At 48.7% G+C, this 71,295-nt stretch overlaps 4 protein-coding genes and 1 pseudogene across 4 annotated transcripts; all 5 read left to right on the top strand.

Annotated features, from left to right (window-relative positions):
• Positions 1-3,170: 3,170 nt before the first annotated feature.
• Positions 3,171-4,139, top strand: LOC144173376 (gamma-interferon-inducible lysosomal thiol reductase-like). Its single transcript, XM_077701834.1, has one exon. It carries the CDS (start codon positions 3,322-3,324, stop codon positions 3,991-3,993), a length of 672 nt encoding a protein of 223 aa, XP_077557960.1. The 5' UTR covers positions 3,171-3,321; the 3' UTR covers positions 3,994-4,139.
• Positions 4,140-8,622: 4,483 nt separating this feature from the next.
• Positions 8,623-9,538, top strand: LOC144174989 (gamma-interferon-inducible lysosomal thiol reductase-like). The gene has a single exon (XM_077703996.1). The coding sequence runs from the start codon at positions 8,945-8,947 to the stop codon at positions 9,479-9,481; it is 537 nt and encodes a 178-aa protein (XP_077560122.1). The 5' UTR covers positions 8,623-8,944; the 3' UTR covers positions 9,482-9,538.
• A 13,856-nt stretch (positions 9,539-23,394) lies between these two features.
• On the top strand, positions 23,395-24,312 carry LOC144173375 (gamma-interferon-inducible lysosomal thiol reductase-like). The gene has a single exon (XM_077701833.1). The coding sequence runs from the start codon at positions 23,543-23,545 to the stop codon at positions 24,221-24,223; it is 681 nt and encodes a 226-aa protein (XP_077557959.1). The 5' UTR covers positions 23,395-23,542; the 3' UTR covers positions 24,224-24,312.
• A 22,754-nt stretch (positions 24,313-47,066) lies between these two features.
• Positions 47,067-47,759, top strand: LOC144175366 (gamma-interferon-inducible lysosomal thiol reductase-like). Its single transcript, XM_077704449.1, has one exon. The coding sequence runs from the start codon at positions 47,067-47,069 to the stop codon at positions 47,757-47,759; it is 693 nt and encodes a 230-aa protein (XP_077560575.1).
• Positions 47,760-59,777: 12,018 nt separating this feature from the next.
• On the top strand, positions 59,778-60,951 carry LOC144174988 (gamma-interferon-inducible lysosomal thiol reductase pseudogene; annotated as a pseudogene).
• Positions 60,952-71,295: the final 10,344 nt, after the last annotated feature.

The following is a 71,295-nucleotide window of genomic DNA, read 5'->3' as shown; positions in this document are numbered from 1 at the left end:
AGCGGGCTGCGGCACGGCCGGGCTAGAGCGGAGGCGCGCTGTGTTGATACTGCGGAGCCTTGTTTATCGTCAGTCCTCCTAGATGGCGCCACCATACTGCTCCGCACCGCCATTTGCCTTTGCTTTGTTTTTTCCGTATTTGCACCTGGCCTGTTTTATTACGGTAGGTAGCAGTCGTTTCCTGGAACATGGTGTATGTTCGGCAAATACGGTCACGTTAGGCAATGTCGCTTACGCCAATCCGCCAGTGTCGTCTGAGACGACGCCAAAACGCCGCATTGCTGTGCAGCTGTAACAAGCATAGGGCGCGCAGTAACAACAGCAGTACGCACTGGTACTTCTATGTTTACACGTTCGTTGGTAACTTTAATTACTCACCCCATAATTCTTACTGCTTAAAAAGAATGTGCCCTAAATTTAAGAGCAAATCGCTCTTTGGGCAGGCTTATAAGCCCTGCCTAATTTGAATTTGATTTTGGCGTCCTCAGCCAATCGCACAGCTGGGCATATGAAATCAAAGGTTCTGTTGAGGAAAATAAGCTGGTGGGTCGCATGGCCATTTCTTTTTTTCTAATTATATAGCTTATTAGAAGGAAGTTTACGTTAAACGCGGTGTCAGTATGATTCTAACGAGGCAATCTTTCGAATGAACCAAACGTGTGTTTTGTTTGCATGGGCCCTTCAATTTTCGAACTTGGGTTAGATTTTGAGTTATGCAGATGTCAAGTCTCAATGCCGTTTATTTCAGAAGCAAGTAACAATCAAGCCGCTGGCTGCGGCTAAAATATGGCGTCGGAACAAGCAGCCTGCTCTCGTGCCAGGTACGTGAGCGAGTGAAATTAGGGCTACGTGAGCGCATGAACGCCGATCCCGGCCCATAGTGGTATGTAGCACTCCTCCCCCCTGCTAGTTCGGGTCTCTATACCTTGCAGAACGACGTCTATTCCTCGGTGGATTTGTGCGCCGTTGCAATGTTGAGTGAGGACATGCTGCTGCGCTTTCTTCCGCGTCGAAAACCGCAGTGGGCGCTAGCTTTTCTCCGGAACAAGTTATCTCCGTACCCAATGTGTCCAGGGCTAACGGCATCGGTAAAGACAACGGCTGATCTGGGTACTCGGTCCGCCTTACGCGTAGATGGTTCAGATGCCTGCGAACCTGCCCCACAGATGACTGGACTAACCATGAGCGGAGGCCTTTCCTCTCGAGTAGCACGCCAGGAATCCATCGAAGCTCCTTGCTGAAGTTTCTTATAAAAATTTGCTCTTGAGGCTGCCATTTCTTTTTTATAGCGTCGGATTGTTCTAAATAACGTTTGGGCTTAGTCGGCACTAGCCACTGTAGGTTTTCCGGAATTCCCGACTAAACATTAGTTGTTCTGGGCTTTTCCCTGTTGGGGAGTTGACAGTGAAGTGTTGTTTAAAAAGAATCTGGCCAAGCGCAGGTAAATATTCGTGCCTTTCTCTGTCGTCAGAGCCAGTTTAACGTCGTACACCGTGCGTTCCGCTTGGCCGTTAGTTGCCGGATGATATGGAGCACTTGTTATTTTCTGAATTCCGTTCCTCTGACAAAAGGTGATCACTTCGGCTGCAACGAATGCAGTACCGTTGTCGGTGACGAGCTTCTCTGGAAATACAAAAGTAGTAAACAGTCGACGAAGCTCCAGGATGACCATTGCCGAAGTAGCGTTTGGGTCACAGCGCACTTCCAACCATTTGGTGGATGCGTCGACGGTAACCAAGAACATCCGCAGTTCGATCGGTACAGCGAGGACCAAATGTAGCGGGTGTTCCCAAGTAGGCAAGAGAACTCTAGCTTCTTCTCTCCGGGACTGTTGGCCATGGATGCTGATGCCTAGTGGCTCGAACCAGTAGCGGCCTAAGAAGTTGCATTCAGGTGCCTTCATTATAGTCACCGAGGGCAAGCACTGGGTACTGCACCTTCTACTGCACCTCGACGGTGACACTTTCCAGTGCTTGGAGGCCTTTCCCCGACCACGTGCGCAGAGCCACAGGCGTGTCCAGAAGAGAGAGTGGCTTCTTCGTCCAAGGACGGCAGAATGTGTCTTCACTGATGATGGAAACCGATGCTCCCAAATCCACTTGGAAAACCAGGTTCACTCCATGAACGTGAAGTACAACCAGATGCTTTGGTGTCAAAGACACAGCCAAGACACGTTTGAGGTTGTAGCGTTAGTCTTGGTGACATGGCTGTACATTGCTCGGAGCGGGTGGAAGGACGACGTGTAGCTTACACCTGTGAGGTCTGTCCCTGTGGTCTCTTGCCTTTTTCTTTATGCACGCCTTCTCATTATGACCAACCTTCCTGCAAAAACGGCAACGTGATGATTGGGGTGCGCAGGAATCTGGGCTGTGCTGCTAATCGCAGCGGTAGCGGGGCTTGTCCGATTTCAGGTGCACTGACGTCTTGTCAGGCACCTCCGCACCGGCGTTGTTCATCTCCGCGACGCTGCCTTTGATGCTCTGCTGTTGCAACTTGGCACTTTCGGAGCGTCCAACGCCTTTTAGAACGACAAATAGCGTGTTTACGCCGAGCCAGGCAGGTATGTAGCACCAGAATTAAGTGATTTTTAGTTCGTTGATAAGTATATTCTCGCCTCGAAAGAAAAAAAAAACACACTCACAACTTCTTTATGCATAAGTCCATGGCGCAATGTCTGCCATTCCGCTTCGAAAGTAACTTGGGGGAACACAAGTTCTTATCGTGCTCCAAAAGAGCCAGGCTTCAAAACAGTTGACAGAACACAATAGGAAACAAGGAGATGTTAGTTACCGCAGTCGACTTTCTTGATCAATGAAACCCAAGGACCCTCTCTGGATGGTTTCCAGTACGTCCCTGGACGCAGTCTGGTATTCACACCCCCACTAACCACTTCCCTCATTTAAGGGATATAATTATTCTCGTCTAATGTATCTCATATTTATTCTGGAAAAATAACGTCGAACCCAAAAACTAGCTCACCTTAAAAAGTAAAACAAAGCCCCAATATCAGCGCTGTGTTCCCCAAAATTTCAGCAACTAGACAACAGCCCGCGAAGATAAAGTCGGTGCGCAGAAAAACAGCTGAGTATACAAGTGCGATATCCGGAAACATATGTCAACAAGCAAAATCTCCAGATAGAGAGTACGCCTCCCCTCGTGACTGCATCGGATACTTCTGCAAACAATGCAACGATAACCAAGGTGGTGGCAGGATGCAAAGCTGACCAGCGGCCGCGCTTGACTATTAGTGAGCCTCCCAAGGAAGTCAGTAGACGTCGAAGCGTTCCGCAGAAGTTTCCACGAGCCCAGACCGAAGCAGTCATGAAAACTTCGAAAGTTATATCTCGCCATCGATTCATCCTCGGTGCTGTTCTAGTCGCGGCTTTTCTGTGGACCCCAGGTGTGGAAGGGACAGTCAACCTGACTCTATACTACGAAGGCCTTTGTCACGGATGCCATCACTTCATCCTTGAACAACTCTGGCCCACGTACGCCAAGTTGGAAGAGTACCTAAACCTGGACCTTCTGCCATTCGGTTTCGCCCGCATGAAGGTATCCAACGGCACGGTCACATTCCACTGCCAGCACGGGCCAGACGAGTGCTACGTGAACGAGGTGCAGACGTGCGCAGTCAAGTACGTGCATCCGACCAAGAAGCTCCTGGACTTCGTCGCCTGCATGCTTCGCCAAAAGGACCCCGCCAAGGCTGGGCAACCGTGCGCGCAGAAAGTGAGCACCGACTGGGGAGTGCTGGACCGGTGTAGCCGGGGACCCGAAGGCACGCAGCTGCTGTACGAGATGGGAAAGAGAACGCAGGGCCACAAGGCCCCCATCCTGTATGTGCCGTACGTTGAGATCAACGGTTACCACAACGAAACCGTGCAAGTCTTTGTAAACCACGACCTTTTCCACTACGTGTGCAAGCTGCTGGAACAGGAATCCCCTAAGGTGTGCACCAAAATGGAGACTGATGATCGTTGTTTTACTTGGTAGTATGTTGTCTGGGGAGGAGACAAGTGCCTTTAGATTTCTTTCCGACCTGTCTGCCGCGTTAGGCGTGCGTGTTAGAAATGTACTACAAACTAACCACTTGAGCTACTGTAATTTAAGAGTACAATAAAGATCAGCAAAAATGTGATATATATGTTCTCTGATAAATACGGCGATTGAATGTGAAAGACTCTAAAGTAGAAACAGACAACTTGTAAGCAAGACAACCACATGCCGCGCTTATTTGGTACTCCAGTAATTCATGAAATTAGCCGGCCGGAAAAGGGAAGCCGCAGAAATATGAAAATGGTTTAAGTATTCCATATATACTTCTTAAGATTATAGAAAGAGTGGTGTTTTTAAGGAAGTAATTATATTAATGGCATATTGACAGGATCCTCAGCTTAACGCAGTTGCGGTAATGAATTGCTGCGGGTGAGGGCAAGCGAAAGTAGTAAAACTTTTATTCTAGAATAAAACACTGACAACAGCCAAAAAGTTGCACCAAAGCAACGCCAACTAGCGTCAGGGTCAGAATAAGATCGATGGATTTAAGTAGGCGCACTTGTACACTTTACGAGGTATACAAGAAACAAACCGAAGACACATTGCCCACGGCGCGCTTCTGGGAATGTTCGCACAGGAGAGTTAAAGAACTATGTGGAAACACTTGTTTTTAGGGCCAAGGGGGAGCTATGGTGAATCTAAACGGGACGTCGCCTGCGTACGTGCGAAGGCGGCAAACTTTGCAGCAGGGATATGCGAAGAACGATATCACCTCTTTATGCACGAAGCACACTTGAAATTTAATATATCGCGTGTGCTTTCACTTGCACTTCATTCACACCTCTTCAGTACGGAAAAGAAACTGATTACTGCTTTCAGTGACGCTGGCATCCGGACGCCCTTGTTTGCCGTAGGCAACCGACTTAAAGCTCCAAGTGGAACACTGTTCCTCCTTAACACATGCAGTGCGGGACGGGCTTTTTGCTTCTACCTTTTGTTTATACGTAGCTCAATATGAATTATCTTATCACCTGCTGTTACCAGAAAAACAAACAAGTAACTCCCCATGGTGCTTGACCGACTCGACCCTCTACCTAATGTTACATGGGTGAAGGCGTCCCCGTTCCGAGCTCTGTCGCCTCCGTCATGTAGTGGTAGCATGCTGGACTAGTGGCTAGCAGACGCGCTGCCTCGGTGTTCGAGTCACGTTACTCCGTTACTCCACTCGAGTCATGTAAGCCTGCACCCGTGCGGGCTTACATGACTCGAGCGGAGTAACGCCAGCATACAATAACGCCGGCGAACTGAAGGGGACTCGAGATGAATGCGTAATTGTTTCCCAAGGCGCCAATGGTCTCCCAGGCTTTCAGTGCGTTGAGCACGCTACTAAAAAAGTACAAAAGCAAAACACAAGTCCAGTGATGCGCTACGAAGGGCCGGTGCATGCTATTGCTGGAGAGAGACAGGGAAAGGAGGAGTCTCTTGCAGCGCAAGTGGTGATGAGTCAGCCACTGCTGCCGGCGACGTCGCATTTCCGGTTACCCGTAATCGACGTAGGTGTCCCTCTCCCCCCAGCATCCATGCTATGTGAGAAAGCATGCCGGATGCCTGTCGTGCTGTGCGCTTTATCACGGCAGCCTGAACCAAATTTTTTTAAACCTCCTTGGCCTGGACGCGCTCGCGAGCTCAGCGCTCTATCGCGAGTGCAGAGGTCGCGAGCACGTCCTGACCGGCCGTGGCTGTAGAAGCTTCAGCACCACGCCCACACACGCACACACAGTCGATTCGTAACACCAACAAGTGTGTCCTGTTATTTTAGATGTGAAGCAGCTTATCGTCGAGCCTGTTCCATCCGGCGTTGTGTAGGCGCCGTTGTGCGGTGTCCACACCCCCAGTGCGCATGCCTGGCCAGGCACCGCTGATGATGATTGTGGCAGGATGCCCCTAGGGATTGGCCAACCAAAGAATCCATCACGAGATAGCTTCGCGTTCAACCACCGTCGTCATCTTCCCATAGGGGAACCCTGAGTAGTATGCGAGGCATTCCTCCTCTCTTCTCCGATGCTCCTCGCCTCTCCGGCATTCCTCATCTCCTCTCCGAAGCTCCTGTCCTCTCTGGGATTTCCCATCGAATGGCAACACCTGCGGCTCCACGCGCGATAATGCGAAGCAGCTTAGGGTTAGAGACGCGAGGGTAGCCGCTGCATACTCCGCTGGGGGCGCCACTGTAGCTCCGTGGTATAAATCACGGACGCGCGCGCTCCGCTCCCCTCATTCTCCTACCGCAACGCCGCGATCAAACTGAAAACTAATGGGAACTTGAGTCGACCTCATGGCTGCTTCACATACTACTCAGAGTTCCCCTACGGGAAGATGGTGAATTTTTTAACCTTGCGAAAAATTCACGTGTGACTCAGCTGTTCAACCAAACTTAATGTCGAGAGTTGCAGTTGCTAATATTCTCAATTAAAAAAGATTTAGGGTTACGCAGAACAGACGAAATTTGTTCCTTGCACTCACTTTATTTTAAATTTTATGGAGCCTTGTAAGCAGCCACTTATATCGCGGAGGAAAGTCACCAACCAGACTGACACATCGGCATAAGCATTCTGCAGTTACAAGGGATGACATCGACTCAAGCCTTGGACGCCGCGGTGTAGTTAAGGACGAATCATCATCACCATCCGCCTGTTTATGTCACCCTGTTTATCACAGTACCAACTAACGACTTGTGTGATCTCAATACACCTGCTAGCGCTTGTTATGTTTGTGTCATCTTATAACTTCTGCGACGCGCGCCAGTTTAGCTGCTTCGTCGCCCCCATGTTTCCCGAAGGGAGTCCAAGGACGCGGGTTCGATTCCCGGCCGCGGCGGCCGCTTTTCTGAAGGTAAATAGCAAAAACGCCCGTGTGTTCGAGATTTCGGCATTAAAAATCCCCAGGTGGTCAAGGTGGTCAAAATTAATCTGGAGCCACCCACTGCACGCGCGCCTCATGGCTTGTGAAGCGTCGCCGCGTTAGAGCTCACAATCAATCAATCAATCAATCAATCAATCAATCAATCAATCAATCAATCAATCAATCAATCAATCAATCAATCAATCAATCAATCAATCAATCAATCAATCAATCAATCAATCAATCAAATAAATCAATGTGGCCGAAGGTCGGTGGTTGAGCCTAGATGTATAAGTTTTCATAAAATTTTGAGGGGTGTGAAAAAAAGATTTTTTTGTTTTTCTTCAGAAAATATGAAACAAATTGAAAAAAGTGGATTGCGCACAGATCTATAAAAATTTGACAGACTTCTTTAGGCGAAATCCTTCGATGTCTGATTAAACGCGAAAAGTGGCTGTATACATATACAGTTGATGATTTTTTTTTTTGGTTGTGGGGTTTAACGCGCCGACGCAACGAAGGCGATGAGGCGCGCCGTAGTGGAGGGCTCCGGATTAATTTTGACCACCTGGGGATCTTTAACGTGCGCCGAAATCTCGTACACACGGGCGTTTCTGCTTTTCGCCTCCATCAGAAAAGCGGCCGCCGCGGCCGGGAATCGAACCCGCGACCTCGTGCTCAGCAGCGCAACGCCTTAGCCACTGAGCCACCGCGGCACATATATAGTTGCTGGAGAGTACTCGAATGAAACCAACTCACGGCCGCTCTAAAAAATACAAGTAAAAAATATATACCTAGAAGCTTATTTGGGTTCGAGTGGGATATGAGCTTGGGTCGTCAAGAGCCAAAGCTCAGTGGTAACGGCAGCCGTAACCCTGTGCCGCGCCAGGATGGAGCAAGAATTATCCAGATGTGTGCCGCATGACACGTGAACTTGAAGGAACCGCGAACACGATGCAGCAGTGAAGGAGTCTTCAATAATCGCAGGCTTTCGCCTTCAATTCACTTAAGTGACTTAAGTGCAGCATAGAGTTTTCCATTAACACTGAAAACAATATAATTGCTACATGCTACATCACAAATCTCCCCCCGGAGCTCCGCTCTCGAAATGTATGCGCAATTTCACGTCAAGGCATTGATTTCAGAAAGCGTCTCCCTAACTGCAGATTGGTCGCATCACAACAAATTTCCTCGGAGAAGCGTGTTTTCCCCCAATATTATCGTGTTTCGAAAAAAAATAAGCGAAAAGAACCTGTTTTTTCTCTGGTGGTTTCTTTGTTTCTTTTGCAACCGCTCACATCTCTAGGTAGGCCAAGCTCAATTGGGAGCCAAAGAGCAAGATCTCCAATCTACCAGCCCGTTTATGCGAAAATTTGGACCTAGACCAAATTTGACCTTTGATCCGTCTAACGGGGGAGCGAGAGAAATGAGAGGGGGAGAGATAGAATCGTGTTTTGGGAAAGAGGAAGTCCCTTCCGTTTGGACCAACACCACCTAGGTGGTGTTGTTTGGACCCGCCATGCCGGAAGGGCGGGACGGAACGAGCCACAATGATAAGAAAACAGGCTTGAGTCTTTTCAGGTTTAATGTCAAGCAGAAATATGGGAACTCTTATGAACATAGGCAACGGCTCGCACTCTCAGGTCTTGTCAGACCCGTCCAAGATAAAGAACGAGCACGTTATAGATTGGCGAAACCCTCTCGCGACCGTATCGGTCTGACCGCCAACCATCTCGTGTCAGCGATTATCGCGAGGCAAACACTTCACTTCTAGCTAGAGAGTGCAAACGGACGCCAATAAAATCCTTTGGCGACATTGAAGAGCGGCGAAGATTTCGAACCGTACAACACCCGAAACTTCCATGATGGATGCTACAGGGTTCCGGCATGGATGTCTGCTTTTTGGTGCGTGCTTAATTGTCCTTCAACTGTGTAGCCCGGCTTTGGGAATGATCATCAATTTGACTTTATACTACGAAGGTCTCTGCCCTGATTCCCGCGACTTCATTCTGGACCAGCTGTTTCCACGTACACTAAATTGGAACGGGACATGGACCTGGACTTGGTACCGTTCGGCAACGCCGACATGAAAGTCAGCAACGGCACGGTAACGTTTCGCTGCCAGCATGGACCGGATGAGTGCTACGTCAACAAGGTGCAAACCTGCGGCGTCAAGTATGTGCATCCTACAAGAAAGCTCCTCGCCTTGATAGCGTGCATGTTCAGCCAGGACGAGCCAGCCAAAGCAGGCCAGTTGTGTGCGCAGAAGGTGGGCACCGACTGGGGAGTTCTGGATCGATGCAGTACTGGACCAGAAGGTACGCAACTCCTCTACGAGATGGGCAAGAGGACGCGCGGACACAAGCCGGACATCGAGTACGTGCCATATGTCGAGATCAACGGCTTCCACAATGAAACTCTCGAACATCTGGTCGAGCACGACCTCTTTCGCTTCACCTGTGACCTTCTAGGGCCGCAAGCGCCGAAGGTATGCAAAAAAAAGGCCCCTGGTGGTCACTGTTTTAGGAACAGCCCGTCTTACTTGAGTGGCGATGGTATCCCCGATCGCGTCCCTACGCCAATCTGAAATTATGTAATGCTGTATTTACCCAGGAGGACCAGAATAAAAAAAATTACAAAGCAACTTTTTCGTTGCGGGTTTTACTGCCATTTTGTGTGCTAGAGCTTTCTTGAGAATTTGTGAAACGGTGTGGAGTTAAAAGGCATTTCTATCAGTGGGAACACCAACCTCCGAGATGAAAAGTAACAGCAGTGTAAGAGAAAGCGGTAAATCTGGATGCGTTACAGCGGAAGCAACAAGGACGTTTTTTAAGTCCGATTTATAGAGTTCGTGCCATCGTAGTTTGGCGTAAAAAGTTATGAACGACCGCGGAGCTCTTTTATGTGAACACATTTCCCAAAAGCGGTGGTGAGAACTGGGTATACATTGTGAAGTTGTTACCATTCGTCGGTATGAAAGCCAATTTCTGCACCACATAATTTCTGTTAGTGCCGGATGCTCTACGGTATTACCTAAACAAAGTTTTGGGTACAATGAGACCGTGGCGGCTAAGTTCAGTGTGTAATTCAACACAAGTGACGCCTGTAATGCACGTGGGGGTAATCTATAGGCCGGTTTGTGTGTTGACGCGGGACCTCGTGGAAGCATTTCCCATCAAAACAGCAGTGAATAGCAACAGCAGGTCCTTCTCACTATCATAGCCCGCGCATGAAACGAGGTTTCTTATTCAAATTTATTCTGATCCGGTTAATCTGTCTCGCGTTTCTTGTTTGTGATGTGTCAGTGAATCGCAATGAGCATGCGCACTGAATATGTTTTTGCTTCAGTGATTAGATGTTTCACTTCTTTTAAGTGAGTGCTTGTTAGGAGTAGCGTCGCCTCCCGTGCTTCTTTTCATCTTGTGCCGTTCTTTTTTATGCCCACTGAAGAAATGCCGAATCGCCATCACCTTGCCAAACTTTAAGTTCTAGCTCAGTCCAAGTTGAATTTAGTGCGCATGTAATTACGCTTTCGCGGTTACACGGTCTCGTTGCAGGCAAAAGGAATCTTTCCCGAATTGTGCAGCTTAACGGCAATGGCTGTAATCGTGTTGGTCAAGTTTGTGCATGCAAAACCTAGTGTCTGGAGTAACACACATTTCAGTGTTAAGCATTTACTTATAATTTGCTTGTTAGACAACACAGATAGGAACTAGAATGCTATTCACTAGGACTAGAACGTAGTTAAATCCATGGCTGCCTTGCGTAAGCTTTGTTCTGGTTTTAACAGCTTGTAGTTCCACCATGGAGCATTACCAGAAAACTACCGTCATCTGCGAAGCGGATGGGGTGAAAATGCTAGGCCAAGAAGTGTGAGGGAAGGTGGCGAGGAGGCAAGGAGCTCACGAGCAGGCGTTGGGATGCGCGCCTCAAGAAAAAAAAAAAACATGTGGTTAGGGAGGTCCCGGGAATCGAAGCCGGGGTCTCTAGGCCGTGAAACCGGCAATCTCACTACTGGGCCAAACCATAGGCCTGAGAGGTACCTGGCTAACAGCGGCGGGGAACAATAACACGTGCCGCCAACTGGAAAGGCAGAAAAGTTGCGTTAACGCGACTTTTCCAACAAGGACAAAGAGATCGGATAAGTGTTACGGCCAAAGGAATTATTTTGAAGCCCGAATAGATAAATAAACCTAACAATAAATTTAGGCGGTCAAAGTGCGCAAAAGCAAATCCATCTCGCCTTCCCAGGCCGCCTCATTACGAGACGGGAAGGCAATTGCACACATGGGTTTGGGAGGTTGGGAAGAAATAATGGAAAACCGAAAAAAAGAGCCATAACGTAACCCCTCAAATTAAGCACAGCAGAAGACAATTAAAATACCGCCACCGCATAAAATAAAATAGCAAGAATTGTGGCACCTCTGCTCTAGTGGCGCCAAGACCGGGAAAAAAGCGAAGCTGGCGGCCCCACCCAGCTTGTTCTTGGTTCGGCAAAGTTTATGCGTGGTTACGCTTGGAGACACGGTGAAGTTTTACGCGTGGTTATGCTTCGAGACTCGGTCAAGCTTTCTGCGAAGTGTCGTCGTCAGCCCCTAAAGAGAAATGAACACTGGGTGACTAAGGTATGTACAATGTACGCGTGCCCACTGGCTCTACGGTGAAGAACAGCGGAGGGCCCAGCGGAATTTTTCGAACTCGTTTGCTGGCCACCGTTCAGCTTCTCTTCCCTGGCGCGTGGGATGCTAATTAAGAAGTTGATTGACGACATCGCTTCTCGGTCTTTTGGCGTCTTTCATTTTGACATTAATTCTTCTCTTTGCGCCGTCGAACCTGCACCACTCGTCTCAACAAGCGATAGAGCGAGCCAGGCCGCGAGCCATTTCCAAAGCCGTGCTTGTACCAGTTGTATCGCGCCTTGATAGGGGGCGACACCAGTCCCGCCCCAGCTTAGCGAGGCAAAGCTAAGTGTTACTTAATTAACGATCAATTAACGGTTAATTACTTAACGATTAAGTAATTAAGATAAATTAAATTAAAATAAATTAAGATAAAAAATGAACGAATAATTACTTAACGGTTAATTAAGCGGTGCGGGGCGCGCGATGAAGTGATCGTTCGGCGAGGTTTTCCTGCGCACTTTCGCCGGCCCAATCACCAGTTTAAACAGCACCGCTGTTAAATCTATGGGAACTAAAACGCTTCCCATAATCAGAATCAAACCTGGGTCCTTCGCGTTATGAAACCGCTGTCTATCCGATTGCGCTATCATCGCATTCGGGGGCGCACAGCATTTCCTTTGGGTTCGTTTCCCGGCCGTTGGCTTTGGGCTTTGGCTGCGTTGACTTTGGCTTTGGACTTCGTCAGTTTGGGTTTTGGACTTTAGGAGGATGGATTGTGGACCTTATTTAACTCAGTTTGCATGCAGCGAGCTTCGCTTTTTTAGCCATCTTTCTCTTGAGGAAGGGGCCGACCTAACAAAAGCCAAGGTAAAGCGAGTGAAGACCACCAGTTCCGCTGTTTCCTCAGTGTTTTGTCTAGCCTGCGCTGCTGTGATTAGGTTGCAGCAGATCAGCTCGCGCAGCCTGTTTGCGTGTGGACACGTCGACAAGCGGCTTGGTAGAACGGGTGCGCAAGGCGCACTTTTGTGTTGTAGGTGCGCATTGAAATGTTGCAAATCATGTTCTGTAAGCAAGGGGCTTCAATAAAGGCCGGCCTGAATGCTTTTGATGACGTTTGGTTACAATGCTTTGATGCAATCAGCGTGATTAATGCTACCCATATTGTGCTTGCAAGCCGTGACTTCAACCATTAATGCGGGCACCTGCGTCACCAGAGGGACACACCGGCTCAAAGTGGCTATACCATAGGATTTTAGTTAGTGGGAAAGAGAAAGCAGATCTCCTCCCAAATCTCGCCGTTTACTATTGATTGAGGACTTCACCCTGTAACAACAAATAATTATGCCCAGTAGCCTAGGTGTACACTCGTGGGTATTTTTGGCAACAAATAGCACTGCGTATGCCACCAAGCTTCGCAATAAACAATTCTTCGCGAGGAAGGTGCCAATTCTGCAATTGGAAGACATCAGATTACTCTTTCAATAGCAAAATATTCCGCACTGACGCTCTAGAAGGCCTTTAGTTGCGGCAAAAATACGGAATTAACTAACTAAAATAGTCACATTTTAGCCCAGCAGTGATTTAGCCAAGCGTACTAATCTGAAACGGTGACATTTCGCGTCGACGGAAATATCCCAATCGTAAAGGGCGATACCTGCTTCAGGAAAAAACAAAGCAATTGAGAAAGCCAGGGGTATACAGACCACTTCTCATGCTGAGAGCTGCGGCTCGAGCTCTCGGCATGGCCCTGTGCTTTCCCCGATTGAATCGCACCTTAGGTGCGCCCGTTCTCTGGAGGCTGCTGCGATCGGCTGAGAAGAAATCAGCCGCTTTCTGAGACACATCTTCAGCGCGCGGAGAAAAGTGCCCTAATTTCCACCACTCGAGCAAGGTGTGCGCTTTCGTGCTCCTCGGGGGCCCCAAGTTCCGCGAAGGCACGGCGCAATGCGAACATACACAGCTACCACTCGGCGTGCTCAAACAAGAACACGTGGCGCCAGAAAGCCCGGAAGCATTTCATCTCCTCTATGACACCGCCTTTTTCGCTGCACGCTCGGTAAAAGAATACAGTCGAGTGTATCCGTTCTCTTTACCGGCTGTCCGGGCCACACTATATCCAAGCTGCCCGGTCAGAAGACGGCTCAGCCCCAAGCGACACTGAAATCGCTACGAGCTCCGCTGACCGTTGCTCGACACTGAGTACTTGATCTGGAGGTAGGACGCAATGGATGCGCTCAGTCGCGGCATCATCATCACTCTTAGCTGAATCGTGAAAACAGTTCGGTGTCTGGACTGCCGGCTCTGCCAGGACGTCCATCGAGTCTGAACCCACGTCTGGAGAAGCACCTTTCGTAGCTAAGTGCTCGTGCTGCCTCCTGTCGTGAGCCTTTGGTAATGGGCTATCTCCGCTATCTCTCTCAGTCATCCCATTCCTCTCGCGGTTGGCGTAACTATCGTTACTTGGGCCTTTCGCAGCGAGCTCAGCTAATTGCTTCCTCGGCAGAATATAAAAAATATAACCGTTCTCGCGCAACAGCGGACCTCTTCGAGAATGGGTGTCTGCATTCAGGAAGAAGTTGTGGGGATACCGCCGCCTGGGTGGCCAGCTCACCAACCGGGCCTCGATGCTGACTTTAGCAATTGGCCGGCGCACGTTCCTCGCTGGTACGGCTTGCCTCACCCAAACACTCTGTACCGTCGGCTGATCCCGCGTGGATTATGTCTACCACCGCCGCGGAGTCGCGAAAAACTCGGCACGGTTTACCGTTCACCACGAGCTCACGTACGTGGGCGTCGTAGGGCTCCGGAAACTGCTTGCTACCCTCACCCTGGTCTAGCACGTGAAATACATGCTTGCCCTTTTTGCAACTTGGAGCGAAATGACCTGTCTTGGCGCAGTTGTAACACGCAGCCTGCTTGCGCACTTCAAAAGCTTTCTTTCGGCGCTGCTCCTCAGCGTCCGCGCTCTTTTCGTTTTTTCGGTACGTTTCATTCCCAGAGAATACGGTCTTGTTAGCTCCATCGTCTTCCTGAGAAGTTCTGCCTTTCGGCCCTGACTTGTCAGGCCTCTGCCTGAAGTCACTTTAGCCGTTTTTGGGCTCCTGCACACCTCGACGTGCGAAGAACTCGTCTGCGAGCGGAGCTGCACGATCCACAGTATTAACCCCTGACCGGTCTTGCACCCAGAGCCTCTCGTTTTCCGGTAGTTGGTGGTAAAACTGTTCGAGACGGAAGCATTCAACTACCTTGTTGTTCTCTCCTAAAGCCTTTGACTCCTTGAGCCACTTTTCCACGATAGCCCTCAGCTCATAGGGGAACTACGAGTAGAACTCACCCTTAGCTCTCTCGGCTTCACGGGACTTCAGGCTAAACACCTCCGCAGACAGCCTGCATTTACGTAGGATGCTCGACTTCACTATCTCGTAGTCCTCCGCCTCCTTTTTTGGCAAGCGGGACATCCCGTCGGATGACTCACCTGGATGTTTTGGTTGAACCGGGCCTTCTCGCACGTACGGTCGAAATTGACAAAAAAAGACAGTTGTCTGCTCATACCTTGTAGGGTCGCATTAGTTCACTTATACGCAATGTAGGTCACTCAGTCGCCGCAGACTGCACGCTGCTGTCACCCTGGCGACTAGTTCGAGACGCCTCGGCTTCTGGGCGCTTTATCACCAGCTCATGCTGTTGCTTTTCTCGATCGAGTTGGAGTTCAGGTTCTCGCTCCTGCTGACGTTCCTGTTTATGCCTCTCGAGCTCCTGTTCTCGCTTTCTTTCCTCGTGGTGAAGTTCCTGCCTCCTCTCCTCGCGTTCTGCCTCGGCAGCCTTACATGTGGCGGTCTCCTGTCCATTGATCAGCTCAGTGCATTCCGACACCTCGTAATCGTCAGTCCCAACAGCGAGTATAACCGGTATCAGCTTTGGCATTCTCAGCGCGTCCGAAACAACCCCTTGCAAGTCTTTTGCAAACTCCAACAACAGCGGTTTTAAAGCAAGGCTCCCTACTTCTACCAGCCAACGATTCTTTGGTGGCGTGCGGGACAAGAAGCTCCTAACGCGGATGAGGAAGGAGAGGGCAGTTTTCACTACCGGAGCACAGTGTAGATGGCACGGCGATAGCGCGCTATTACTCAGCCTTCCCTGCGTGCAGCTGCCTGCTCGCACCGGCGGGCGCGTTGGAGTCACGGCGGTTGTTTTTGTCCTGTTCTGGCCTGCTTCACGTCCACTGCGCGCTTCCTTCGCACGGCTTGATTAACTTGTTCGACAGCACCTCCTGTGCAACCCGGACCCGACAGGATTAAGTGGTCGTACGGCATAGATAAGTTAACGGTCCGTTTGCATGGCGGGAAAACAAAACGTAGAGACCCCATAGATACATCTGGCCGCTAGAGAAACGCTACCTTTTGCGAACTGCTTGCCACGAATGGGACTCCGTTTTCTAAATTGGTGAATACCAATTCGGTTGTGTTTTGACAAGTATTACAAAAGGCAAAAACAGCAACTGGTTCTGATCAATAGTGATTATAAAATTTCTCTCAGCCTTCTCGTAATTCTCAACTTACTAAACTGACTAGTTGAAATCGGTATAAGTGGGAATCACTAAGTTCACATGCGTAAAATTGTTTCGGTGTCTGCGCTTGTATAGCGAGGTTCTGTAGCCCCAAGCTAGTACATCAGGCTGGCTATGCTCCGCTGTCTCACCCTTCAAAAGATGCTCCCCTCCGTTTTCTCTCACTGCCGACTCACGGCCGGGCTACAGCGGCGGCGTCGTCCGCCACTCTAGCCCTGCCGTGGCCGACGCTCCTGCGTTCGGGACGCCGCCACCGCGAATTGCAGGTAATGGCTGGCAGAATCTTTCGTTTCGCTCTTTGTGGAGCCACGTGCGTGAATTCAAGTGACGTCGCATGGGCTATTTATTTATTTATTTGTAATACCTCAAGGGCCCCAGTCAAGGGGTGTTACATAAGGGGGTAGACAGTTCACAAACAGATGATTTGTTCGATGGCTTCTTTGAAATGGGCGATGCTGGAGTGGTGCACGATGTCAGCAGGAAGATCGTTCCATTCTATTGATGTTTGCACAAAAAATGAAGAGTGATGGGCAGTGGTATGAGCACGGGGTGGATAAACCGCTTTCGAATGGCTAATACGGCATGAAGGACGATGAGCTGGAATGATAACATGGTTTAGGTGCAATGCATGATAAAATTTATGAAACAAACACAGTCTTGAAATTTTAAGTTAACCATGTTAGCTTGAGATTTTAGTTCGGTGACGCTACTGTGATAGGAGCAGTCTGAATAAATGAACCTGGCTGTGCGATTTTGGATGGATTCAAGAGTTTGAATAAGAGAGATATGATGGGGATCCCAGATGGCACATGCGTATTCTAGCTTCGGGCGAACTAGTGGTAGATAGGTTAAAAGTTTAACAGAAGGTGGGGCTAGACGTAAGTTTCTACGGAGATAGCCAAGAACATGGTCAGCGTCATTAGTGATGTTCATTATGTGGGATGACCAGGTCAGATCTGAAGTTAGAGTGATACCGAGGTATTTACATGAATTAGCTGCTGTAATTTCAGAATCAAACAGGAAGTATTTATTGGAGGAATAAGATTGTCGGTGATGGAAAGAAATGACACGTTTTCTTTATGTTAAGGGACATCAGCCATTTTTCCACCATGATTGAATCAAAGAAATATCAGACTGTAGGATGACAGTGTCGCTTGCATTGTGAACAGGACGATAAATGACACAGTCGTCTGCGAATAGACGAATGTTAGAAGCTAAGTGTTGTGGGTGTCGTTTAAAGCTGTAGACAGGGCTGGCCGTCACGTATCGAGGCGGGCCGCCCGCACCCACAAATGTTGCACGGCACCTGTGGCCGACGGGCAGGGCCGCGGAGAAAGGAAGCCTAGACGCAGTACTAGAGTTCGAGCCCGAAAATCCACTTCGTTCTCTTCTTCCTCAGCCCACACAACAGCCTACTGATGACGATGGTGCTGTTGCGGATGCTGCTACAGATGGCCTCCCCCCTAGCGAACAGGTTGAAGTGACATGAGCTAAGACATAACTGTCTAAATACGTTAACTACGGGCAAGAGATGACAGAAGAAAGCGGTATAAATCTGCACAGATATGTACAAACGAAGACCTTGTCAATCAAGGTCTGTAGGTTCAGTGTTCATGCCCAGTCGGGGTCCCAGCAGCACCAGTACCCAATTTCAATTCCAATTCCATGTTCACGCCCTTCCCTGTCTGAAGAAAAAAGAAAAGAAAATGTAGGGAACGAGACCTGCTCCAGCCGGGTTATCGCAGGTTTAAAGCCAATATAAAATAAACAAATAGGGCGAAAAGCCATCCAAATATTTTTCAGAAAATGCCAATTTGATGATGTAAAAAAAAAGATTCCCCGACGTACGTAACAGCAGGACGTCCAAACAAAGTTTAAAAGGATAACTAAGCACGAAGGAACATACAACGAAGCAGAAGAAAGAAAGTTCTCAAGTCAGTTTGGCACAAAAGATCTCACAACGCAGCAGTTCCACTCTAAGAAAATCCATATTGCGATACACCGCTCACTGTATCCGCAGAATTTAAAATTAAATGAAAGTCCACGTGTAAACATGTAATCCCGAGAACCCATAAACACGAAAAAAAAACAAATAGATCGCACAACAAAGTAAGCAAGGCAATCACATAACGTTACACCAACTCCCAGACAGACAATTAAGCACTAACAATAAATTAATCACACACAAAGATAGCAAAAGCCTTACACAGCGTATCGCGAAGGTAAACTACGAGCATAATATGTGCAATATTTGCAGGAACAGTACCAGCAGGAGAGAGCAGTCCGAGATGTGAGTTTTTTAAAGATTACCCCAAGTGTATGTAGCACCCTCAAAGAAAGCCCGAGTCAGGGCTGAGGCGGCATTATCCACATCCCATAGACGCCAGGTCACCCGCTGTAGCACAAGGACCTTCGGCACACAATATCGCGGAGGGGCAGTCCATGGGTGGCACGTATCTAGGTGTTATCCAGTTCAACTAAAAATGCGGCAAGTGGGGGTGAATGTATGAAATAAAACGCTGAAAAAAAATAACCCTCGATAACGCCGACATTATGGAGAGCTGGAAGGTAAGGGCGGGCACGGCGGGCGCAACAGGGTTCAGGTGCAAGTCACTGAACACACGTAGACGCCACACCTCGGCCATAGACCGAGAAATAAAATCGACGAGATTCATGAGAATCTTCACGGCTGTTGAACTGTCCAAAAGGTGACGAAGCTGTGGCTGCTGTAACGGTGATCTCGACAGCCGACGAAGTCTCTGAATGTAGCTGGCCGTTTTCGGGAATTATGTTAACTAGTGCGCAACCAAAGTGGCAGGCGCACCGCAGGAGCACTGACAGTTTGGCGTGAGTTGTAGACGGTGAAAATAATGAGGAAAGCGACCGTGTCCGGTTATTAGGTGAGCAAGCTTTTTGGAAGGCGGGAAATAGGAAGGAAGGCCCAATACACTGGAGGTCCATCGATATAATTCAGTGTCGCAGTTGTTGGTACTCTACGTCTCCTCCCATATCGAGCGACCGACCTTCAACAGCAGAGAGCGCACCCTGGTTTTCGACCACCTTCCACGAACCTCCTCTCCTCTTGTGGCAGCACTGCGGGCGACAGTATCCGCAAGCTCATTCCCCCCCACACCAGAGTGAGCTGGCACGTGGTATATAGATACAGGCAGTAAACTTGAGAGTAGGGAAATATTCTCTTTTAGTCGATGAATTGTAGCGGACTGATTAAATGGGTTATTGAGAGCCAATAAAACCGAAAGACTGTCTGAATAGATACTGACGGAGAAAGGTCTGTCGTCTAAAAGAAACAGTACGGGTGTTGCATGGCAATCACCTCGGCATCAAACGACGTGGTTTGACACGCCAGACGGAACGTCCTCACCGCATACACATGGTCTGTCCCATTCAAAATGACAAAGGGTGCTCCTGATGCAGTCGACGTGTGCGATCCGTCTGTGAAGGCATGCACAGTGGAGAAGTGTAGCCTGCGGTTTGCTTCCGTTCTGGTGAGAGGGTCGTAACAGACACGACGTCGTCGCGCAGGGTGTGTGTCGACCTTGATGGGCAGGTCCACGTCGGACGGATGAAACAATGCCGTGTTGAAGGTCACTGGTTGCTGGTGATGAAACAACATAACCATGCGCACTGTGATGTCTAGGTAGATGTGAAGCGGAAGCGCATCGGCAAGGACTTCGAGGGCGGCAGTCCGTGTCGTGGTATACGCCCCGGTGACGGCGAATGATGAAGATCTTAGCAGCGAGTGTACCCGGGCTTTCAGTAGATAGTGGTGGCTGATGTGCCACCATGCAGGCGCTGCGTATGAGACTGCGGGAAGGACCACAAGGTGATGTAACTGACGGAGATGAGATCGACTGAATATTGTATGCTTGCGGGCAAACAGTGTGAGCGAAACTGCCATATTCTCAACTATGAATTTCAAGTGGTTTGTGTGCGCCACGAATGTGAGGTGACTGTCGAAAATCACTCCGAGGAGTTTCATTTCTGTCACCTGCTTGATAACTGCGCCGTTGAGTTTGATGGTTGGTTTCCTAATAGCCCCGTGGTCACCCTTGGAGACATGGACGCAGGAGCATTTAGCGGGGTTCAACTTTAATTTCGCGGCTGCACCCCAAGCAGTTATCCTAGAGAGGGCTAAGTCAGCAGTCGCCTCCAATTGTCGACGCGTACGACCACGTAAAATGACCATGGTGTCATCCGCATAGGCTTGGATGTATGTATCTTGAGGCATGGGCAGGCAAAGCGTATACACATATGCGTTCCAGAAAAGTGGGCTGATAGGAGAGCCCTGAGGAGAGCATTTTGAAGTGGCATGGGTAGTGCTTCCTGAAAATGTGTCAAAGCAGACGGTGCGACCCTTTAGAAACGATTTCAGGCGCTGGTAGATGTTGCGGGGACAATGATGAGATTGGAAAAAGTATAATAGTCGGGGATGCCAGCTGGTATCAAATGCGCCATTCTAGTGATATTAGTGAATAAGTCTAGTGATATTACGATATTAGTGATAAAGTCTAGTGATATTACGAGTGAAAGTCCCCAACTCTCTTTATGTTGCTGCAGTCGATTGCGTAAAGCAAATAAGGCAGACGTTGTGCTTTGACTGGTAGTGAAACCATGTTGCTGTGGGTGAAGTAGGCGAGATCGTTGCAGGAAATAATATAGGCAGCCATTTAAAATTCCTTCTAAAAGCTTGCCAATCATAGATGTCATACATATTGTCCGGTACGAAGAAGGTGCACTAGGTGAACGTCCTGGTTTTAACAGAAATGTGACACGTGCTTGTTTCCAGTGAGGGGAAAGTGGCCAATCGCGAGACAAGAGTTGAAAAGACACAGTAAAAAATTAGATAAGGAATATGATGAACGAAAAGACGAACAATGGGAGTTGTGACACCGCCGAGACCTGGCGATGCATTAGCATTTAGATTTCGAGAGGCCAATTGCAGTTCTTCTAGCGTGAATGCATCATCTTGTTCTTCCGTGGGGTATGAAGTTGAAGCCACTGTGGTTCTCATTGCCATGTGGGCCAGAGTATCATCACGTTCATCAACAGGAAAGTTAGCCTTCATCACCAGATCTGCCGACTGTATTGTGGATGCTGTCGAAGTGTCGCCCGTCACATGTAGTGAAGCTAAAACAGAGGGCGCTGTAAGCTGGGGAAAAGCCACATTAAAAGGTGGTCCAAAAACGTTCTTGCCGGACGCTCTAGAGCACGTCTGTCGCACATCCTTACCTTTTGCAAGCTGAATATTTTCCTATAAGAAGCAAGTTGCCGATAGTAAATAAATTTATAATCCGCTAGTAAAAAGGGGTCGCGACATTGCTGGTACCGGCGGCGCAACCCTCGCACGGCTGATCTTTCTCTCGCAATGGCGTCACTCCATCACATGTTTTCCTTGTGCTGCTTCGGAAGCCGTTCACACTTTCTTTTGAGACAGTTCAGCTTAGAGTAAAATCTGTACAATGACGAGTTGAGGGAGCTTGGTGTAGCAATATCTTGATGAGTGGAACCTTCAATCCAGTCATCACTTGCTAATTCTTCAACCAGATGTTGTAATGCGGCCTTGCTTAAGAGTTTTTCTGGGGTAATTGCACCATTTGGGGAGCAAATACCACATATTTATGATCGGATAGATTGGTGTGTCTCGAACTTTCCACAAGGGGTTGCCATCCCAGATTGTTCCGGAAACGAGGGTAAGATCAATCCAAGACTCTGAATATGCATTCTGAAAATATGGACATGGGGTCGTTTAATATTCGGAGTTGCGCCCCATGAATGAAATGAGCAAGTTGAATGCCACGGGAGTTTAGAAAGCTGCCACCCCAAAGAGAATTCCTGGCATTTAAACCACCAGCCAACAACAAGTTCGGTACTCGGTGGCACTGAAGAACGTCTTCAGTACCGGACAACGTAAAGTCAAGAGGTACAGATGGAGCCGCGTAAACGGCTATTAGGAGAAAGGTGAACTCCTAGTGCTGAAGTCGGAGAGCCACGATGTATGGAAACACTGCTAACGGGAATACGTCGAATCTGCGCTTAGGTATGTGGACCATACAACGTGGAGTGGCTGAGTTAAGAAAACAGAGCCAATCGTGCGGCACTCCGGGAACTGTTGATCCACGAGCGTAAGGGTCAGACACAATAGCCACATCAATGTGCTCCGCTTCGATGAAATCAACAAGGGGAGAAGTAGCTGCACGGGTGTGACCCAAATTTGCCTGAACAAATTTTACGAAAGTCATTTGATAGTTTTTTTGACAGTGAGCCGGAAACCTAAAGTTATTTTATGCAGAGACAACGGAGGAAGAGCAAGGTGTCTGGGTGCATTCGTAAATGATTTCTTGACGCAGGCGTGAGACCCTTGATTCTACAGTGTAGCAGCAAGGCGCATTGAAGACGTGATCTGAACGACGCCCTGCTTCGCGGCACTTTCTGCAAACAACCTTTTCCTTGTCAGCCAAAGTGCAGTCTGCCACGGCGTGCTCTTCGGCTTCGGCGCAGTATGTGCAGCATACACTTTCGGAATTGCATCGTGCCGCTACGTGACCATAAGTACAGAAGCGGCTGCACGCTGCCACGTAAAAAGTTTCTTTTATGGGACATGACGTCCATCCAACCAATAGACGGTCCTTTTTTTCAAGATGTTGCACACAGAAGGCGAAACTTGCACGATATACGTTGTCGCCCGTGTGGTCTTTAAAAAAAGTCCTGTGTTTGAAGTCTTCTTCTGGGATCTCTAATCTATTTCGAGCATTGATGTTTGTGCGGAGTATGCCGGGTACAACGCTTGGGTCAACTCCACTGATCCTAAACAGGGGAAGGTGGCGTGGAAGGCGGGTGACTTTGACTGCAGCTTTCAATTGTATATTTCATTCAATGGCTTTTTCCAAATTATCAATGGATGCGCGGACATTTCCTTCAATGGCTTTTTCCAGATTACCAGTGAATGGTTCCCGGAGGCTTCGAACCCGGTGCCATATTCTAGTGAGTGAGTATATGTAAATTCAGAATGAACTGACATATACTGTATGGTGCTATCTCAGAATTTCCTTCCCTCGAAGTTGTGTGTTTACTTTTTATCATTCTATCTCAGAATTTCCTTCCCTCGAAGTTCTGTGATTACTTTTTATCATTCAGAGAGGGGAACACAAGAGTCGGACCGATTAGATATTAATATATAGGGGTGCTGTTATCAACGTAGCCAAGGTCTCGTGATCAGATGCCTCTTCTGACCATTCCATGATAAAAACGAGCATCTGATAAACCCTCGAAAACATCTTGTGTCTGTGTCTGTCCGACAGCCAACTGTCTCTCGTTGGCGATAATCAAAACGTAAACCCTCCACCCCTAGCTGGAGAGCGCGAAGGGCCTCCTAAAAGCCTTCCGCGACGTTGTAGAGCGACGAGGAATTCGAACTAGACATCACCTTCAACTGGCAAGGATGGATGCCGGGCGGTTCGTGCTTTTCAGTGCGGGTATACTCGCCCTCCAACTGTGTACTCCAAATTTAGGAATGACCATCAATCTGACTTTATACTACGAAGGTCTCTGCCCCGATTGCCACGACTTCATTCTGGACCAGCTGTTGCCCACGTACACTAAACTGGAACAGAACATGGACCTGGACTTGGTGCCGTTCGGAAACGCCGACATGAAAGTCAGCAACGGCACTGTCAAATTCCGCTGCCAGCACGGACCGGATGAGTGCTACGTCAACAAGGTGCAAACCTGCGGCGTCAAGTATGTGCATCCAACTAGAAAGCTCCTCGCCTTGATAGCGTGCATGTTCAGCCAGGACGAGCCAGCCAAAGCAGGCCGGATGTGCGCACAGAAGGTGGACACCGACTGGGGAGTTCTGGATCGATGCAGTACTGGACCAGAAGGTACGCAACTCCTCTACGATATGGGCAAGAGGACACGCGGACACAAGCCGGACATCGAGTACGTGCCCTACGTCGAGATCAACGGCTTCCACAATGAGACTGTCGAACATCTCGTCGAGCACGACCTCTTCCGCTTCACCTGTGACCTTCTGGAGCCACAGGCGCCAAGGGTATGCGAGAAGAAGGCCCCAGGGGGTCACTGCTTCAGGAGTAACCCTTCTTCCTTGGCTCACAGCTGACTTTGTCCGATGACGGCTTTATACAACTGTGGAATGAAGTAGCACCGTGCTCTACCCAGGACGAATAGATCAAAATAAAATTCAAAGCCATTTCCGTTCTACGCGTTATGTACTTTCATTTGGCATCCTTTAGGGGCTTTTGTGAATTTTTGATGACACGAATAGCAAACAATTTCTATCGCTGTTTTGATCCATTCCAAGACGAAAAAACGCGTTCGAGAAAGATGTTTGCCAAGTTGAATAGGTATGCAAGCAACCTGAACTTCTCTAATTTTTTGGTAGAGTTTAAGCCTCCGTGGGTTAGAGTGCAGGGTCTTAGGGTTCTCTTGGTGTCCATATACTGTTCCCAAGCCATGCGGTGGAAACTCAACCTCTGCACAGATCACGGAAGACATGCATACACATCATAACGATGTTACCATACGTAAGTATGAGTTCCCCAGTGACTACAAGCTTTCTTCCTTCATAGTAAGTGCTTATTAGTAGTGACGACTGTTTTCTGTTTCTGTTTCGTGCGGTTCTTTTTCGCGCTTGAAAGAAATTATGAGTCGATACTAAGTAGCTAAAATTTCTCTTCTAAGTCACTCAAGTTTATATATTGGGCTCATTTTCCCACCCTTCCGGCCTTTAAACGGCTAGTTGCTGAAAATATAAATCTTCCCCATTGTGTAACCTAAGAACAATAACCGCACTAGCTTTAGTCAAGTGGCTTAGTTTGAAACCTGGTACCTAAAGTAAATAAATGTCTTTGTATAATCGAGTATTTGCAATTCTTGTGTTGTAAAACACTGGCAGGAACTGCAACGTTCGACGCTAGAAACTAATTCAGCTTGGCGATGCAGTGTATAAAGTTTTGTACGGTTTCGGTGAGCCAATATGGACTGAAATTTGTTTCCTGCCCTTTTTTCCGTATCTAATCGCCAGCCACTACGCAAAAACGCAACCGAAGTATTGCTAAGTTTGCTAACCTTGTATGTTCGTCGCCCCTTGCCACAAGATAGGCAATGTCAGAGACGTGCGCTGGGTTTAACTTACGGGAAAGGGTGCCGGATGCCGGAAGGGTCCCGCAAAGGAACGGAAAAAAGAGAAAAGAAAAACGCAAGAAAAATCACAAGAAAGAACTGAAAATTCCCGTCAATTTCTTCCTTGAGAGACTCGAGAGAAAAACGCACAATAAGAAGCTTGAAAGTGTCAGTCACCTCGTTAAGAAAGCCCCAAGGCGGCTTAGGATTCGCGGGGTGGGTTGGAGCTAATAAAAAAGGGAAATGAGCACTCAATTTATGCTGAATAAAAACCTTTAAAAACGGATGATCAGCCGTTTTGAAGAAGAACCGCGAAACGACCTGATTTACAAACAAATGCACCAATCCAACACCACCAGACTTTTTTTTTCTTTATAGCCCAGGACAGAACACTTACAGATAAAGGGGGAAGAGGTCAACCAGGGTGGTTGATTGTCTCAAACCACCGCCATACTTTCAGCTGGCAGTTATTTGTGCACTTCCATCACAGTAAGTTCATGCATTACTGCCAGCAAGTCATCATCACAACCTTGCTTAATGAACACTTCGCGTAAATTACAAACATTTTCCACAATATAAGAGCACACTAAACGCGCATCGACATCCGCATTCCTAATAGCCATGCGGCTCCTCCAAATTCCGTGCAGCCCCAGCAGAAAAAAACAAGTCATACGGTGCAGTTTCAGGCACGATAGGTAAGTACCGAATGGCGTGGGATGTAGGGAGAAAGTAATTTTTTAAGAGATCGTCAGAGGACGTCCCAAACAAAGACGGCATCCCAAAAATTCAAGAAAACGTGTTCTACACTTTCGGGCTACTTGCACAAGAAGCAATCAGCACCCACTGGCAGATAAAGTTACTTAATTTGCATCCGCGTTTTAACCGGTACCGTTTCTGTGTGAAGATTGTAAAAAAAGGTCTTTATCCCCTTCGGTACCGTCATTTTTTTAAGTCTTTTTAAAACATCCTGACCTGGGCCAGCACGGAATCGAGTCCTATACAGAGGTTCGGTATACAAGGATTCTGTTAAATTTTTGGACAATTTTTTGCGGGTTACTGATGACAGATAATCGCGACAAAAACGAGCAGTCAAGAAGCGGTATACAAAAACAACTTCACGCAAGAAACAACTGACATTAATACGTTAACTGACATCCTTGAACTCTGGACACAAGAAAATCAGGTAAAGCATTGACCAACATAATCTGGAAGAAAGCACGTACAAAAAGGTGAGGCTGGTCTCTTAAAAAGGAAAAAAAAAACGTGATACAAGTTCGCGAAATAATTAAATCGGGCAGTGCAAGTCCACCCCCTTCTAGCCGTTTAAAAATATTGCTCTGACTCTTCCTTTCGAACTGAGACTGCCATACAAACACTGCAAATATACGATGGCATTTTTTGCACATTTAACCTAGAACAATACAATGCCTGCATAACATATCATAGTTTCGCTACATAAAAAAAAATACATATAGTTGCTCGGGCAAAGATGGATATATTCCTACCTCCCTATCTTTCTGTTTGACCGCGCACCTCGTGTGCTCTCTCGTTCCAGTAGGCCGTATTTTCTCGGTAATGTCCAAAAGGAATGCCGAGATAACGCATAGGCTTCTTGACCAAGACGCTCGTAAACACTTGGGACTGCTGACCAAACACCATGCCAAAGACCAACGCATTTTTAAAGCAAAGCTTTCTACCTTTTCTACCTCTACCAACCAACGGTTCTTTTGTGGCGTGCGGGACAAGAAATTCCCAACGCGGCTGTGGAGGGAAGGGCCGTTCTCACTCACGGAGGCAGTGTAGAAGGTGCAGCGACTTTACCCAGCGTTCCCCGCGCGCTCAAGCTAGCGGGCGCATCGTCGTGACCCGGCTTTGTCGTCTGCTTTAGCGACGGTTGTTTTGGGCCTGTTTAGGCGCAGCTTCGCGTCCATTGCGCGCTGCCTTCGCACGGCTTGATTAAATTGCGCGACACCTTCTGGGTACCCCGGACATGACGAAATTAAGTGATCGTACGGCAAAGATACGTTAAAGATTGGTTTGCAGGGCACGAAGACAAAATGTAGAGACCACATACAGACATCTGGCCGCTAAACAAACACTACCTTTTGCGTACTGCTTGCCACGAATGGGACTCCGTTTTATAAATTGGTGAAGACCAATTTGGTTGTGTTTTATCAAATATTGCAAAAGGTGAAAGGAGTAACTGGTTCTGATCAATAGCGATTATAAGAGTTCCCCCAGCTTTCTCGAAATTCTCAAACTTACTAAACTAACTAGTTTAAATCGGTATAAATGGGAATCACTAAGCTCACACGTGGAATTGTTTCGGTCTCCACGATTGTGTCGCGCGGTGATGTAGCCCCGAAATAGGGCATCGGGATAGCTAGGAGCCGCTGTCTCACCCTTAAGAAGATGCTCCCCTATGTTTTTCCTCACTTCCGACGCACGTCCGGGCAACAGGGGCGGCGTCCGCCACCCTAGCGCGGCTGTGGCCGACGCTTCTGCGTTCGAGACGCCGCCCCTGCGAATTCTAGGTAACGGTAGGCAGCATCTCTGGTTTCACTCCTTGTAGAGCCACGTGTGTGAATTCAAGTGACGTCGCATGGGCAATTGTTGTGGGTGTCGTTTACAGGTTTGCTTTCCAACCACCTTCACAGCGTGGATTGGAGCCAATTTTGTAAGATTGACTGAACTGCCAGTTTTATCACAGAATTCTTGCGTGATGCCCAAAGCATTACGAACACTTTCGCGATCAACGCAGCAAAAAGCGTCATCCGCATAAGCAAGTACTGTCGCATCACAGGGCTCCAAGACGTACCCTCTGATTACGTCACTGTTGTTAATTTTGGCGTATAAGGGCTCGACGTACAAAGCGAAAAGCAAGGACTACAGTGCACATCCTTGTCGTACCGACGAACGGACTAAAACGCTTTCTGTTAGTTCATTATTAACGATTATTTTACTGGTTGAGTTAAAATATGCCATTCTAAGCCCTTCAAAAATGACTTTAACAATGCCGATGTGTCTCAGAACTTTAAGCAAAATGTCGTGACAAACATTATCAAAGGCTTTTTCGAAGTCGATCTGTAGCATTGCTACTCGCCTGAAATCCATGTCGCACGATTCATGTATACTGCGTACAATATGAATATTTGCGTAAATGCTCCTCCCCTTTATGCCGCACACGTTTGATGCAGACCTACTCATGTTCTGATTACCACTAGTAGTCTTTTAGCTAGCACTTTCATGAAAATTTTGTAGTCTGTGTTTGTTAGTGGGGTTCGTCTGAATCCACTTACTTTGCCAAGTTGTTCTGGGTCATCGCTTGTGGGTATAAGTATCGCATGGGCTTTGGAGAAGGAGGGACGTAAACAACCCTGCCTGAAAGATTCACGGAAAACATTGCATAAGAAGACTGCCTAGTCTGACTTGAAGGTTTTACAAAAGCCTGCCCCTAACTCGTCAGGGCCAGGGGATTTACCATTTTTGAGGTCCCCTATTGCCTCTTCGATTTCGCCCAAGGTTATGGGTGCTTCAAGTCCTTCTGTAACTTGCTTTCTAGCTGCGGCAGTTGTGCAAGCAAAAGGCTGTCCAAACCTGTTCGGGGGTTTTTGTAAGACAAAATATTGAAAAAAGGCGAGTTGTATCTCACGTTGTCCTTCAGTAACCTCGCCGTTAAACTGTATTTGGCTTATCTTGTTCCTTTTGCCTAGCGTTTTTCATCCGCAAGTGCCCGCTTTGTTGGCATCTGGCCAGCAGTCTATATTTCTGCCCGTGCTCTTATCAAGGCTCCTTTATATTTTTCAGTTTCTATCGCTTCTACTTCGGCCTTTATGTTACTTACGTCACTTATGAAAGTGCCCGGCTCGTTTGCTTCTTCAACTGTCACTCTGTTTAGTAATTCTTTTAACCCAGACTCCTCCTTTTTTGCTTCAAATTTCATTTCAGTAGAACGCTCGATAGCAACCATTTTGACGCGCTGTTTGAAGCGTTCCCATTTTTCGATAATGTTGTTGTGTTCGTTGCACCTTCGGGTTATTGGTTCTCTTTTAACATTTCAAGAAACGTTTCATCCTGTAGTAGCTTGATACTAAACTTCCAGAGTTCGTAGTTCAACTTTGCTCTTCGTTGTTTCACCCCTCCCACCGTGACTGATACTAGGCAATGGTCGCGAAAGGATACTTGTTCAACAGCGTATTGGCTGCACTCCGGGGCAAGGTTTGCCGATAAATATATTCGGCAGAAAGTTATATGGGCAGATGAGATCAAGAAGTTGGCTGGGAGAAATTGGTCGCAGTGAGCACAGTACCGGGATAATTGGAGATTAATGGGAGAGGCTTTTTCCCTGCAGTGGGCGTAGATAGGCAGGTGATGATGATGATATTCGGTCAAGACGAGCATGGCTCGAGCCCTGGTAGGGAGTATATCTGACCGTATGCGTATTACTAGCCAATTTTACAAGCTCTTCTAGTTGCAGGTTGCTCAGGCTTTCCTTGAGAAGCTGAGCACTGGAATCGCATGGGGCATTTTGGTTCGAATGATCTTCTTGTTGACTACGCAATTAAAGAAGCATAGTAACAGGACATGTCGGTAACAATCGTGCGTCTTGATCAGGCCCCAGAAAAAATACTTTCGTTGTTTCACTTTAGTAGGATCAAACACGCCTACTGCTCTTAACTGTAACCCCTCGTAACAAAAATCGCAACTAATGAAACGACCCTCTTGGCAGGCCGTTACCCCTTGAACTGCACAATTTAGCGTCTTCCTTAGAAAAAGACAACAACCACCTGACGTAACAACCGCACGGCTAACGCACACGCCAAAATACCTCCTAAAAGGCTGTACCATAGTGTCAGTGTGCTGGTCGTTTTCTACTTTACTCTATTGGATTGCTAGTAGGTCTAACTGCCTATCCCCCATGAGCTTAGAAACTCGAAGCTGTCGCTGTTTCGAGCTGAGGCCTCGGACATTAAGCCTAGCTTCACGAAAAGGCGCTTTCAGTGTCACAGCCCTCCCTTTTTTCACAAACCAGCACACTTACACCAAGGCACTTACATTAGACAGGGCTGTTAAGTACCCCGTCGGGAAACCCGTGATGTTGACGAAGAGCGTGGTTGCTCCGATGCGTACTTGCCCTTTTTTCCGGTTGCGACCTTCCTACACTCGCGTTCCAAGCGCTGTAGCTTTTGTTCGTCACCCAGTTCAGTCAGTTCACGCGGGCGCTTCGAGGACTTCCCTTGTTTATCTTTTGTGGCCGCTTCCTCAGTTTCTTCCGCGGTTTGGTACCAGTCGCTTGGTAGAGTCAAAGTCGATTCTGACGACTGCTGGCTAGCAGCGTCGTCTTCCTCCTTGTTCTTGTGTAGTTACACTGTCTTGTATGTTTCGTCGCCGTTGTTTCGAGTTGAATCGCTGGTATCCCTTTCACGTACTCCATCGGGCTATGCAGGAGTGGGCGGAGTTGCGTCCACCGCTTTCTCCAGTTCCTTGCTGCCTTACGCGACGGCCACTGTTGAAGATAACGCCACTGCTGCCGCCTTCTCTGCTTAGTTCTCTGACGTTAGCGTATGTGCACGCGCATTCGTGGGCTTCGTGTCCGAACGAGCAGCACTGGGTGCACTGCGGAACTCTGCAGTCCTTCCTGATATGGCCCCTCTTACGACAATGCAGACAAACAGGTAGCACCTGTTTCGTGGACGTGCACGGAACCCACTACACTACGACCCCTCCAGTATTCTACAGCAGCGCCTCTAGCGTATTTACGCATTTCTGGCTTCAATTTCCTGTGCCGCTTTTGCCACTATTACAATATTCTAGTTCACTGTATCTGCCAGCGTGGAGGAGGAGCGCCATCTAGCGGCTATCATGGAAGACGTTGCGTACGCCACACGTTGGGCACGCCTAAAAGTGTCGGCTTAAGCCAAAATAAGCGTTCCCACGTTTTTTTAGTGCAGGGAAAGCACGCAGAGGGATGCAGGCAGTACTCAACAAGGGTTACACGATTTTCTCGATGAGTATTTCACCAGGCATTGCACCAAAACAAAAACGTGCGTGTTGGCGTTTGGGATCGTCGCATGATCCACCAGCTGGTCATGTGCACCCTGCATATTGTCTGTTTGTTCTTAGACGTTCAAACATGACACTACAAAAACTTGCAGTTAAGGTATTACAAACTTGTGAAGACGTATTGGTAAAATATTTGTCACACAATTTTAACCACTTCCGGCAGAAGTCGGATGATGTAGCCAGTGGCGGCGACAGCTGCTTTCGCTTTTCTCTGCCTTATTCTAGAAAAGCTGCGAGTAGCACTAGTAGCTTCATGTTCTCGGTGAGGTAATCTATGGATCTAAAGGAACTTTATTTTGCCTTCAGGGTCACTTTAATGATAGGTAGCGTTGGTGTAACGCCTGCCTATTCTGCCCTCGAAATTTACTTTTGAAAATTTTCCCTGCACCCCCTTCATACATGCACCATTAGCCAACGCCGTGGCAGCACACAATGAAGGAATGTGTCAGCGTCTGACATCATAAGCATGATAAAAAACCCAACTCCACTCGTTCTGCTCTTGCATCAATGCATGCGAAGTATTGAGATAGCCTCTAATCACAAGACAAACACTCAACAGCCCGTCAGCATTCGGCGGCAGGCATGCTGTCGGGAAGTAAATAATCGCAATGATATTCGATGTAGACGATATGTGTCGTTACCATACTTCTTTTTTAACTGAAGCAGATATCTTGCAGCTGAAATTCCTGAAGATTTTTTTCACGAAGCGTGATGCCACAACTATGGCGAAGGCGCTCGTTTTCATGGAACGGAACCATCTCTGGTCCCTTCTAGATCACCACCATGCCTTCCTACGCTACATAGACCCTGAACTCAGGATGAGGCTGCCAGAGGTACTACCGCGCTGATTAGAGACATTATACCACCGACTTCGTCTCAACGCAGCGCTTACAAAGGCATACCTTTTCCGACTTGGTGTCACCACAAACCCTTACTGCGACAACTGCGGGTCGCCGGAAAGCGTGAAGCATTTGCTGCTGGAATTCTCTGCATACATACACGCAAGATGCAGCCTTGCGCAGAAACTGGACCGCCTCAGCCCAGTACCAATGACCTTGAAAGTACTTCTTGGTCCATGGCCATCTCCACCAGCTCAACGCAAAGTACTGGAAGCGTTGTTCGACTATCTGGACGAGATTGGCGTCACTGCAGTGATTTAGAGTTTAGAAGACAGACTTTGTAATCCCCCTACTCACAAACTGAGTGTCATTTTCTTGTTATTTTTTGTCTTCTTTTATTTCTTCTCTTTCTTCCTCTTTCTTCTGCCCTGTAAAATATGGGGCCTTTTCTTTCACCCTCCCCCTTCCCCCGCCGAGTAGCATGTCGGTGTCAAAATTCCGGCAAACATCTCGGCTTTCTCTTCTAATAAAGAGCCTTCTCTCTCTCTCATTTCATCCACGAAGATATTTCTCGGTGCAAACCGAGACATGCGTTCAGCAAAAACCATTTACCTTCGAAGAGGGAATACGAAATATTTAGGTAGCGCGCAGGTATTTTTGATACATAAAAAGTAAATTTTCGAGTCTAACGTGACAAGCGGTCATCCTGGCATATTGCACTCCCGTGTTATAAAATCAACGCGCGATATTTCGAAATGTCGAGCGCATAGCAGACAGGGATGGCCAAACCACAAAACACAAGGGCGCTGTTCTGTGCTGGTATTTTCTTGTGGAGCAAGTGCCGGCCCTCTCTGCAAGACTATAGTCCTGTTGTTCCCTACTGTTCCCTAACAACAAGTCACTCACAAGAAATGGGAAAAAAATCACACAGAAATTGGTCTGCGAGTTATCTATATGGTGGGTAAGCATTTGCTCGCGTTATCGACACGTTGCATAGAAGCTAAGTGACCATACCTTTTGTATCGGCTGGAGGGTTGGCTATGTTGTGCACAATTTTTGTCTGTTCACTGTGCATTAGCCGCTTTATAGTCATGAAGAGGATACGAGGAGAAGTGGTTGATTTCATTCAACAGCGGGAGACGGCCAAACCACGGCCGGTAAAGGAACCTACCTGTTGCTGCAAAAGATACGAGGCATTTTGCCGTTGCTTGCACAAGAAACCTTCGCACGTGGAGCACAGCAGCAAGTGTGTGAGGGCATTGTTATGGGGAATGTTTGATGTAGGGGATCAAGGTGGTTCGACAGCGCTTTTATGGCGTCGTACCAAAACCGCAATTTGGTGCCGGTCTTACGCAAAGCTCCAAATTCGCCTTATTAGAGTTTTTTACTACTCACGCGGTTGCCTCTGGTGATGTTGCCACCCCGCTTCTATGTCCCGGTTTGCCTTGACTTGGTCCTCGTCCAATTGATGTTTATGTTGGCGGTGACGTTCGGCATTCCGCGCTTGTTTCTCTCGCGCTTGCTCCTCGTACAAGTGTGCTCAATCTTCCCGATGACGCTCAGTATCACGGGTTTGTACTTATACTTCTCTGGCTTTTCTGCATTGCCGTTCTTTCTCTAGCGTCGCTGAGTGGCCGCTTGAGAACGCCTCCTCTCATCTTCTTTTATCTGTCAATGCTGGCAGCAGCTGCCACAGGTGTGTCCCTTCAGTTTTTCTCTTTCCCAACCGACATTACAGTAAACTTCCACAATTTCCCATATAATTCACAAAAGGACATTCAGTAACGTGGTGTAGGCTGCAGACATACATTTTCCCCACCCCGTCCTATGCCATCGACAGTATCTAGACAGATAAATACAAGGACACCTGGACATAGTATACGGACTACCAGCCAGTTCACCCACACACAGAGTTTGGGCCTGTAATCTCAAACCCCAGCCCACCAAGCACGGATTTTACTTCAGTAATTACGGGCAGTCGAAGGCCGATCTGCTCAGCTCTCTCCCCGAACAAGTTGCTGTCGTCCAGCTGGCGGAAGACGCCGCGAAGGACCACGGGCTCTCCGCCATCATCTCCCGGGTGGTTGCGTTCAGCACAAAATTAGTGCCCTTCCACTCTGTGAAGAAGGATGACCTGCAAAGCTGGACGAAGTGAACGGAGTGCACGAAGCAAAACACGTTTATCGTAATTTGCGGTGGAGCATACTTCCTAGTCAATCAGCTGAATGAACCTCTCAGGGATGCAAGCTTTGTTCTTGCAGATAAGCATGGAGCTGCCTCTGTCTCGGCCGCGTCGTAAGCATCTTACTGATTCTGTAAGGCCGGGGTCAGACTCTTGCCAACGTGTCGCTCGCTTCATACTTGCTGCATTTTTCAGAAGGTAACTGACGGAGGCGGAACTGAAATAGTGTAAGAACATATTATTGTCAGGTAGACAAATGGCGAACAGAAAAATGATATCTTCGGATGGTGCAGCCAGTATTTTGCTGATATTTTTCTCTCTGGAGGATTTAGGGAAGAAAAAATTGCGTTCACATTTTTTGTTCCGGTGCTCACTTCTACCATTATTTTCCTAAAATATCACGTACTTGTAAATTTCACAAGATTATAGAAAACAAAAGTATAAGCAGCTGAGGGTCCCGCCACGCTATCCGGGCGCTCCTACAGTACAGTCCCCAATTTTAAAAGTGCGTACCAAAGCGGAGTGCGAACAGCGAGGACAAAACAAGACCGAAATGCGGAGGGGGGAGAGGGGGATGCCCCACTGAGAAAATTTCGGGGCCCGTGATCCAAGTAGATAAGCGCGCAAAGCCGCCATCAGCCTGCGGCAGCACAAATGATTTTGCTCCGTGGCAAAGGCGGTTTTATCAGCGACAGACCAAGACAGACGGGCATGGTGATAAAAAAGAAGGCTTAGGAGCGGCGCCCGGAGAACGCTAAATGAACTTTCAACTATATTGCATAGTTTCCGAGAAGCGGCGCTGGCCGGCGGACATGAAAGCACGCAAAAAGGCTACGGAGCGGTGGGAGCATAGAGTTTCTTAGTAAGTATAAGAGAGCAGCAGGAGAGTGGCTGTTTGGCAATTTTCCGCTAACGCGTTAGGCAATGATTATACAGGCGGCGTTGGCCCATTCGTGCTTCTGTTTCTTTTTCGCAATCATCTGATAACCGCACTACTGCCGTTAGCTGCCGACTGCGCAACTTTACAAAGGGCCATCGGTGGAGGCGATGGGGAAAATAGTTGTGAAAGAAGTGTCAGCGGTGGCGAGGAGAAGCCCCGGAGCGGCGCCGAGTAAATCGATGACACCGGAATAAAAACTGGGGGGGGGGGGGGGGGGGAGGGGGAGAAAGAACTAAAAAGGGAGCCCCTAAATGTTAACTCGCTCCTAGTTGCCAGACGAGCCCATGAAATACTGTCGCCGCCACCGCCAAGGCTCAGATCATTTGTAGCCCGCGAACAAAACTTAAGACCTCAGTACCCTAACGACAGCCCGTAGGAAGGCCGTGGGGCGCCAATCAAGTGTGCGGCATTACAGGAGCCAAAGTCATAATTATCAGGCGCGTGAATAACCATGAATGTGTCAAAAATAAACTCCATAAAAGTCGTTCAAACATATCCCCTACAAATCGGCATTGCAAAAGCGCGCATTTTGTCCATTTTGTGCATTACAAAGATTTCAAGGCAACGGTCTGCCTTGAAATATTTATTCTTTCACGAGAAAGAACATCGCACACAACAATTGTTCCAGGGTGAACTGCTTTAAAACGCTTGCATCCACCAGGACCATTTTCATATTTTACGCAATGAGATAAAGTGACGCCACGATCTGCTGTACAAGCAGCCCGGCGCAGGGTGCACAAGTGGAATATCACGAGACAGATAGACAGCACAAAGAACATGCTTCTGATATAGAGGGCGACTCCCCTCGTGACTTTGGCTGGTCTCTCTGGAAACAACGGAGAGATAAGCAGTGTCGAGGTCAGAAAAACAGCTACACTAACATCGCACTTCACTAAAAGGAAGCCTGGCCTTCAGCTCGATCTGCACCGCCTAAATTGCAATAAAGGCGGGAAAACGATTGGAATTTCCGGCAGTTCATCCCTGGACCTTCTTTTAATGCGTAACATTCCTTGCCGAGTACATCACTGCCTCAACCGTGTGACGTCTTGTAAATGCGCAAAAATCACAGCATTTGCGAAATGAGCGCGTTTATAAGTTAGCGTAAATGGAGACTATTAGTAGTGTTTGTCTACTCTTAACAAAACGTGACTACACAAACCCCCAATGAAGCCAAGCGGCGCAGGAATGCTTATACATTAGTAGGCAGTTATCTCAAAACAGCTACACTAACATCGCACTTCACTAAAAGGAAGCCTGGCCTTCAGCTCGATCTGCACCGCCTAAATTGCAATAAAGGCGGGAAAACGATTGGAATTCCCGGCAGTTCATCCCTGGGCCTTCTTTTAATGCGTAACATTCCTTGCCGAGTACATCACTGCCTCAACCGTGTGACGTCTTGTAAATGCGCAAAAATCTCAGCATTTGCGAAATGAGCGCGTTTATAAGTTAGCGTAAATGGAGACTATTAGTAGTGTTTGTCTACTCTTAACCAAACGTGACTACACAAACCCCCAATGAAGCGAAGCGGCGCAGGAATGCTTATACATTAGTAGGCAGTTATCTCAATGTCTGCAGATTTCTCTAACAGGATAGTTGCAAACCCAAGACAACTAACCAGGGCTTCATGAGCACCGCGACAAAAAAATCTGCAATGTGTCCTTTGTAAAGAATGCAACGTGTATTTCAAAGTGAACACCCAGATTGGAATAACAATGGAAATCCCTTAAATTGCGTTATACAGACGGACCACGTTTGGATACCATAGCACATTTTATGTCTTCCGGGAGAACTGCACGTCAACGCATTGTGGAGTTCTGACTGCGCGTATGGCATCATTTGGTACCCGTGCTTACAAGAGACCTTTGAAATTCAGGATACCAGTTATATGTACTCCAGTCGGACTTGTGCTAAGCGAAACTACCTTGACCGACTTGCTTCCTCACACGACTTGTCCCTCACAAATGACTATAGACGGCACACTAATGCCGAAGGTTAAAGAAAAGTCTCGCTGCTTACAAAACGATAGCAGTAAGTCGGCTCGCTGGCCTTGTTGGGTATTCATGCGCTTTCTTTGCTCAAAAATAAACGGAGCTTCAGCTTACTCCTTCTGGCTGTGGCTACGTCGACGTCTACAAGGTGTCCCAACATTTAAAGAAAACGACGTGCTCAGGGATAACATACTTGAGCGTAATTGTGAACTAGATGATAGAAAAAAATACGTCCCAGAAGAAATAAAATGACGTGCCATGTGAAAGCAACACACATTCATGCTCACCAAATTCTCTTCGCACCACCACGAGTAGAAAGAGAACGATCTTTAATGTAGCTGGTGATCTCCGCTGAGCTACGCCGCCTGCTTGCTATATGCTACGTTATGGGTATATGGAACACTTTATTAGGATTTACAGTACGCGCGCAGGATTTAGAGTACGCGCACAAATTAATTTTGGTTGAGCGGGAAAATGCTTGCCCTCTCAAATATTAATTTAACGAACTCTGTACTCAATGACATGACTGGGGTTAATAGCGACTTCATAAACTGTTTTCTAATGTACCCTTCTGTACATGTGCCGCTATCGGCCAGATAGATTCGAGTTGCAGGTATACGTTTTTGTGGCTTAGGATGATGAAGTGAAATAGGCATCATTTTCCTTTTGTGTGTTTTCCGACAACAATTACAGACGGCAGCTACCACCCGCTCAAACCTGCCTTGCCCACCTCACTCTGGTCTCCGAGTTTCAGCAGGCATGTCGTCTCTACCAGGCAGGCCTAGCTCCACCCCAGGTCATCCCTCTCCTCCCACGTCAACCCGACGAAACCACCACCACGATTACCTGGACACCCGTCCACTCCGGTATTTCGAGGAATGAAGCGTCCCACGTCGCAGCCCAAGCTCGCACTCCCGTGGGTTCTCCACCGATGGCCATGTGATCCCAGCCTCCCGCACGAATGCCCCAATCTCTAAATTCCCCACCATAATACGTACAACGCCCTCCTGTCTCACTACATCCTTACCGGACGCGCCTACCCGCTCCACACCTCTTCCTAAGCAAACAGCAAGCCATTACCTACCGTCGACTTCAGAGCGGTACCGACTACAATAATTTCATCCTCCACCAGACCGCGCCCTCTATCTACCCCCTGAACGTCAACACTGCTGCTCCCCACTCACCACATTCCACCTGGTATACTCCTGTCCACACTCCCCTTCCTCACCCCATTGCTAACTCAGGAGCAGTGCGAGACTGAGCTGACCAGCCCGGACCCGGACCGCCAGACTACCTTGGTTTCTTGGGCCATCGAGTTGACCCAGTAAAAAGGCGTCCACGACTAGGGACGCTTCACCAGCACCTTTTTTAAAAGATGATAGTCCTTCTTGGCTACTTAAACGCGGAAATATTGGTCTGTCTGTCTGTGCGAGGTGTTGCTAAGCTTTTGCAGAGTGTTGCAACTCTCCCCGGCGTCCACCTCACGGCATATGGCGCTGTGCATAGTCTGCACCAAGCTCTTGACACGTCCACCAGCCTCCTCTCCACTACCGGAATGGAGGTTTCCTTAACCAAAACCAACTTTATCATCGTTAGTGGTAGGTCAGAGGAGCAAGCCCTAGTTTCTCACACCGTGGAGGGTCAAACAGTTGAGCGTGCCCCAGAACGGTGGATCAGAGTGCTGGGCATTCCAGTCGATGAGACCGGAGGAGCTTGAGAATGGCTTCGACAGTTGAAGGCGCAATGAACCCCTCTGCTAAGCTTAATCCGAAGGATTTCGAACACCTTCGGTGGAGCGTCCCAAAACTTCGCCCGCCGACTAGTTCAAGCCATCATGGTGAGCAAAGCCTGCTACAGGGCTCTGCGCTTCCGTCTCACGAAATGTGAGATGGAACAGCTGGAGATGCTTTGCAGGGCAGCCCTTTGTGTCATCACGGGGGTTCCCAGACACACGAAGGTCACTGAGCTGTGCCGCTATGCTGGCCTTCCTACTCTCGAAGAAACAGTCCTTGCACGGTCTCGAGGAGTCAACGATCACCACGAACTCACACCGCAAGGGCACCGATTGCTGACTGCTGATAACCACATGCCACCGCCAGACACGCCGCTTATACAGAAGCACGTCCAGCCATGGGAGGACATGCGTGTTACAGCGCAACAACCGGCACCTTCTAAAAGTGAGCGTAGGAGGCACATGTCGCAGCGGACCTCGTTGGTTGTAGCCGTTGCTACTCCTCGGAGCAGTGCAACACTTGAGATTTCTCTGGACGGGTCTTGGCGGCCCGAGTCCTGTATAGCGGCAGTGGCCACTGTGTCCAACTCCGATGACCACCAAAGCTTTCGACTAATTTCGCTGGACGCTGACCCCGATATAACGGAACTTGAGCTTTTTGCTATAAAGGAACGTAGTATTCACCTTGCACGCCAGGTTGTCACCGATCACCCAGAACGGCGTTACGACCGGGTGGAAATATTGACTGACTGCACTGAGACACTGAAATGCCTCATTGTTCACCGAGGTAAAATAGCACCGCCCACGCTATCAAGCAGAAATGCGAGGAACTCAGGGCTGACTCTGGGGTACTGGTAGCGGTACCCTGGATTCCTGGACATCAAGGACACCCAGGAAACGAGAAGGCTCATGGACTTGCGAGCGAGGCTTCTTTACACCGTTCCCAATTCGTGCTGCCGGTAAGGCCAATTACGCTGCCCACTGATCCAGTTGTGGAGCGCTGTCATCTACGTAATCGACGGAGGCAGGCATTATCAACTACTATTCCCCCATGCGACCACCCCACACCCCCTGGTCTACCCCGAGGTTCTTAGGTGTTCCTCAACCGGGCGCGGTTGGGGTACGCATATACAGACGACGTGGTTTCTCCATGGCGGAATTACGCACCCCAACCTACATCCCACGATGGAAACCTCTCTAACAGTGGTTCCGCTGCTGCGTTTCTTTGACCAGACCGTTGCTTCGCCTGCAAAACAGAAGTGACCCCCACAATCCGCCATCTCGTCTGGGACTGCGGGGCATTCGATCGGCTTCGCGCAAAATATCTCCCGCCTGGGTCCTCTCCTATGAGGACTGGATCAGGCCACGTGATCGACACCAAGCTACGTTGGCTGCGTTGTGGAACTTCGTTTGCGAGGCAGCCATGGCCGGGCATTATTAACCCCCTCCTTTAACCCTGCGCCCTCGAGCCGTCCCAAATAAAAAATATTTGTCTGTCTGTCTGTCTGTCTGTTGGTGTGTGACTTGATTCAGCCACCCGGCCAAAGTGAAACAGAAGGTGCGCAATAGTCTTAAATACCCACAGCTAATCCTAAACGTCTAAGTCCGGTGTCATTGTTCATACTTGTCAACATTGTTGAACAAGAAAAAGACATTACGCAAATATAAGGCAGCAAATCAATACATAAGTGACACTCACAGTGCTTCCTTATAAAAAATTACGTATACTTGATTTTTGAGAAATGAAATACTACACCCACTGTAGAAAGAAATTCACTCTATCGCCTGCTGTCGCCCTCGTCATTATAGCTTATGGCGGCATTTTAAGAAATCAAGCGGCAACAGTTACGAGGTGTTCCATTCCATAGGTTCCAAATTCTGCTTGGAACGCACGTAGAGTGGGGCAACGTTGTTCTATAAACGTTAAAGTAGGGTGCCTCGAATCACGCGCGTCTCCGCAGTACGGCAGTCCTGGCATCGAGGAACCCGGCCTGGAGCAGTCGAACCCGGTAAATTTAAATTGATTTGAGCAAACCTCTAGCATGCTTATCTTGGGATGACCAAGACGGAAGAGGAATAGCATGAGAGGTGACCAGGAAGGCAAAGAGGGGCATTTACTTGGGAAATATCGACGAAAGCCTATCGTCTTTTGCCGTCATTTGCAACGAAAGGAGCACACACGCGGCCAACGTTTTCTTTTTCCTTTCGCTCCAATAAACGTTTACTAAGTAACTATAAGTAAGAGGTTGGCTAATACTCCTGTTAAGCCCATCTTTACGTTAACGTTATTAATTCTGTATGTTGTATGGGTAGCGAGCTACCATTTTGAAATGTGACGTCGTGGGCGGTCGGTGCCACGAATAACGTGCGCCGCACAAGGTATGCGACGATACTAAGAAGGCTTGTCTAGGGTGTGTGTTTGTTAAGTTTGGAGGTGCCGCAGTTGGTAATGTAATACAGTCAGCAACCCCAGCGGCGAGGTTGCACCATATATGGCTATAAGGATGCAATAACCGAACTTCAGCGCTGCCGATGACTACAGTAATAGCGGCCGCCCCTCTGAAGAGGATTGCAAAGCTCTGCCCGGGTACTGGCAACATAGAAACGTCTACCGAGCGGTTCGAGCTGTCCGCCACGGCTAATGGAATTGAATCCACCAAAAAGCCGGGAGTCCTCCTCCATCTCAGGGGGAGAATGCCTACGTTATGCTACGAGGTATCCTGTTACTGAATAGGACGCTGATTACGACGACATGGAAAACTGTTTCATATTTTTTCTTCATGGCAGTCGGTGTTCACCGTACGGTGTCATTTCTGCCGGCAGAACCAAGAGTGCCAACTATACCGTCGGCCAACTCATAGTAAAGTCGACATTAATCACTGCCAGGTCTTCTTTTGGGAGCTTCCGGGAAGACACCCTACGGTATTGAATAACTGCTGGTCTTCGGACGGACACAATGTGCTGTCTTTTAGCCCTCCAGGATTAAGATGTCACCCGGGAAAGGGTGGGCAGAATAGTCATAGCCATGAAGTCTGCTGTCAAACATACGTAAGAAATGCTGCAGGAAAGCACCGCTTCAAGCTCAGGGGATGTGTTTAGGCAACGGGAGGCTGGCTAGAAAAGCAAGGCGTACACCGGAAAGCACTACCCCGGCAACGAGCGACGGCTGCCTGCAAGAGAAGACCAAACCAAGAAGTCAGAATGAGACCCTGCTAACAGCTGCCACACGGCGGAGGACCGCACACGCCAGGCATTTGTTTTTTCTAGAGAGCGATTGCTTTATATGCTAAATCTGAACGAGCTACAGAAATGTATGAAACAAAAGTTCTGAAAAAAATTACTCCCACCTCCCCTCGCGGGAACCCCTGTGTAGATGCGACGCATAGGGGGTTCCGTTGTTTCCGTTAGGTTGATTCTCCCATCGCGTGAATCGTGCCGTGAACCCCCTGCCGCGGCTATGACGCAACGTGGCGCGGCTATGACGCAACCAAATCCAACACAATCCACTTTAATCCAATCCAATCCAAATCCAACTCAATCCAATCCAATCCAAGCCAAGCCAATCCAATCGAATCCAATCCAATGCCCCTCGCAGAGAGTGTTCGCTATCGGAGAGGAGAGGGGGTGAGCGGCGGAGAGCGCAGCTCGCGCGGCGAGGAGAATGGGGGAGGGGTGTGGACGGACAACGACAACGCCGTATGGAGGGACAAGGCGAGTGAATGAGATGCCGTCGCATCTAAAACTTCTCCATGGCGTTGAAAAGTATGTGAAAGAGCCGGATTTATTCGCAGTCTGTAGCATTGAGCAAAGTTGATAATCCGCGCCTCCCCCCATTGTGTTAAATTCAAGAGTGAACGGAAAATTTTCCGATGGAGTTGGAAATAGGTGCTGCAGCAACGACAATGTCGCAGCAAGCTTTCACTGATAACTTCCCGGAACTCATGTTCAGCTATGAAGAAAAGAATTTGGGTGTGTGCCATGGCGCTACCAAAAAAGCTGAGGGCGCGGCGCAGGGCAGTGTGATCTACGGAGACAAAAGTTGTGAGTTCGCATTTCTGATAGCAAAACTTCAAGAGTGTCTTCGCGTGCCAACGCTCTTGGGCCGATATTGGATTCCTAAACTGAACAAAACTCTAGCCGACGCGTTACAAACGTTATAGGCAGTACATGTTAAGCAGTGAGCAAGAAAGAAAGCCGTTGAGGATGAAACACAGCTGAAACACAGCTTAAACACAGCTGTGTTTAAGCCAGAATTTCGTGTCGTCAGGGGGTTCACAGGTAGGATCAGCGTAAAAGAACAAGCAAGCTCCGTTTTCTGTAATGTTCGAGAAGTTACATAGACCTTGCCTAAACCGATGAAAAAAAAAACGGGGTCAAAAAACTCAGGTGTCGCTTACTTAGTAAGACATTGCCGGTAGGCAACGCCTCTCGTGGCACTACCCAAAAATGGTGGAAAAGAATTGCGGACAACTGGAGGGTATACCGTGTCTCTGTTAATCAAACTTTTAAAGTTGAGCACTGTCTCTTGCCAGCACCGGAAAAAAAAAATTGAGTCATTAGTGGGTGGGCCATGTCACTCTTTCGAACCTCACGAAGCCGTAACTTCAGCTCGAACTGGACAAAGAAGCAGAGGAGCTTCTTACGCTTAACACCCATACGGGAGAGTACAGATTCTAGTGGTTACCGTACCGCGTGGCAATAGAACCCTCCATGTTTCAGGCAGTCATGAATGAGGAGTTGCAAAGCCTTCCTAGAAAAAGAGAGGGGGAGAACTCTTTAAGAAGACCGAAGAGGTCAGCCCCACATAATGCTGTGCATGCCAGTCCAGATTATTGGTGAATATGTGTGAGGGGTGAATTCTTCCAAAATAGCCCAGAAAAACACCAGGAAAACGCGCATACACACATGCACAAAATGAGGTCGAAAGAGGCAGTCTTCGTCTGGCTTGGGTCCGGAGTCTCTCAGGAGACCCACAGAAGATTTGAAACGCCACTGAAAAAAAAATTTCCCCGCATTTCCCCGAGGGGAAGAATGTGAAAGTGCGAATGCAGGAGTTGAATTTGCGCGGTTCGGTAATGTTCGCGAAAGAGAGATCACACACACACACACAACTACAAAGAAAGAAAGATGCATTTATTCACAGACACCTATTTGTGTTGTCGTTGTACTTGATTGCTAGAGCGGATCTCAGCTTTGAAATTTCGTGTCAGTACTCCTTTAAGCGGGTGCATTAGCCCTTCTCACGCCCGATTCCTGGCCAATCCCCCACGTGGGTATGTGCCATGCACAGACACCTATTTGTGTTGTCGTTGTACTTGATTGCTAGAGCGGATCTCAGCTTTGAAATTTCCTGTCAGTACTCCTTTAACGGGTGCATTAGCCCTTCTCACGCCCGATTCCTGGCCAATCCCCCACGTGTGTATGTGCTAAAGAAATTAGGAACTCTTCTTGGCCAATTGCCCTAAGTGGGTATGTGGTGCGGACGGACGGACGGCGGTGGACGCGTGATTCAGGGTCGCGTAAGAAGTGCATTCGCACTTAAAAGTGTGTTGGTGCGGGCTTGTTGGTACATAACTGAATATGGAAAAACAGCGCTAAAACGGGACAAAGAACGTGACAAAACTGGGCGCTGTCACGTTCAGTGCCCAGTCTTGTCACGTTCTTTGTCCCGTTTTAGCGCTGTTTTTCCATATTGAAACGCCACATTGATTGCACTGTCTTTGCTTCTCCAGGGGCCTACAAGGTCTTTCATGCTGGCATTTCTCGCTTGCCGTAAACAACGGGCCATCATTCGCGCCGACGAGAATAATCGGGCAAACACACAACGGGTTCAGGTTAAGTGTCCTTCCCAACACAGCAAAGGGGACATCTGGCAAAGAAAGTGTTTGTAGTAGCCTACTTAGAGGCGCAACAAGCGATGTACAACGCACTCAGTTCATTGGGATGAACCGTCTGGTTTACTAAATGTGCCCGGCGGGACGACAGTGTGGTGGGGGATTACTGCAACGTCCGAATTCCACGAGCGCTGCAGTCCATGCGCCAACCCATGGTTTTACCTTATTGTTGGCGTCCTCCTTGGAGAAAGGCAGTTGTGTGATAGAAATATTGGTAGGTCCCATGCAGCAGGGCCATGCAGCAGAGTTTATATTACAAGCAGATCCGCATGCCAGCGTGTATGTCACCCGGCGGTCAACAAGACATATATACAATTATGGCGATTGCTGGTTTGAATTAACAAACAACATTTGGATGAATATTCCTATATACATGCGCTTCTCCGCTTAAATATTTTTTGCATAAGTGTTTTGACAGCACAATTACCGTGTCTCAAAAACACAATAGCAATATAAGTACTGTGTCTCAAATATAAGTACCTATAAGTACAATAATATATAGGCAATATAAGTATCCATAAGTTCTGTGTCTCATAAACACAATAGCAAATTCTACAAAGACAAACTACCAGAAACAAAATAAAAATGCCCAGTTGTTGCACATTACACGTCCACAGTAAAATAGGTTACTTAAAGGAGCCATGAAGAGAAAACACAAGTTTGGTTCATTCGAAAGATTGCCTCGTTAGAACCATAACGACACCACTTATAACGCAAACTTCGCTCAAATAAGCTACATAATTAGGAAAAACGGGAATGGTCATGCGACCCACCAGCTCATTTCCCGCAACAGAACCTATGCCGTCACATGGGCTAAGCTCTGCGATTGGCGGAGGCCGGCAAAAGCAAACGCATGTTAGGCAGGGCTTACAGTTTGCATAGCGAGCTAAATGCCCGTGAAACATACTGCACATTCTTTTTATGACAAAGAACGGTGGAGTAAACGGTTGAAGTTCCGAACGAACACGCAAGCGTGTGCGCCAATGCGTACGAAACAACCGCCTGGCCGAGCTCGACATCTCGCCGTCGCGCAGACGAATTTTCGGGTTCGAGGCGCTCTGACCTTGGAGGAAAAATGCCGTAAACACCGCGCATTGACGCTCGTATCTTTCTGGTCGAAGCAGAGAGCTCGCGCGAACGGCTTTCCATACACGACACCGGCCAACTGGCACAAGCGATACTGCTACTGAAGTTGAACTATTATTAACCGTAATAAAAATACGGCACGTACGTACCAGTCTGTATTCGTCCGTGGCGACGGCGCTGACGAGGCAGCGGTGCCGACGGCAGGGCGTTCGTCTGTTGTGACTATCGCGGAATGGTCGCTTTTCCGTCCACCGCGTATCCCACAACTCTTGCCGCTCGTGCACTTAGAAGCGTTGAGCGTTCAAGTGGTGTGAGGTTGTTAAATGCAAGCCCGAGCTCCTCGGCGAGAGTTTTGTTCTCCGGATCAGGCGATTCCATGACTAGGGCTGCGGGTGCACTAGGTTTTACTAGCATTTTTAAAATGGCCGCCGTCTCGGTCGACTCCCGCGTGTGGGTGCTATATGGAGTCGACATACTAAGTATCTGTTTCATGGACCGGCCCGTGTGACACCATTGCTCACGTCACCAAATGTGCAATTTTAGCGGGAGATTTAAAATTTTGGCTTAAATTGCCTTATTTCTCAGTGAATAAAGCATCATTTGCTTCCGGGAAAGCGCTTGGGGTACTATGAAACACCTAATCTTTCGAATAAAACAAACTTTTGTTTTCTCTTCATGGCTCCTTTAAACCTAACCAGAGAGTGTTTTCTGTTCAAAACTTTCCTCAAACATCCTCCAATAGATCGGACCTATACTTAGAAAAAGAACCGCGTATGGGACGCAGCTGCTTGCGCTGCGAGCTTTAAAACTTCCTGATGTAAATCGTCGTTTGTCAGGCTAACTTATAGCTGTATACACACGTCTTTATCCAGCTAGAAGTTTTTGCCCGTGGAATATGACCGTGGACAGATAGTGAACAAGCATGTGACGGATTTGGCTAGGCGGGCAGTAAGACTTTGAACTCGGACCACGAAGTATCCTCAGTTAGCGATAATCGCAAAGCAAACCAGAGCGTGTGAAAGGGAAGGCCCTGTGACCATTTTCGGAAGTCGTAAAACAAGGAACAGTTCGCACCAGTGAGCACACGGGCAGTCATGATGGTCGCCAAAACTCTACGGCATGGCTTCGGGCTCTTCGGTATGTTCATAGTCACTCTTCAACTGTGCAGTCCGGTTGTAGGAAAGAACGTAAACCTCACCGTCTACTACGAAGGTCTATGCCCCGATTGTTACGACTTTATGCTCCACCAGCTGCTGCCGACGTACACCAAGCTGGAGGACCACATCAACCTCGACCTTCTGCCCTTCGGAAAAGCCCACATGAAGGTCAGCAATGGCACGATCACGTTTCAGTGCCAGCACGGACCAGGCGAGTGCTACGTCAACAAGGTGCAAACCTGTGCCGTGAAGTACGTGCACCCTACGAGAAAGCTCGTTACCTTCGTGGTGTGCATGTTTAGCCAAGAACATCCAGTCAAGGCGGGTCCAACGTGCGCCCAAAAGGCGGAAACCGACTGGGGAGTACTAGACCGCTGCAGCCGTGGACCAGAAGGCATACAGCTGCTGTCTGAGATGGGAAAGAGAACGCTAGGACACAAGCCGGATATCAATTTCGTCCCCTACGTGGATGTGAACGGCTTCCACAACGAAACCGTCCAAGACCTGGCGATGCAAGATCTGTTCCGTTTGACCTGCGAGTTCCTGGAACCACAGCCGCCGAGGGTGTGCAAGAGAAGTGGCGGGGCTGGTCGGTGCTTTGGAAGCAAGCCCACTCTTGTTGTTCGCTACTGACGTGTTTTCGTCAAGAAGGCGTTTGTACACCCATGCAATTCTTGGTAACACTACACTCATTAGGGCCTATTGACTGAAGAAAATATACTTCCTACCTTCTTTCACGGTCGTCAGTTATTTTCTTTTAGCTGTGAGACGCTTGCTTACGAATGGGAATTTGGCGTAGATGTAGTTTAAGGTAGCATAGCCGGTTAGCTGCCGTTGTGCGTCCCTACACGGGCGGACGGAAAAATACCGAAGCGCTGGTTGCCGAATGTTGGCCGTTCAACGCATGTTCAGTGGCTGCCAGAACCTGGATGCTGGCCGGACATGCCAGAAAGCGGCCATAGACGGGCCGGTCTTGGGGCACACTTTCTGTGCCGCCTGGGCTTCCTCCCTACGGAACTTACAGAGATCGGCATGAACGTTAAAATACTTATAATACGACAATGTTAATACCGTCTTGCGTGTCAGAGATTCCTTCTCAGACAATATTTGTATGCAATATTGAAGCCTGCTGGATGTTTAAGTATACGAGAACTGCCTGGGAAATATTGTTATGCCAAGATCCATAACACAGATAAATATTGGCGTAACTATGCTAGCTGTACTAGCATGTTGTACTAGGGTTGTACTATAGATAAAAGTGCAAGAGTAGATATTTTTTTTGGCAGAAAGTAGAAAACAAAGTGCAGTGGGAAAACAAAAGCTGGTAAAACAACCACTTTTAAGGCCCCCTGGTAGGTCTTAAAGTATGTCAACACGCACAAAAACGCCTAATTAAGAGGTGCAATCAAATAATATAGCATGAAGTGGATTCACAATATGGCGCTGCAGGCTTCGCGGCTTTCACTATGCTGCAGCCAGCTTGTGAAATGGAGTATTACATTAAGGACAACGGTAGTTACTCGATTCCTGGGTGGGCGAACTTTCATTAAGAAAACGGTAAATGGCCTCTGGCCCGAAAAATCCGGCACGGGTGCCGGAAGCAGGCGAAGGGGTCCATGGGAAGCGTTCCATCAGGCGAAGCGTTCAATAGTGCAAACTTAAGAGGTGGCCCCACGCCAGTACGCCGAATGTCAAGTAGAGTAGCGGAAGGACGCAGCAAAGCGAGCGAACAGAATAGACAGAGAATCGTCACCTCTCGCATTAGGCGCGTCCCACACTGGAGTGAATTTTGCCGACGATCTTTGCCCAGCGGCAGCAGACGCTAGCCATGGCGCGGGCCTTTCGCACGTCTAGAAGCTCATGTTCTAGTTGGTTTTGTGTACCACAGAGGAAGAGCTAAATGGCAAACAATAAGAACTGCGTCTTTGTAGTCGGCGTACCACCCGACGGCTGCCGCTGGACGGCATTTGGTGAGCTTCTCTGAAACTTCGCTCCATGTGGGCCGCATATACCGTATAGTTCGTGTACTACACGTTAGACCCTACGCTTCATGCGTGAGACGTAGGCTCTCGCGGCAGCGCAGTTCCTGTCGGTAAAGATATCAGACCGCATTAACGCGGTTTGCGTAGCTTTGTGACATAAATATTGAGACTATTCAGAACAATTCTGGCCCCATGTGCCAGTAACGAACCACCTGATCTCCGGTAGTAGTTAGCAAAGAAACAGACAACAAAGCAGTAAGAGACGACATAAGATATCTCCGCACCAAAAATACATAGAACTAGCGGTACCACCCGGCTATACCCCGGCGGGAAACTCTACTAACGGCACTAATAGGTATGACACATGTTTAGTTGTTTACATTGGACTGGTACACATTTAGCCACCACAGCCTGATGTCAGTACATGGGCTGCTTTTCCAAGGAAGTGCTGTCTTAGTAGGTCTGATGGATAACCATCAGTCATAGTTTTAGGATATATAACACGGCTCCAGCGGGAGCGTGTGATTATAGAAAGTCCCAACACATGGCGCGTGCTATTCGAATGCGGGCTATTCGAAATTTTAACGAATTCCGCTGCATAAAAGGTGTAATTTTGAAGACCCGATCGCCTCATTATATGTTTGTTAGGACAAAATCCTAAAAATGGTAATGGGTGTTTGTATGGGCAGCGTTTGTAAGCAAAAGCAAAATGGATACATGAACAGGTTGAATAGTCAGTTAAAAACCGGTAAAAGCGTAATTTCATAAGAATTGGATTATTTCTATCAAGTGGCTGTTATGTAAAAATCTTGTAAAACAGTTTTTAGACATTTCTGTGGGTTGCCTATGTCAACAAAATGTGTTCGATATCTCAGCAGGCCTGCGGTAAAAAGCCAAATTTTTGGCAAAATGTCTTAGCCCTTTTCACCCTCTTAGAGGTGTAATTCGTTTAAAAAATTAAGCCGAACTTCGCTCTCACACCACAATAGGAACGTATTCCTGAAACTTTAATGTATTCCTGAAGCCACAACAAGCAGCGGTAAAGTTGGGCGGTGACATAACCTGTTAGGCTTTTTCTGCCCGTCAGGGGTGTGATTACAAAATCCTATTCGACCTTTTAGTGGCATCGCAGGCCGAAATCTGTAAAATAGGTTCTGTGCATTTGTACGAGTAACATTTATCAGCAAAAAACAATTGTATGTACTAATCAGTGAAACATATATTGGGGTTTTTTAAAAACACCGAATTCGCTCAGAAATGCTGCTGGTTAGGGCGGAACCATAAGTCTAGTTCTTGGAGATTCTTACGTTCAACATATCTCAGCAAAAAGCACCTCGATATCTGAACGAGTGAGCGAGATAATAACGAATTAGCGAAAATACAATTCCCCCTTTTCCTCTGTTGTGGCATATATATTCAAAAATCCCGCCTTACAGAGCCTCTAATGCCATGAGAGAAATATAATATGGAAGTTTCAAGTCTCTGTGTCCATCAGATTTGGCTGAGCATTGATGAATCGGTCGGTCGGTTGGTCGGTCGGTCGGTCGGTCCGTCGGTAGGTCGGTCAGTCAGTCAGTCAGCCGGGAACTTCGTTTTGCATGCTTAGATGACTCAGCCTTGAATTGGTTGGCACTCTTAATAGAAGCCTTTTAAAGTCAGTAACATCAAGGTTCTGATTATGGTTATGACACTAATGATAGTAAAATAACTAGCAATAACCATGGTATTAATAGACGGATGATCCTGTGGAGAGATAATACTGTCACGAGAAGACGATGATAAGGACAGAAGAACATAGCGCTTTGTGCCCACCCGTGTGACGGAGATGATGTGTGTTGGCGTAGCATGCGCGAGATTTCTCGTGGCTGTCGTGTGAATATTGCCAGTACATTGTTCACATCTTCTGCTGTACGTGTCCTGCCACCGTCCCGTGCCCCGCTTGAGCACCACACTGGGATATGGGGCTGAAACTTCCCTCAAAGTGACGTCGGCACACCAACCAGTATACTTGGGTGTTCTTTGCCCAAATTGAACCACTTAAATTCGAACCGCGGCAAGGCTTCTGCGTTCATCTTTTGGTCAGCCGTTTTGGCATCGCCTTTTTGGCGTAGCTCGTTTCTAAAGCCGTTTCCAGTGCCCGTTGCAACGCCATGTCTCCTATTACAAAGCGCGTCTACATGAAGTATGTTTATGTCTATAGGCAATCCACACAATAAGTCTGCTAGCAGAGCTCATACCTGTCAACACTGTTTAGCGGAAATCAAATACTAAGCATACTTTACGTAAACGAGAGTACATAACATCGGGTACTGTAGCGTGGTTTTAAAGGAGTACTGACACGAAATTTCAAAGCTGAGATAACTATGTAAAATGCTTCCTTTTTATCAGGAGATATCTCCCAGCAAGTTTTAACGGCCACCGTTTGGCGTAACATATTTTAAATCCATTTTATTCTTCACCCGTACGAGAAAGCCCAGAGCGGGCCGACATGACATCATATGCTACTTGCCCCCAACTGCTGACGCCGGAGCTCCCGTGACGAAGCCGACCCACTCGCTGTGGTTGGCGCGCGTTGGCCCGGCGTGTGTACACGTCATGGTTTTTGGACTGACATCATGCTGCCCGGGAGCGTGAAGACGGTGAAGACCTCAGCCGGTCTTGGCGCGCGCGTGCACTCGCTCGCGCGCACGCCCAGAGCGGCAGCGGTACGGCAAGAATGGTGACGTCACGTGATACCTCCTGTCATGGCGGCCGCTCGGCGTTCGTTTTGTCGAAACCGAAACTGACACGAATAAACGACGCCGTAAATGAATGTTTACGCTGCGCTCGACCGTCTAATGTGTCATTCTATGATTAAACGGCTGGTAGGCACTCATAGCAACAAAAAAAAACGTAACACGAAAATTTCGTGTCAGTACTACTTTAATAAATATACACGTTGGATTGGTTTTTGCTCAAACAAATAAAGAAACGGCTTAAAGTGGCGTCGAAAAAAGGTGAGATAAGACCAGAACATGAACACAAACAAGATGGCGGCCCGAGCAAAAGCAGTCACAACAAAAAATGTCGGCTGCAGCCCACGTCTGTTGGCTCGAGCAACGTATCCCACCCGCTGGTGCAAGTGGCGGTGTCTCACGGGTAGGCGGTACGAGGTTAGGGTAGTCGCAGGCGTTCCCCAATTACTACGGAAGCCTTAAATACCCCATTACCTGAAAATGCAGCCTCCGAAGTTGGCGAGTCGACAAGATGATCCACAGCGCAAACAAAATCAGTGCAAAATGAACACTAAGTAATCTTGCGTCTTGGATTTGAACCTGGCTCCAACAGATTCATACTCCAACACACAGGCGGTCCAAGGCAATCCCTCAGGACCTGAATAATGTTCGTTGTCTGTGTGTCTGTCTATTACTTAAATCATAGTGCACTGCAAGCACAACCCGAACCTCCCCCATTTTCCATCCCCCTTCTCATCCCTGAGCTGTGGATAAACCTGGTGACCAGCAGCGATCCGGACGTCCATATATTTCTGGCCTCCAAAGGAAAGGCTGCCCGCTCATCACACGAATCGTTAAAATAGGGAACCACTCCCACTTTACCGGCTGAAAAAAATAAGGAAGCTCACATTAACGCGTAATACATGAAGGTAGCGACGATTGCTGCTACGGTTGCAGTCGATGATTGCAGCTTATTTGCTTCTTCTTCGCTGACGCAACGACCTTTACTCTATCATTGCTGCTGTAAGTGTGAGCTTCCTTCAGTTTTTGGAAGTGGTAAACATTGAACATCCCCTTGAAGGGGCGTACGCTATGACGTGTCTTTCTCGTTCCGAGCAAGTGTCACTACGCCACGATTACGACGAACGCAGGAGTTTTTTCTTTTTCAGGCTAGTTTTTGCCAATCTCCGTAAGTGGGTATCTTGGCTTGACAAACATGGACACTGGGCGGCCGTCGCGAGGCACGCGCACTCGAACGCTTAGTATTTTCTTGGTTTTCTTTAACTTGATTGATGGATTTTAGGGTTTAACGCGCCGACGCAACGCAGGCGATGAGGCGCGTCGTAGTGGAGGGCTCCGGATTAATTTTGACCACCTGGGGATCTTTAACGTGCGCCGAAATCTCATACACACGGGCGTTTTTGCTTTTCGCCTCCATTAGAAAAGCGGCGGCTGCGGCCGGGAATCGAACCCGCAACCTTGTGCTCAGCAGCGCAACGCCTTAGCCACTGAGCCACCGCGGGGGGTGGTTTTCTTTAAGGGCACGCGCTCACGTGCACTCAGGCTTTCTTTTGCATTTTTAACTGCAGAAACAAAAAATTATGATTTCCCAAACAGCTGCGCCGTTAATAAACGGCTTTATACTACTACTACAACTACAACAACAACTACTACTACTACTACTACTACTACTACTACTACTACTACTACTACTACTACTACTACTACTACTACTACTATCTCGACAACTACTACTACTACTCCTACTACTACTAGTACTACTATCCTGCACCATCGCCGAGCTATGTGGACCCTTTGAATTTACGCACCGAATTGGCCAGTGAAATGCGGACCTATGGACTTCCTTGCGTCCTAGAGAGTTAGAAACGTGCGTTAGCGACGTGTAATCAAGATTACAACCGTAATGTGAGCAACAACCTGTGAGCAACAAAAGACATGTGAGCAACATGTGAACAACAAAAGTCTACAACCGTAATATGTAGGAATTGCAAAAGCAAAATCGCCAGCCCCCCAGGTAATCGCCAGCACGCCAAAGAAGAAGAAACTACCAAAGAGAATAAGGAAACGACACAAGAAAAAAAGGATAATTACAATAGTGATAAGGGGACACAACCACTTCTCTGGAGGCTTGCAAAATATTTCTATCGTGCTAATTGCATAAGCAGCAAACGACGTTTACTCTAACAGTGCGATGGAGGAGTAAACAGGACGTCTAGCCAAGCCATCTAGTCATAGTATCAGAAAGAAGTAAAACCGCAATCGGAAAGGGAAAATGACGGTGGTATTGAGAGGACGCAATCACACCACTGGTCAGATTACCGTTGTTTTAGCTAAGATCTCATGAACAAGTCTTGCCCATTCCCAGCCCCGGATGCCCGTGAGGACGCAACGGCACCACCTCAACAGCCAAAATGCAAGTGCGGTCTCTGCCGCTGTGATGACCATGAGATCACCGATAAAGGCTGCCCCACCTAGAGTAAGGCAACGCGTGCTAAGCGTCGTGCATGGCATGCTCGTTCTCAGCCAGACCCAACCTCGACATTCAACTGATTCGATTGCTTGGTGGAGGAGGATGAGGATGGAATGGAGGAGGAAGCCACAGAGGCTCCATCGCAGCCAACATATCGAGACGTTGTTAGACGTTCGCGCCATCGTCGGCAACCTGTTGCTGGGGTTCCTTCGTGCCCTACGGATGACGAGCTTGTTGCCCTGAACCAAAAGCTGGCCTTGCTGCATGGTGAAATTACCAAACTCACCAAGCACAAGTCTCAATTAACTCGCCGCCAGCAACGCTTACCTCAATCGTCCAAAGACCGTTCAAGTCCGCCTCGTTTTTTCTCCAAGCATCATCAAAGCGCCCCGTCCACGAATTCCAGTCCCTCACCGCCAGCCTCCTCTGCATTAACCCACCAAGAACTTCTCCAGTTTGTGGCTAAACACTGGGTTTGTGGCTAAACCTTCGCTAAACACTGCGCCAATATGCCCGAACCGCAACAGTATATTGTACAGTGGAACTGTCGGATTCTCTCTACGCAAAATTGGAGAGCTCCGTGAAAGGCTCCGTCTGGGCAACCTCCATGCTTGGGCCTTCTTACTTCAGGTGACGAACTCTCTCCCACACCTGCCGCAATTTACGGCGTACGCAGAGCCGTCCATCCCTTATCACCGGTGCAGCTCCAGTTCTACTCCTCCGGGCAAGGCGGCCATTTATGTTCAATCTCGGTTTCCTCAAAACCCCATCCCTCTGGACACATGGTGTACAGCCTAGCAGGAGGTGGTAGCGGCAAAGGAGCAACTTCCTAGTTGAGCGGTAATCTTGGTTTCGTGTTATGTGCGCCCTTACAGTGGTAGTGCGCCCCGCCTACGGCTGGGCCGGCTTACCGCACTTCGGCGAACCAACCCTGGGTGCCCCATACTTGTGGCGGGAGACTTTAATGTTTCGCACTGTGGTTAGGGATATCCGTCCTCAAGTGAGCGTGGTCGTGTGGTACTGGAGCACTTGAGTGATGCCCGCTTCGCGCTTCTGAATGACATCTCTTGCCCGACACGCCGGTGTACGCCCGCACGGATGCCACCGTACTCACCTGACTTGTCCTGGTGGCTGGGTGCACAAACGGTATCCTGGCAACGTGAAGCTGACTGCTGGGGCAGCGACCATCACCACATTCACCTGGGCCTCATTCAAGAGTCGACGGGTCGCCTTCGTCGCCGTTGCACAGTGGAGAACTGGGACACCTTCCGTTCCACATTGAATACATCCTTCTCGGCACCCATCCCGGACCCCACCGGTCTTTTTCGGCGTGTCCTCATGGACACCTCTCAACATACGTTGGTGGAGGAGTCCCGCCCAAAGCCCGATCTTCGGCTCCTGCAGCTTTGGGCTACGCGCAAGCAAGCTGAAGTAATTGCCGCACAGGATCCTTCCTCCATACCGGCCAGGCTTCAGTATTAGCGCCTGAGCGCTGCTGCCAGACGCCACAAAAAAGACTCTCGACGCAGCGCTGGCTTGACCGGTGCGCCTCTCTAGGCCCATCTTCCTCAACGGCGCCTGTCTGGCGCACGTTTCGCGCCATGGAATCGGGCAGTCGCCCTCCGGATGCAGCTGCAAGCGCTTCTATTGCGCCCAACAAGGATACGGCGCAATTCGCCCCCGACGTTGCTCGGGCTTGTTTCCTGCATTTGATGTTATGTCAGTGGCCATGCCGTCTCCGTTCCCCTGCCGGACGAGGTTGAATTACGGCCTATTCATGAAGCCGTTTCGGTAATCCGGGCACAGTACACACAGGCTGAATTCCTGGCAGCGATCGATCACGCTAAACAACGGACTGTTCCGGGTCCCGAAGGCATAACTTACGAGGTGTACAAGAACATCGACGACCCAGCCCTCGTGCTGCTTTTGGACTCGGTTAATCAGGTGTGGCTCTGCGGTCAACTACCTGACTCTTGGCTTCGGGCGGATAATGTTCTTATTCCAAAGCCCGGGAAACCACCACATGTACTTCAGAACTTGCACCCCATCGCCCTGACATAAACGCTGTGCAAGTTGTTAGAGCGAATGCTTGCAACACGGCTTCAGTGGTGGCTTGATACCTTCCAAAGGTATCACCCGGCGCAAATTGGATTCAGGCCCTATCTCGGTACTGAGGATGGGTTGGAATACCTCACATCTATGGTTTTAGTTGGAGGCCGATCCCGCCGTGTGAGATCTGGGCTCGTCCTGGGCGTATGCAAGGCGTATTACAACGTCAGTCACGCTGCCATCTTACAAGTTCTAAATGGCCTACACCTTCCAGGCAAAGTCTGCGATTTCGTACGATACTTCCTTCAACACCGTTCGTTTTCCATCCGCATCAACGGAGCAAGTTTCGGTCACTTTACACCAGTCCTAGGCGTACCACAAATGTCTGTTCTGTCTCCGCTTCTTTTCAACATCGTCTTGCTGCCGCTAGCTTGGCACCTTGCTTCAATCCGAGATCTATATTTCCTCATGTACGCGGATGGCATTGCGGAGTGGTCAGTGCATCCAGACCTGTCACGACAAGCCGCGTGCCTCCAGCAGGCACTAACAGACTGCCAGAGATGGTGCGAGTATGCGGGCCTCACTCTCTCGCAAGAGAAGACTGCTTTACTTCCCGTGGCCAACGCTTGGGGCCGCCGCCTCCTTGCAGTGTCTCCCAATTCACTGCAACTGAATGGGAACGACGTACCCACTGTTTACCGTCTTCGAGTCCTAGGACTAGAAATATCGGCATCAGGGTCAGCAGCTCAGTGGCTCCGATATGCTCGACAGCAAGCCGGACAGATGCTCAACCTCGTTCGCCGCATCGCTCAGACGTCTGGCGGGGCTTGCTGGACGATTGCCCGTTTCCCAGTTCGCTCCGTATTACAGCCACGGCTTGTGTATCAGGCGCAGTTCCAGCACATGACACAAGAGGACTGGGCTCGGCTTGAGGCCATCAACAGGGCCGCCATGCGCTCCATTACTGGCCTCCCTCGCATAAACCAATTCCACCGCTACAAGCAAAAGCCCAGCTAAACACGCTAGATGATATCATACATCAGCGTCGTTCCGCTCACCTGCTAAAGCGTGGATATGTAGCGGAGGAAGCAGCTCTCGCTGCATATATGGGCCACGTTCCTGATACGATGCCAGCCTTTTCTGCGGCTAGATCGCCCTGGCTCTACCACCAGGTGACGGACAACAAGCCTCTGGCAAGGCTACATGTCCGAACCTATGCCTTCATCAACCTCCGGATGCAGCCCTCATTCATGTCCGTGACTGGGCGCCTGCGACGCGGCCACAAGTCATGCAGGCTTTCGTGGACGCCGGGGCACACGACTGCCTCGTAACCACAGCCTGGGCTTGTCCCTCTCACCCAAACTTAAACCAGTGCTGCGCCTACGAGATCCTCCGCCCTCTACCAAGCCTGTTGGTAGAACTTACTGCAAATCGGGATGGTGTCCAAGCGCTTGCATCGAAAGTAACTACCGGCGTGAAACTGGAAATTTACACGGACTCAACGACAGCGATACGTGATCTGCGTTGCGTTGCGCGTAGCACCAGCATATCGGCACGTATTCACGCGATCCTAGAGACATACCGATGCCTTGTGCGCGTTTTGTGGGTTCGCCGGGACATGCTTCCTGCCCACATAGCGGCGGATCGCGCCTGTCGCTGTATAGACCTTGCACGGCCGCAACTACTTTTTCCGGTGTCCACCCTAGAAGAACTGCTGGTGGAAAAGGAGAACCTCTGCCCCGCAACGCGTGCTGTACTTCCACTGCGTGGAACTGACCTCCCCAGTGGGCTCGCTCGCTGGGAGGAGGTCCTGCTGCGGAGGCTTCGAGTTGGGTTGGTCTTATCCCCAGCAGTAGCCCACGCTTCGCCTGCCCGTTATCTAGCACCGTTTGCGGACACCTGTACCTTTTGCACGGTCCCTGCGTCCGAAGCCGACATGAGCCACCATCTATGGACCTGCCCTGCTCTTCAAACCTCTCGCCTGCAACACCTCTGGGGCACAGGGCTCCATCCTGGGAGACCCCCTGATCTGCAGCGGTGGATATGGGGCCCTCATTACCGGTCTCTGCCGACGTTTCTGCGTAAAACAAATGTGATGTTGTATATATAACTGTTATGCCGTAAGTCAAATTCTCGCAAAAATCATCTATGTCTAAAACCACCACCAGCTGGCACCACCGCGACCATTACGACACGAAGATTATACGAGAAACATATCTCCCTCTCATGATTAAGTCAATGCCGCGGCGACAGGTGGCGTGATTAGGGGCCTTGGGCGTGCCTGGGTCACTAGCCTCAAATTCGCACGTAAGCAGCAATAATGGTCGCACATATTTTTCTGTTTACTTTGTCCTGCTTGCCCGTCCATTCTCGCTCGCTTAGACCAAGGATGCCTCTAGGTGAGTTGAAGCTTGTAGAAACACACTCTGGAAGTCATAGTGTTGCAAGTAAAAGAAAAAAAAAGCTTTTACTGGAGTAAAGGGGCACACACTTAGCCCCCGGGAACCCCGAAGCTGCCGCACTGACACTGCAACCTTCCCCTCCTCTCCGCCCTAATATTCGGACGCTGAAACATAGCCCGAAAGAGACAATGACGTGGCGCAAGAGATGAAATGAGAAAACATCCTAAGCATTATTATAGAGACCTGTTTTATCAAGTGGGACTAACACTACCTTACGGTAGGTTCTTTTATGAGACTGCCTATCATGATTCGCAACCTCTAAAGAACCGTCGAGTAGATTTATTGTAATTTTTTAGTCAGCTGTAAGTCGGCTCAGGATTGCAGCCCTGAAAATTCAAAGCGAATGTGTGAGTTCTTAGAGCTACACATTCAGAAAATATAGCTGCACGATGAGATAATCTTTGAAATTGCACGCTCTTAACCCAAAATCGCCACTTAGTCTACTCACGAAGTTTTCTAATAGGGTACCGCAATGCTTTTTTTAAGACTCGCTGAATTTGCCTTGCTGTCCTCATGAAGGAATGAATCGACAAAAACGCCATGCTGAGAGCCTGGATGGAGCATCTCATCGCGAATTCGTTCGCGATTCTTGTAAACCTGAAAAGCTTTTAAGGCGTTTGAACCGCAATTATAAATAAATAGGCTACATTCAATGAGGTTTGTCATCGAGGTGCTATATAATTGTCAACGGAAGCCTACGAATCCTCCCTACGCCCTTCATTTTTGAGTGAGGATAACGAGTCATTCGCCCAGGAGTGCCTTTTACTTCGACCTGAAAAGAAGGCGTCATTCTCTCTGCCGTCGGCAAGCGAAGGAAAAAAACGCGAACAGAGATCCCGCGCGAGGCCGAGATGGCAACGTATTTTTCTGTTTTCTGGTGATAAGCTCATGCTCAGTTGGTGCGAAGGATTCTGTTATCTGCAAGCCCTTGACACCGTACGAGGTTGCCAGGAGTGAAGTGGTCGCCATTGCCGAAAATATCCACGGACGCCTTAATCTCTCTCATTGTCCACAACACGCTACAGTATAAGTAGTGCGAGCAGACTGCCAGCTACTGTCTTGAACATCCAACACCATGCGGTTCGCAACGATCGCCGCCATCGCATCGGTCCTCCTAGCCGCCTCGGCTTCGATTTCGGCGTCATGGTGGCAGCCATTGAAGTTCGAAGACCGCGTTAACATCACTCTGTATTACGAAGGTCTTTGTCCCGGATGCCATAGCTTCATCTTAAACCAGCTGTGGCCGACGTACGGTCGCCTGGAGGAGTATCTCAACGTCGACATACTACCTTTCGGAAACGCCCGCATGAAGGAGGTCAACGGCACGATCATCATCACTTGCCAGCACGGCCCAGGCGAGTGCTACGTGAACAAGGTGCAGACGTGCGCAGTCAAGTACGTGCATCCGACCAGAAAGCTCCTGGACTTCGTCGCCTGCATGCTTCGCTATCCGGACCCGACCAAGGCTGGCGAGCCCTGCGCCGAGAAAGCCAGCACCGACTGGGCCGTGCTGGACCGATGCAGCCGAGGATCGGAAGGCTTGGAACTCCTTTACGAAATGGGCAAGAGGACCCAAGGTCACAAGCCGCGTATAAAGTACGTTCCGTGGGTGGACGTCAACGGCTTGCACAATGGAACGATTTACGTGAAGACGATGTACGACTTGTTCGGCTTCGTCTGCGAGCTGCTGGGCGCTGAAAAGCCACCCGTTTGTGGTAAGGCGAATCGAGTAGACGAATTCTGTCTGGCGTGAAATTAAACGCGTGCTACTGAAAGAGGTAAAACCTGTTCTTCATGATGGATTGTTCTGCTTGACATTCTCCTTTCATTAACGACGTCGACTTTACAATGTTACCATTACGCGTAATTCTGCACCATCGTAATAGTAAGGTAGAGCTGAGCCCATAAAACATTTTGCATGCGGGAAACTTCATCGAAAATTTTTTGGGAACTGCGATATGTTCCGCGTACGTGAAGGAGTACTTAAATATTGAACCAAATATTATTTTTTCTGGTTGAAACAAGTTTTTCTGGGTTCTGCCGCCTGAGTTTTTCGCTTGTATGTTCTCTGTGCCGAATCTAAGTATTCCTGTTGTTCTCATGTCGCAAAATAAAAAAAAAAAACCATGCCAGTGGGTTGTAAACCATTCAGGAAGGGTGGTGGCTCATTGAGAAAAAAAATTACCTTTCTGAAAGCAGACAGCGTGGCGAACATGAATTATATTCATCTAAGGTTAGTGCATCGGATGCTACCGCTTCAATGATTTTGTCTTCTTCGATCGGTACAACCGCATTTATCTTCCATGAACGAAATCTTCTCAATGACAAATCATTTCTTACTGCGGAGTTCTTTACCTATAGCCCTTGTAAGCATCCATCTCATGCGTTTAGGAGGGGGAAGCGGCGCTTAGGGAGACCCGAGCTGGGAAACGTTGGCGTAGAGAAATCCGGGGGGGGGGGGGGGGGGGGGGGGGGGGGGGGGAGGGCGCGGTGCGGCAGCAGCCGAGCAACAGCGACTAGCCGAGGCGCTGGAGAATGTGGAAATTAGAGAGTTTTAGAATAACGTACGCAACCGTACGCAAGCAGTCAGCGAACGCTATTTATCTGCGTCGTTCTCACTGCGCATGCGCCGTACGTTAAGCCGCTTCTGCGTTTAGCGGACGGAAGTAGAGCGGACGCTAATTCAGCGAAATAGCGTGCGTACGTGAGGCCGCTTGCGTTTCCAACATGGCGGCAAGTAGCCGGGCAAGCATCCACGATTCCGCTTTTCTCTCGACAGTAATTTGCTCCCGATGAACTAAGTTCTTTGACCCTGTGTTTTTAAATACATCGAGTGCTTAGCACATCGCCCTCGCGCAGCTCCGTATCGTCCTGACATCGCTGACTGCTTGATTGATTGATTGTGGGGTTTAACGCGCCGACGCAACGCAGGCGATGAGGCGCGCCGTAGTGGAGGGCTCCGGATTAATTTCGACCACCTGGGGATCTTTAACGTGCGCCGAAATCTCGTACACACGGGCGTTTTTGCTTTTCGCCTCCTTCGACATCACTGACTGCCCGAACGAAGCTTTTTACCCGCCGCGGTGGCTTAGTGGTTAAGGCGTTGCGCTGCTGAGCACGAGGTCGCGGGTTCGATTCCCGGCCGCGGCGGCCGCTTTTCTGATGGAGGCGAAAAGCAAAAAAATTCCCCCGCATTTCCCCGAGGGGGAGAATGTGAAAGTGCGAATGCACGGTTGTCGGCCCGCTTGCGGCGCTTGCGCTCGGCCCCCGCAGCGCACCGCCTCGCCGCCTTCTCTTCCATCTCTTCCATCGGGTTTGTAGTATCACGTGTACACCACGCAGTTATCAAGCCGCTATAACGCCGCTGAGTCGCCAACGCACGCCGCTGACGACGTAGTTTGAATGCGTGGCTTGGTCGGTAGAGCGTCGCGCTGCGGCCGCAAAGTCCTCGGATCGAAACCTGGCGCCGGATGCTGTTTCTTCTTAAATATAGAGGAGCACTGCGGACGCCGACGCCGCCGACGCCGGCGGTGGATGGTTTGGGGTCGCTTATAAAGTGCATTCGCACTTAAAACGCCCGTGTGTACGAGATTTCGACGCACGTTAAAGATCCCCAGGTGGTCAAAATTAATCCGGAGCCCTCCACTACGGCGCGCCTCATCGCCTGCGTTGCGTCGGCGCGTTAAACCCTACAATCAATCAATCAACCGAACGAAGCTTTGTAGCCAGGCCAGCGACAGAAGCGCTGTGTGTGTGTGTGTGTGTGTGTGTGTGTGTGTGTGTGTGTGTGTGTGTGTGTGTGTGTGTGTGTGTGTGTGTGTGTGTTGTCGGAGCGTTCGCGATGAAATGCGACGTTGTGTTTCTGCGGGTGGACAGTGCTTCCCATGCTCTGGATTATTTTTTTCGAGCGATATACGACTCAACCTCGCATCGGGTATGTACAGTGTGCGTGGCTAAAAGCCCTCTCGGCTTTAGCGCCAGAGTTAAGTGACTTGCTGTTCCACCCCGCAAACCGCGCGTGAGGTGAGTGCCGAATTTACGACGGGCAGGAGGAGGCAACCGATCGCCGGTCGATCGCAGTTCAGACTTGCAACGCATGTCGTGACGTGTTCATTAGAAACGCCTCTCTGGATTGCTTTGAAGTTGAATAATACAATGAATGCGTCAGACCCGGGCATTCGGTTCAGGGCGTTCTGTGCGATTGCACGAAAGAAGTTCCGCGGGACTTCAACGGTGTCTTTATGGAACATACTCAGGAAAGAGAATATTCATGCCGTGCTGTGGCCGTGTTGCATTCAATACTCATGGGAAAGCGTTTGTTTACAATCGTTTGGATAGTCGTAAAATCTCCAAGCACTCCGGCACTCCGCTCGCAGATCAGCCGGCGAGTCGTTTCGCAAATCATTAGACAGATGGCGCCGTATGCATTAGCGTGCCGCTACGCAAAACTGACGAGACGCTCTACTAAAACTCCGCTCGCGGTGTTTACGTAGGGGGACGCAAAAATTTAGCGTTTAGCGTACGCAAAGGCAACAAACGCTGTACTAAAACTCTCTATTGTAGCGTCGGCGCCGCGGTGCAGGAGCGGCGGAAGCGTGGCGGAGGGGAGAGAGAGCCGTAGTACGTGACACAGCCGCTCTCGCCAGTTTTATGAACTCCTTTGGACTGCGCCCTGCTCAATCGTGTTTTGTTTCGTGAATGCTTGCAACCCAATGAAACCACAACAGCTTCCATAGATAATTCCCCACCACTACTTTTTTTACCACACGTACGACCGACGACCGTTGCTGCTTGACGTGTGCGCTGGCATATATGGTGGTCGTATCCTTGCTGGTCTGTGGACTAGCAGGCTAAACTGCAGGCGGGTCGTCTCCCTCTGCAGCAAGAATGAAGAGTATTTGTTTATCCGGCGTCACGCATTGATAAGACGAGCAGAGGGGTCCTCTTTGGATTATTTTAGGGTATGTTAAGAACACATAACCTCTGTAAGTTACCTGCAGACTTACTCTATCAGGCACACCGGTCGAGTTCGCTAGCTTTTCCACACGCATAAAACATCACTTGGTCGGTTCAGAAGAAAAAAAAAACGTGTCGCATTAAAGAAGCACTGACACCAAATTTTAGCTGTTTGGTGTTTATGGCGTAAACAATATATCTTCCCCCATAATAATAAAAATGGAACAAAAACCGGTCCGAAGTCAGCATAGAAATAGTTACTAGGCTTTTTTTTTTCAAGCAGTTTGGTATCGCCCACCGGCTGCCCACATGACAGTTCTGGGCAATGCCGCAAGCTATCACGACACACTGTTTAGGCAGCAAAACTTAAAAAAAAAGAAACCGATGCCGTCACATGCGTTTCGCGCATCGTCTCCGGCGGTCTCACGTTGTCTGGATCGGCCCACCCTAGCTTGCGCCCGCAACCGGGAGGCGGTAAATATGAAAAGTAATTTTCAAATTTGTGCAACTTGGTGTTATTTACTGCGTATAATTCCAAATTGGAACACATTTGAGTTCGTTTCTGCTCATAATCTTGGCATATTAATTTTTGAAACTTAGTGTTAAAATAACCCTGCAAAACTTTCTTCAACTTTTTTTGAAATCTTAATTGCTTGCAGAACGTAGTTACCCAACACATACAGTACTTAAACTAGGGGTCGCAATGTACCTCAGCCAAAAATTAGTGCAATATGCCCATCAGATAACTTGGAAACTCTCTCAAAATATTTTTCTCTCTTTCCCGGTCTTGACGTCCTTCGATCGCCCGAATTATGTCACCTAGGCCATGTAATGGCTGTTGGCCGGTTTTCCTTCACTTGCAGCAATGAACGCTTTTCGATAGAAACTTTAAAAATAAAGCCACAAGAAGAAGCAGAAACGGAAGGCATATCAGGTACGACGAACAAATCACGCTGTGCCGCTCTGTGCTCGCGATAACTATACCTTTCTCTGTTCTTGCAGACAGGAAGGAAATAGTTAAGGAGTTTATCGAAAGTGTGGCAGGGCCCCTTATAGTTCTTGCTACGCTGCCAAGGTTTACCCTGTCGTTGATACACCCGGTCTGGTAAAGCAAGACCACCAACGACAGCAGAGCGGGAGAGTGTTTCCGTTTCTGGAAAGGGCGATCCGACGTCATCCAGAACCGTCTGGTTTCGAGGGAGCGGACTCTTTCGTTATGCAGATAGGGATTTCACTGGCGCTGGCTATCTAAGGTAGCTCGCGGCCGGGCCAATTAAAAGTGGTTTTCCATGTGCTTCCTTAGGTGGCTGCCTGAAAAAAAATCGGACCTCCTGTCAGGCTTGCACAACAATGCAAGCCTGATGTCGCAGCTGAGCTGTGTGCGTGTTATTAAGCTAAATTCAACGAGTACCATATATAAATAACTGAGAACAAATTACCCTGTATATATATATATATATATATATATATATATATATATATATATATATATATATATATATATGACACTCATCAGCAGAATACGAAATAAAACGCAAAGTAAACATATACAGTAGAATCTTGATAAACAAAAATCGCTTAAACGGAATATCCGCTTAAATGGAACACTAGCCTGTAAGTTGGTTGGTCTTGTGTTTAGATAACGTAAAAAAAAAAAAAAACTCTCGGTAATCGTAACTAAAATTTCAGCGTCAACGTGAAAACGGAACCAGAAATGGAACTTCTTCTGGAACCCAGTGACAAGAGAGTCAGCTTTTTACGGTTCCGGCTGTTTCTTTTTTGTTTCTTTTTCTTCCTTCATGTTTTTTAGCCTCGTTGACCTTATAGGCCTCGTCTCGTTAGTGGTCAGCCGTGTTAGCGCAAGGAATGCAACATCGCAGTTCTTGTTCCAGTCGTTCGGTCTCGATTCAACACGCCTAGGATACAGGGCTCAGCTCCTGCCGCCTCGTTCGTGCCTTCGTGGTGCTATTTGCGCTTAATTACCGCGTTGTCCTCTTCTAAATTCGGTGGCTCGTAAGCACTCGCGAAGTTGAGGCCTCTAGCCTCCGAGAAGGTGTAGTTGCAAGGACTCCAACAAAAATAATTGATGAATTTTGTGGTGCACAGCGACTCATTATTGCCAAATCAACTTTGTGAATGCTGTGCCTAAAAAAAAACCTCTTGTAGTTTTCTTGTTTTCCGACAAACTATCAGCTACATTCACCTTGCAGTGCTTAAAGTTTTATGACATAATATTAAGAGTGTGTACGCTCATAAATTTGCACTTTGACACATCCATTTCAGTAAACGGACCTCCTGTTAAACGGAAATAATTTTTTTTGGTCCCATTGAAGTTTCGTTTATCGAGAGTCTACTGTATACCTCATTGTCCGCCACCGCAGTCTTTGTCAAGGGCTCCCTCACCCCTGAAGACATGCACTACTTTTATATTGTTGTTATTCTGGGCGATTGCACTCTCGCCTGCCAGGGCGGTGCGTTTTCTGATAAGCCGCCTCTGCTCCGGGCGTCTGTATCTTCTTTGGTCTCCCCATCCCCCATGTGCGCGGCACAGTGTCAAATGCAGTTCTGTGACCGCCGCCGCGGCCGGAGAGAGAGAGAGAGAGAGAGAGAGAGAGAGAGAGAGAGAGAGAGAGAGAGAGAGAGAGAGAGAGAGAGAGAGAGAGAGAGAGAGAGAGAGAGAGAGAGAGAGAGAGAGAGAGAGATAACAACTTTTATTATGAGCATTGGTGAGAAGATCACGTGGCAGTGGTTCCCTATTCACGGGAATCCATGCGCCGTCTTAACCGCGGCTGCCGTGGCGGGACGGAGTTTTATAAGCGCAGGTGGTTGCCTCCAGCAACGCGGAGCGAATGACGTCATGAGCAGACGACACTCGTTTTGTCGGCGACGCTGTTTGCCCAATCGCTTGTGATTATATGCTCTTTCTTCATTCCAATGCTCAAGGTTCTATTTTACATTTCTGTGTAGCGGGCGCGTTATCCCTCCTTGCACCCGATTCCTGACGAATCCCCTTGTGGCCACGTGCCGCCGGACCCTCTCACGAGACGCAACGCCCATTCTTTTGTTTCAATTTTTCCCCAGTTCTCGCTTTTCATTATATGCTCTTTCTTAATCCAAATGGTTAAGTTTCTATTTTGCAGTTTAGTGTAGCGGGTGCATTATCCCTTCGTGCGCCCGATTTCTGGCCAATATGGGCCCACTTGGTACGTGCCCCCGGGCACTCTCACGAGAAGCTCGTTCACGTGGTACAATGCTTTGTTGAGCGAGTTGGTTCATGGCTTGCAAAAATTAAAAAGAGCGCAATGGACGAGGACAGACAAACACAGTAGACTGGACGAGCGGTCGTCCAGTCCATGGTGCACTCTGTTACTCTGTCCTCGTCAATTGCGCTCCTTTTTTAATTTTTTGTCGCTCACGTGGGTTTTTCATTTTCTTGGTATTTTTTACCTTCATTGATAGCGCAACCAAGAGCTTAAACAGCGCTGCTCTAAGAATGGCTGGAAGGTATCTTCACAAACTACTGAAGCCAGTTATGTCATTTTTTTATATTGAGATTGGTGTCCATATTCCTTTAACTCAGGATAATTAGAATTTTTTTTTCCACTGGAAAAGTAGTCGCGCTCTTCTCCTCCGATGTGCGCAGTATATGATGCTATTAGCAAGCGCGCGTAACCTACGCACGACAAGGACACTCGGGCAGTGTTGGACAATCTAGCGTGACCCGCCCGGATTGCATCGTTACTGAGTGTCGTTTTATCGCGTAGAGGACGAGTATACCCGGTAATAATACAATCCCGTTTCCCTTCGAGAGGAAAAGTTACCATTCCCGTTTTTTAGAGCGCCCGGCACGTGCGTGCAAGTGCAGATGCGGTCGACCATCCATAATTCTAAGTCGCTGTATTGGGATCTTCGGGTAATTGGAATGTTCTGGTCCTGTCAATTTTACATGGAATTAAAGGGAAGAACTCACCCGATTATTCGAAGCTAAAACACATTATGTCGGTTAACCGGAGGTTATTTCGAATAAAAGCATCTAGGTAACAGTCCTGTGTCAATGAAATCAAAAATTTTAAGCGCCAAAACGCCGCTGAGCTCTCCACTATGTCGGTGCCATCGCGACTGAGTCAGTGTTCAGTCGGCAAAGCGGCGGGTCACTTGAGACCGGTGGAAACGTACGCATGCCTATCTTTTCAGCTCCTTAACCTTGTTTGTTGTTCACAGCTCCGTGTGAGCAGTTAGCGTGGTGGATGCTCCAGGCTTCGAGTTTTGCGATAAGACTTAAATATCAGGGCAAACTTTGTCGTGCCCTCGAATGGTCGACGAAAGCCGAGTTTCTGGACAATATTAAGGAGAGCAGAGTGTTTCGGACTAAATGCGGCGCTGTTATTGTGCCTCCTGTTTGATTGGAAATTTGGTTCATTCGCAGCTTTTTGCAGCCCTCGTGGATGTCGTATTAATGGGAGTTGACTGTTTGCTAAACACTGGCGGGCGGTCCCAAGTGGGCCAGCTGTTTGCTCTCAGCTGTGTTTTTACACAGTTTACGTAAGGCTAGGTTTCTGTAGATTATTGGTCGACGTCAACAAAAACACAGTGCGCCCTCCCTTTGTCGGCGCTCCCATTACGCAGGGAGCTAGTTTTCTTAGGCTTCCCCAAGGCGGTGGTAGTCGCCCTTTCCAGCGGGAGCATAATTTAGAGGCTGAGGGTGTCGTTGAAGTGCCAAGCGTTCCATAGCATGATGTCCTTGTGTGAGTGTGTGCGTTTTCATATGTTCGTTCGTTTGCTTGTTTGCGTTCTCGCTTGCTATTAGGCGGCTGCTTCCAAAAATTGCGCCCGCCACAGTGCAAAACGGCGTCCACCGGGGCAGAAACTTAACCTCTGCCGATTGAGGACCCTCAACGGGGCAGCACCGCTGTCGTTGTCACTGCCGCTCATTTTTACATCAATACAGCAGCGCGCCACGGTAAGGGCCGGGGCCGTTTACGTCTGCAAGCACTGTACCAGGAAGAACGACTACCGCCGCCCCGAGTTGCTACCTTCGTCCAAATCTCTGTCGTCTCAGCTTCCCTGTCCATCCTCCTTCACAGTGTGGGATTGCTGATGATTTTTAAATCACTTATTATGCGGCTTATGCGGCTTATTAGAGGCGATTCACGGACACTGGAAAGGGTAAGAAACTTTGCCGTACAAAATGGTCTGTACAGAGTTGTATAGTGGCTGACGGACTCCTACCCTTTTTTCAAGTGTTCGTGAACGCGACTGTAGCCGTGTGACCGTCGTGACAGTGCTCCACATATCAACGACCAGTGCCTATGTGAACACCCAAACCGTGCTTTAAGCTAACCGGAACAGTAACTCTAAACGATTAGTACGTCATGTAATCATTATTTGCAGTATGTCATCCCAATTCCTTTTTCTCCTAACCCACACAAAGGCCTCAGGCCTCTTCCTAAATAAAGGTCGTTCATTTATCATATCCTTTGCTTATGAAAAAAAAACAGCACAAGCACTTGTCCTGTTAGTCTCAATTGGCTTAGTGGTTTATAAACGATTTGTCAGAGTAGGCGTGTGGATCCATACACCTCCTTTTGTTGTGCTGAGGTCGTCTTTATGGGAAATTAGGGGATGTGAATGGGGGAAGACTGAAAGATTGGTTATCTCTACGCTGAGTGCACGAGTTAATTTCACTGGAATGCTGTTATGAAAGCACGTCAGCGCATCTTGTCCGCCTGCGGAAAGGCACTGGACACGATGACTGGCGCCTTCATGTGCCCTGCGGGCCCTTGTCTCACAGCCCAAACTGTATTCACGGCCCTCAGGCTCCTTTTTGCAGTGTAGCCCTATCAGTGGCCATTCCAGTGTCATGGGGTTGACTGGGAATCATTCACACAGTTTTGCATGGCGCACGCTATGACACCAACGGGTGTCGTGTGTTGCCGATTTATCGGCTGATGTAGGCAGGATACGGTCGATTTGAGTACCATAGTGGGCTACTTTCTCGACGTTTACTATCAGGTAGGGGTTTTCACGGTCACATGGCCCATCAATCTGCCCGTCTGGCCACTGTAATTTGCGGCTCCTGGACGTCGTCTCCAGAGAAACAAGGCAGGACTATGACGTTCATGATATCCAGAGTGTTCCTGTGTGAGCCGCAGCGATTTTAGCAGCAGAACGTTTTAGGCCGACACAAATCAGTCCGTTGGAGGCAGAAAACTCTGAGCGCACGTGTACGCGTGCCTCGAGGCGTCCGCCCAGCGTCGTGCAGGCTGGCCCGTGGGCTCACGCCCCATGAGGAGCTCCCGCCTTCGCCGTCATCGTCGTCTGTAGCGACGGGAGCGCTTGGGTCCACCGCGCCGAAGACGATGACGACGAATCTATCAAGCCATACCTTCACAATCCACACGTGGAGATGGCCAACTGACCAGCTGACGAATAAGTGGCGGCCTACCGAAGCGAGGGCGCGCTACAAGAGCATTTGCCGTAGGCGGCTGTGCTATCGGAAGAAGACGACGAGAGGGATAACGACGATTGCTATTGAATAAAACACTGCACATGCTTTAATGGTCTCTGCTTTGCAGTGCCGTCCAAAACGGCTTTGCGCTGCTGAGGTCCGCCTGCTCCCTCTCTTGGGATCCGCTGTCAGTGTGGGGAGAAGCAGGTCGACCCCAACTCTGCTGTTTCTCCCGCCTTGCACCACTAGTGCAAGCTGCGCGAATTTTTAAAGACGATAGTCTTTCTTGGGCTACTTAAACCCAGAAATTTTGGTCTGTCTGTCTGTCCGTCTGTCCGTCTGTGACTCGATTCAGCCACCCGGCCAAAGTAAAATTGATATAGCGCAATACTCTTATATACTCCAAGTCAAATGCAAACGTCTAAGCCCGGTTCACATGTTCATACTTGTCAACTTTTTTGAACAAGAACAAGACATTACGCAAATATAAGACAGGAAATTAGTACACAAGGGATATTTACAGTGTTCCTTTATTAAAAAATTCATGGATGCTTGGTTTTTCGATAGCAAATGATAATCTACATGTACTGCAGGAAACCGCCCCCTCCTGGCGGCATATGAAAAATCACGCAGCAACAGCAACGAAAGGTACCACTAGCTAGGTTCCACGTTCTTCTTGGAACGCACGTGGAGCACGGCAACGCGGTTCTATAAACCTTGTAGTCGGCCGCCTGCATTCACGCGCGTCTCCGCCGTACTGCAGCGCTGGCATCGAGGAACCCGGCCTGTAGCAGTTGAACGCGGTAAATTCAAATCGCCTTGCGCAAACTTTTAGCGAGTTTACCTTGGGATGAGCGCGACGGTACAGGAACAGCATGAGAGGTGAGCGGGAAAGCAAAGGGGGGCATTTCCTTGGCAAATGTCTACAAAGACCATCGTCTTTTGACGACATTTGCAACGAAAGGAGCAGATACGCGGGCATTTTTTCTGCTGCTGTCGATTTTGAGGGGCCTAAATCCCCATGAGTGAACTACACAGCAGTGGAAATACTTTCTTTGAGCGATACA

Source organism: Haemaphysalis longicornis, unplaced genomic scaffold, assembly GCF_048455015.1.
Source record: "Haemaphysalis longicornis isolate Haplotype H1 unplaced genomic scaffold, Haemaphysalis longicornis Haplotype H1 scaffold_3, whole genome shotgun sequence".
NCBI lineage: Eukaryota > Metazoa > Arthropoda > Arachnida > Ixodida > Ixodidae > Haemaphysalis > Haemaphysalis longicornis.
Note: the sequence above shows the minus strand (reverse complement) of the source record. Positions and strands in the feature narration are given on the sequence as shown.

Bases quoted from the DNA above. Each gene is read 5' to 3' on its own strand.
- LOC144173376 (XM_077701834.1), top strand. From the start codon at position 3,322: ATGAAAACTTCGAAAGTTATATCTCGCCATCGATTCATCCTCGGTGCT.
- LOC144173375 (XM_077701833.1), top strand. From the start codon at position 23,543: ATGGATGCCGGGCGGTTCGTGCTTTTCAGTGCGGGTATACTCGCCCTC.
- LOC144174989 (XM_077703996.1), top strand. From the start codon at position 8,945: ATGGACCTGGACTTGGTACCGTTCGGCAACGCCGACATGAAAGTCAGC.
- LOC144175366 (XM_077704449.1), top strand. From the start codon at position 47,067: ATGGTCGCCAAAACTCTACGGCATGGCTTCGGGCTCTTCGGTATGTTC.